At 34.0% G+C, this 66,137-nt stretch overlaps 4 protein-coding genes across 9 annotated transcripts; 1 reads left to right on the top strand and 3 right to left on the bottom strand.

The window, feature by feature from the left end:
• Positions 1-7,447: 7,447 nt before the first annotated feature.
• On the bottom strand, positions 7,448-12,896 carry LOC110110056 (piriformospora indica-insensitive protein 2). Its single transcript, XM_020841349.2, has 2 exons — positions 11,795-12,896; positions 7,448-8,693 (listed from the first exon to the last, which is right to left on the bottom strand). Exons 1-2 carry the CDS (start codon positions 11,999-12,001, stop codon positions 7,467-7,469), a joined length of 1,434 nt encoding a protein of 477 aa, XP_020697008.1. The 5' UTR covers positions 12,002-12,896; the 3' UTR covers positions 7,448-7,466.
• Positions 12,897-22,134: 9,238 nt separating this feature from the next.
• On the bottom strand, positions 22,135-30,372 carry LOC110110050 (single-stranded DNA-binding protein, mitochondrial). Its single transcript, XM_020841342.2, has 4 exons — positions 30,040-30,372; positions 29,730-29,956; positions 23,293-23,393; positions 22,135-22,555 (listed from the first exon to the last, which is right to left on the bottom strand). The coding sequence occupies exons 1-4, from the start codon at positions 30,271-30,273 to the stop codon at positions 22,476-22,478; spliced, it is 642 nt and encodes a 213-aa protein (XP_020697001.1). The 5' UTR covers positions 30,274-30,372; the 3' UTR covers positions 22,135-22,475.
• On the top strand, positions 30,272-39,078 carry LOC110110047 (probable transmembrane ascorbate ferrireductase 4). The gene is made up of 5 exons (XM_020841338.1): positions 30,272-30,309; positions 34,945-35,128; positions 35,243-35,294; positions 36,486-36,685; positions 38,690-39,078. Exons 1-5 carry the CDS (start codon positions 30,272-30,274, stop codon positions 39,014-39,016), a joined length of 801 nt encoding a protein of 266 aa, XP_020696997.1. The 3' UTR covers positions 39,017-39,078.
• Positions 39,079-40,051: 973 nt separating this feature from the next.
• LOC110110058 (mitogen-activated protein kinase 9-like) lies at positions 40,052-62,506 on the bottom strand. Of its 6 annotated transcripts, none has more exons than XM_028699186.1 (13): positions 62,052-62,506; positions 60,783-61,191; positions 60,531-60,658; positions 60,303-60,362; positions 50,914-51,063; positions 47,290-47,445; positions 47,044-47,181; positions 46,577-46,650; positions 46,242-46,343; positions 45,901-46,150; positions 42,110-42,174; positions 41,124-41,233; positions 40,052-40,346 (listed from the first exon to the last, which is right to left on the bottom strand). In XM_028699186.1, exons 1-11 carry the CDS (start codon positions 62,289-62,291, stop codon positions 42,118-42,120), a joined length of 1,764 nt encoding a protein of 587 aa, XP_028555019.1. In that variant the 5' UTR covers positions 62,292-62,506; the 3' UTR covers positions 40,052-40,346; positions 41,124-41,233; positions 42,110-42,117. The 6 variants fall into 6 exon arrangements, with proteins under 6 accessions (XP_028555019.1, XP_020697016.1, XP_020697015.1 ...); XM_020841357.2 differs by having other exon boundaries at positions 40,052-40,338; XM_020841356.2 differs by having other exon boundaries at positions 42,110-42,184; positions 62,052-62,505.
• Between the last annotated feature and the right edge of the window lie 3,631 nt (positions 62,507-66,137).

Genomic DNA, 66,137 nt, shown 5'->3' with positions numbered 1-66,137 from the left:
ACATAACTGTCAACAGTTTGGTTGATGAAGGATTTGTTTATCTGTGACATAAAAGATTGAGTCATATATCTAAAGAAAGAATAAAAGATTAATGAAAAACAACATACATTATTCCTGATTTAAATTTCGCATTGATCTTGATATATGTGTGAATTATATCAAAGAATAATTTATAAAGCGCACAATTAAGAAAACAACCACAAAAAGCACACAACTATTAGAGATTATACACAATGATATGTGGGTCTTTTGATACTTCATCTTTTGGTGGGAAAAAAATATATTTCATTACCTTTATCGATGACTTTTCACATGATAGCTATGTCTATTTGTTGAATGAAAAATCTCAATCAATAAATACTCTAGAGGTATTTATTAATAAGGTTGAGAGACAATTATATAAAAAAAGGTAAAAATTATTAGATATGATAGAGGTTATGAATATTATGAGATCTTCACTACAAAAAATAATGGCTATTAGGGCACCTTAAAGTATCATAATATGTATATATTAGGGCACATGATATATTAAGGCATCAAACAATTGTGTCACTTAGGTGGCCGTTGGCATACGGTTAAGGGCATCTTTTTGTGCCCTAAAAACTAAACTTTTATGACATATAATTCTGATGGCATAGTCTTCTCAACGACACATATAAGGTGTCCTAATATACTAGCTTTTCCAACATGTTTATATGATGGAATTTATTAATAAATATGACAAATATTATGTGTCATAATAGGTTAACTTTCCTAACACATTTATTTGATGAAATATATTTAATAATAAGACACATTTAAGTTGCCCTAAGATATATGATTTCTCAACACTTGAATTTAATAAAATAATTTTAATAAAATGACATTATTTTATACCTAAATATATGTTGTATCTAATATAAATTATATTCATTTATCAATTAATTATGCTGACTCATAATATTTCATTTGCAAATAATTAATCTTCAATCAAATTTCTAAAGAATTTTACCTGATGCGGCCGTCCCGATTGGAGGAGACGAACAAGAAGAAGCGATCAAGAAGAAGATAACAAGAAGAACCCTAGAAAAAGAGAAAGAGACGAACAACGAACAACAAGAAGCGGGCACCGTAAGTGTAACTTATCTCACGATTTCATCCTCATGCCAAACCTCGCCCCAAATCGCTGTTAATTAACGCGAAATAAAATATGCCTCAATAAATATTTGTTAAGGCACTTAAATAAAAGTGTCAAAATATATATGCCTTTAAAAATAATTTTTTGTTGTAGTGTACAAGACAATGAATATGAATAATGTCCTGATTCATTTGTTAAATTCTTAGAAAAACATGATATATATGCTCAAATACAATGTCAGGCACCCCACAATAAAATGGTATTGAAGAAAGACATTAATGTTAGACCATTATGAGTTCCTCTCATTATAGATTATTTTTAAGTATAAAATAAATATTGTGATACATGGAAGGAAATATGTTGATTTAATAATGTATAACTGTCATGATCCTTATTAGCTTTTACTTAATAATGAATTACAATTTGACCAAATTAAAAAAGTTTGATATATAATGCGCATTATGTTTATAATTATAAATGTCTAAATTAAATAATATCAAGTGAACCAAGTGGGAGAATGTAGGGATTAATTAAGTAATTAATTACCAAAATGTAAGAATTAATTACGCAATGTTGCTTATATTAATTTTTTATTTAATAATTAATTAGATGCTTAATTCCTATTGGTGAAGAGAGTATTTGATCAATTGTTTATGAAACTTTTGTCACTCCATATAGATAATTAATATAAAAGAAAGAAAGTGAGGTGAAGGAAGAAAAACCCTAGTTTCTCAATTTGAAAAAATCCATGGAGGAATCTGCGCAATATCGAAGTATGTTATTATATTACAAATTTGTAAAAATCATATTGTTCAAGTTCTTGGGATTAAAGTGCTCATACGATTATAACGTTTAAATGAGAGTGAATATTTTCTTTAATAAGTTTTAATGACGAATCTAATATTTTCTTTCATCGTAAAAATTTTCTTACATGTATACCCCTCATTTATTTATTGCTAGCAAAAATACAAATGCATAAGATACACTTCATCAATATTTTATTTAAAAATAAAAGTTATTTTAATTTAAATACTACATTAGATTGTGTCCTTACTACTCATTAAAATTTAATTTAATTAAGAGTTATATTTGAACCATTTGGAAAAAAAAGAAAAAGAAAAAAGAATTAGATCATGAGGATAAATGATTGAGATTTCTAGATATTTATTCAATGGTTGAATCATTTTAATGAATTTTGATTGTAATATTCTCCCATAATTTTTCTGAACCAATATCATGTTCTATAATCTATATACAAGATGGAAATTCCACTCTTTGGAATTCAACATTCTCTCTTGTTGTTGTCATTGTGGCTTTGTTCGGGCAAATTATTGCATCCGGTGTCCGGATTTGTCTGGACACCAATCCGGTGTTGCCACGTTACCAAAATACACCGAGACCCAGTGTATTTGGGTGACATGGCATCACCGGATTGGATGTCCGGACATCAGTGACCAGACGAATAATTCGCCCTTTGTCTAAGACTCCTTCATTCAAGAGGGATCACACCATGGGATTGGAAATTTTTTTTTTTTTTCATTCATCAACAACTGCAACATACCCAATTTCTACTTTTTTGAACATTTTCACTATGTATCATTGAGGGAACTTTCAAATGCATTTAGAGTTTATTCCATTTAGAGGGAACTTTCGAATACATTTACCCATAAAAATAAATATTGGTATATTTCTTTAATTTTTGCTATTATGGGATATTTAAAGTCAAATTTTTCGACAAAATTTGTCGTAAAATAATTGGAAAATAAAATAAGAAAATTTTATACAAATTTGTAGAAATAAAATGACTAAAAATGCAAGCAAAAAAAGTATTTTAAAAGTTTTTATGCTCAAATAGCTTGTGTTATCTCTCAAAAATCTTGATTGTGTACTAAATGAGATCGCACAATGTTTTTATAACACAAAATAATAGCCTCACAAACAAAAATCTTTTTCACCACCTTCCATCTCTCCTCTTAGGCGTGCATTTCTTGTCATCTCCTTTGCCTTTATAAAGTATACCTAACGGCCCTCCCTAATTAGTTGTTATCCCATTGCGCGATGGGTTTAGGGTCAACTATCCATTATATAGTGTCACAATCCGACCCGATATGACTACTGACATAATGGATCATACCATGTTAGATGGTGATGGGAGAAAATTCCAAGATTTAATTTGGAAAGAATTTCAAAACTTTCAAATAATTTATTGACCGCAAAACCACTAAAACTTCAATTAAAACAAAGAAATACTTATCATTAAAAGCTCTTTTGTTCATCTCAGAAATATTTAAAATTAAAATAATTACACACAGGTTGCACAGATATTCGAAAATTTTAGACCACAGATATTCGAAAAATTTAGGCCATTATAATTCCCACCATATAACAAATCAAAACTTCCTCTAACTATAATAATTCATTCATATTCACATATTTTAGAATATAAACACATAAACACATGCATTTTTAAATATAATACACAATGTTAGAGCAAGCATGGAGTGTCTCACTAATAGTCAAGAAATGGAAAATTCGAGGGAAAGCACGTGTAAACATTTAACATTGTTCATATATTCACTTGATTACCGAACATTGTTCATAATTATGTTTCATAATTTTTATTGTACTACATCACTATTTATAGATTTCAGATATTTTTCTTAAATAGATAAAATGATGTTTTTTTAAAAATTTCCTAATAAAAACTCATAAATAAAATATCATAACATAAAGAATATTAACAACAAAGATATACCAAAAGTTAAGCGGTAAAATTATTTCCCAATGAATAGATAGCCTCATTTTTGCGTCAAAATTTCAATTATGGGGTTGTGTGTCATTGGCATTTTGTTTAAACCTATATCTATTGATTATAGTTGTTTTTTTAACCCATCAAATTGAATCCAAAACATGATTTGACGTCTAATGGCACTAAGAGGAAATCTCTACAAAATTCGTCTCAATTTATCTTCAATTGATTCTTATTTTTGACAATAATACTCCATCCTTCTAAATAAATAGTGTGATCAAATATCGACTTTGTTCTCCTTCTAGCTCTTTAGTTCATGATAGCAACTAAGTTCAATAAATGCACAAATCTAGCTCTTAAGTATGATTCTCCAATTAGTATAATTCAATTTATAAATGATACAAGAGAAAAAATATACAATTTAAAATTAAACTTCATATGTCATAAAAAATAGTATATACCAGGAATGAATCTTGACAAGTATTTGAATTTGAAACATGAAAAATTAAATTTACAACATCCTATCTTTGATTTCGGCAAGCTTATAATAAGATTGAATGTCTCGATGAGACAAACCCAATGACCACAAGTGGCCCAATTGAGTCTATATTAAGCACGCAAATAATATTTGGAAACTTTAGAACCCTAACTAGATGATCTCTGAGGGCTTACCTGAAACATAATTTAACGGAATGAGTTTATAAGATAAACTCAGTGGGTAACTGTTAAAAATAATTGACATAAAATAATATATACAATACATATAACCTTTAATATACATATGATATGTTTCCCTTCCTTATGTTTATTTCATTCGATTCAGTTATTTATGCATATCATATCACATTTTTTTTATAACATTTATAAAGTTTTGATATTTATTCCTTCTCCTATTTCATTTGTACATGAGCATCATCTAAATATACCGAAGTTACAACCATGTTTATTTTATTTTTCCTTTTCCATAGCCTTTTCCTTTTTACGTGCATGGGTACATTGTGTCCCCAGCCAGTACCATACGAGGGTGAACTCCTGTAAGTTTGCATGCATATCATTTTTCCTTTTTCATTTATTTTGAATTTAATTCATATAACATTCATTCATATGTATACTTTTTAAATACATATGAGTATCATGTATATGCATAACTACTTTCTATTTTTTCCCCATTTCTTTTACCTTCTTTCAAATATTCATGCCATCTCTACATACTTTGTAAGGATAATCTAATACATATGAAGTTTACATAACTTTATTCTTAATAGCCTCAGAACAAGCAAAGCAATTATATAAATCTTTCTTTCAATATGAAAAATGGAATGAAATAATGAAAATTCAAATAATTGTAATTACTCGCTTAATTTTCCTCTTCCAATATTCGTCCAGTTTTAAAAACTTTTAACTGTTCACAAGAATATAATAATTTAATTAATATTAAATATCAATTAAATATATTAATAGGCATTTGATTGCTTCTACAAAACTTACTTCTACAACTTGATTTCTCCCTTTCTAAAATCCCTAAATTCATACAGTATAACTTTCATGAAAATGTGATTAAATAACAAAATTTAAATAAAGTTGTACAATAGAGAATTCACTTACAATGAGAATATTCTCAAAATCCTTAAATCCTTCTTTCTCTCCCAATATCCTTTCTCTTTGCTTTCAATCCATTCCTTTTCCCTTTATCAAAATATCATTTGCTTTAAATGAGGAAAACAATGAAATTATAAGAAAAATTTTAAAAAATTTCAACAAACCTTCTTCCCTCTTTCCCTCAGTCGTTCCTCTCGTTCCACCTAATCTTCACTTTTGTGGCGATAGGAATGAGGAGTTAATGATTCTTATCTCCAAACACGATGGAGTGCTAAAAATGGTGAAATAAGTTCTCCAAAAACTTCCATAAGTGAGTTCAGTTGTTCCTGTCATGTTCCGCCCTTTCTGTCGCTCGCTCCTGTTCGCGGTTAATAAAAATGGTGGCCGACCGGTTCAATTGAATGTGCAGGATGAATTGGTGTATACACTTATATTCAAATTGAGCATCTCGATGGGACAAATCTAATGAGCCTAATATCACTTAATTCTGATAACATTACGACACTTATATGTTGAATGAATATTTTATGATCAAGAGAATCAATATAAGTAGTCCAGATAGAGTGTTTCAGATTTTCTCCATATTTATATAGCATGTGACTCTTAAAATTTTATAAATAAACCCCACTTTCGACATGAAGGGTGATCAAGAGCTAAAGCTTTGACTTGAGCATGAGATTCAAGATAGCTTAGAAGTTCTAAGTATCTCAAATCTCCACTCAAATGACACTACTAAGCCATGGTTCGACCATCACCATTGGACCCCCTCCTAAACACCATTGTTGGTACATCGCTTGATCAATGCTTTCAAAACATTGCCAAAAAACCACCATTGAAGCAATGATCAACTACTATCATCACTCTAACGTCTTCTGACTACAATCCTCATACCACCATCATTATCTGACCCCGTCGTCAGACTACGATCTTCTAATCACAATCACCCTACTATGGTCCTCTGACCTATATCATCCGACTACAAAACTTCAACCTTCGTCGCCTAGACTACGATCTTTGGACCACCATTATCCAATTAAGATCCTCACACCATCATCAGTGGACTACGGCCATTAAACCGTCATTGCCCAACTATGATCCTCCAACCACCATCGTCTGATTGGTTTTCTGACCACTGTCACCTGATTATAGTCCTCTGACCATAGTGCCCTGAATATTGACCTTTTAGCCCACTGTGGACCTCTATCCACAATCACCTAACTTAGGTATGAGGATATTGCTTGTATGTTGAGAATATTCTGATAAGAAAGGACATCATTTGTATTTAATGAAAAATACTAGTTGAATCATTTTTAACTATACTAGATCCCTTGGTTTTTTTCTTTCCTAGGTTTACCACATAAAACTCATCGTGTCTCTTATAATGCTTGTATTTTTCTCTTATACATGTATGTGTCAGATCTTCATACAAATACTATGACAACAAACTCTTCATCTCTCTAATGTTGCAAATGTTCTAATACACAACAAAACTTACAATGCCTAATGTGTTAAAGAAGTAAAAAATTAAGAATGAAATGATGCATCAAAGAATGTATATTGCTTTGATAAACACTATATGTTTTTCTTGAATTACCCACAGTGAAAATTCTCAAATTTCTGTCTCCAATAGATTTTCGCTTAGCAATATATGAAACATCTACAGCCACAAAATCTCTTAATTTATCTGTTAGATTATATTAAAAATAACAAACATCAAAAGCTATCACTAGAACTGGTTCCTAATGGCTAGCACAAAACACAAAAGGAAACTCTAACTAGCCATTTCAAAAGCAAGTTTAGAAGTAAATAACTAAAATTTCGAAATACTACACTGATTTGAGAACTTTCATTGTGTAGAAAGATAGATGAGTTAATAAGATACTATAAAAGCAAGGTTCAGAAAAACCTGTTCGAATATGTAGCTAAACAAGAAAAAAAAGACTTCAAATTTTACAAGTAAATCCCCTACCCCTATGATATAAAAGGCTCTGTTTTTCTTAATTACATTAAAGAAAGGAGAAAATGGATCACCACAACCTCCAAGAAAGTTGGCCATGGAAATCTAGTGATGGAATAAGCTGAGAACCCAAAGGAGCCTATGGATTCTGATCCCTGAGTTGTTCCTTCGCTGCCCAGATTGTTCTCTAAATCTACACCATATACAGCTCCCTCTCCTTCACTGACACACCTATCCACACCAGCTGGACCTTTCCCTGTTGTGTTTCCAGCTCCAATTTTGTAACACAGATTAGGATTTCTCCAAGAGGCAAATCTCCTCCCCATTCTCCTATAGAATTCCTCAGGGAATCCAAGCTCTCCTGTAAAATTATTTCCATTGAGATAAAGAGCTGTAAGGGAAGGCATGGCTGCAAGCTTCGTGGTGACAAATCCAGTGAGCTGATTGTTGTCCAATGCAAGGAATCTAAGTTTCTTCAACTCTGTGATAGAATCTGGAATTTCACCAACAAGACCCATATTGGAGAGATCCAAATGAGTAAGATTTTTTAAACTTCTCCAACCAATTTCTTTGATGCTTCCACCCAATGGATTCTTTGAGAGAACCAGATCTTCGAGAGAAACCATTCCTGCGAGAGATGGATCCAGACCTCCGGTAAGATTATTTTTTCTAAGGTCTAAAAGTGTGAGATTCTTTAATTTGCAAAGCTCTGGTGGCAGATTTCCACTTAAGAGATTGTTGCTCAAATCAAGTTTCAGCAGCGAAGTGAGACCACCAAGAGATGAGTGCAGAGGACCACATAGAGAATTGCTGCTGATGTCCATGATCAAGAGCTCAGCCAACTTGGCTCCAATGGAAGACGGCACCTGCCCCGAGAGCTGATTTGCAGAAAGCGTTAATCTTTTTAAACTTACCAGATTGCCAAGCTCCCAAGGAAGCTCTCCACGCAAAGAATTTTCAACAAGTACTAGTGATTTAAGATTCACTAGCTGGCCGAGTGCTGGAGGAATCTCCCCAGTGAGCCCTTTGTTGGACCGAAACTCCATGGTTTGTAAGGTTGAAGAAAGCTTGTTCCAGTTATGAAATGGAATGGTTACTGGTTGTGAAGAGAAGCAATCGATGATTGAGAGACTTCGTAAGTTCCTGAGTTCGAAGAGGTAGGGGCTGAACTCGGCTTGCTTAGAGCATTTGAGGGAGTTGTCGAAGATTGGGCCAATGATTATAGTTGTTACATACCACATGCCATTGTCAAAGAGATCACAGGATACTCCCTGCACTCAAAATTTTCAAACGATGAGAGCATCAAAATATAGTGTTTCAACAAGTCGGAGATGGAGTGATTTAGGCTTAATTTGAGGTAATAATGTTTTCTAAAACAGTTTTTTATTACAAAATTTTTGAAAAAAGTAAAAAAAAAAAAATTGTGACAAATAACAGCCATCAGATCATAACAAATCTAATATATCCTGACCTTACATGTGTAAAGCTAAACCAACCTTTTACCTATATATGTAATAGTTTCCAAACAGTATTGCATATACCAGTTTACTTTACTCTAAGTCTAAGTCAGCTCCTACATCCCCTGGTACTACCATAGAGCAGAGAACAAATCTTCTTCATTGTATCAGAGTTCTAGTCGAACCTGAACTCAACCATCATCAATGGCTAACTCTTCAACTTCTTAAATCGGTGAAGTGGCCACTGAAACACTCTTAGAGACCTCATGCATTCTTTCATCTCTGAAGTTTGTCATCTCCAATATCAAATCGATAGTACCGACACAACTATCAAATGACAACTATCCTATGTGGAGATCTCAAATCCACAAACTATTACGGGCCAATAATTTCGCCGCCATGTTCCTAGATCACACCACAGAAACTCCATCGCATCTCACCACTCCAACAAACGACGCCACTCTACCGAATCCCAACTACAACCAGTGGCTTCTAATCGATCAAAACCTGGCAGCCAAAATATGTTCCACCCTCACTCCTGCTATTCTTCCCTCAAATGGCACTACCTTTTGGGTCATCCAAATCGTCAAGTTATTGCAACCATCTCTATACAAAATAGAGATTTTTTAACTCATGCTTCTTCTTTATTTTGCTCTACGTGTACCGCCTCTAAAGGCCATCAACTACCATTTGTTAAATTTACAAAATGCAAACTTCATCCACTTAAACTAATACGCTATGATGTATGGTGTTCTTTCCCTTTTACCTCCACTCAAGGGTACAAATATTATACAATATTTCTATAAGTTTACATCATTTAAAAATGTGATTGAAAACCAACTCTTATATAAAATTAGAAGTATTCGCACCGACGGTGGCACATAATTTCTAAATCACACATTTCAAAAAAATCATGGCATTTATCATCAACTTAGTCATCCTTACACATCCGAACAAAACGGCATCGCTGAATGCAAACACCGTAACCTACTTAAAACAACTTGCACACTCTTGCATACGTCTCACCTCCCATATACTCTATGGATTGATATGTTTCTTATTGTCGCCTATCTTATTAATCATCTTTCATCTCATAACACCAAAAACAAATCACTCTTCCACCTTCTACACAAACAAAAACCCCAATACTCACATCTTCGATCCTTCGGATGGGCCGAAGGATGGGCATGCTTTCCTTAACTACCACCTAACATGAGACAAAAACTTGCTCTCCATTCAAACTCAAGTGTCTTTATTGGCTACTCAAATTCCTACAAAGATTACAAATACCTCAACCCAACTATAGGTCGCATCTGCATTTCCAGACATGTTATATTTGATGAGTCCACGTTTCCATTCAAAGCCCAGCCACCAACAACATCTCTACCTATACCTCTTGCCAATCCCCTCCTAATCATTCCTACCTCCACTCAACGACATACATTTACCTCCACATATCAACAAATCATCCCTCCTACTACCTTCCCTTCCCCCAACATCCAAAACCTATCAAACAGCCTCAATACATGCCCCCCCTCCCCCCACAAATTCCCACACTAACCCATCCCATCCAATGATAACCGGATCCAAAATCGATTCCCTCAAACCAAAACCTATCTTCTCTCTACTTAATCACACTAAACCCACATCTACTTCCATACCCAATGGCCCATCCAGCTTCTCTGAAGCAAATAAACGACATCATTGGAGACAAGTCATGGCAGCAGAATTCCTTGCCCTTCAACAAGAAGGAAGTTGGGCACTTGTCCCTCCTCCACCCAACACCTCTATTTTATGTTTTTGATAGTAAGCCTTGAGCTAGAGGTGGGCTTTGTAGCGAGCAATGGATCCATTGGAGTGGTATTTTACCTATATATGTAATAGTTTCTAAGAGACATCCACTTACCTTACGGCTATTAGAACATAAAAAACCTAATAAATCTTGACCTTACATGAGTAGAGCTAAACTAGGCTTTTACCTATATATGTAATAGTTTCCAAACAGTATTGCATATACCAGTTTACTCCGTTCTGCATAAGTCATCTTCTACATCCTCTGTTACTACCTTAGAGCAGAGAAAAAAACTTCTTCACATATATCATTCATCAAGTAGATTTTTATGAATTAAATTTTCCTTGGAAGAGTGTATCAATTAAAATTTGAATTACTATAGAGTGACTCGAGTTTCAAGGATAAATTATTAGTACTAATTGGGGGTGTAAATAAGTCAAGCCGAGCTCGAGTCTCTACTTGTTTAAGCTTGAGCTTGATTATTTAATCGAGTTCGAGCTCAAGCTCGAACTTAATTTTATGAGTTAGAGATGACTCAATTATAACGAAAGAGAGAAAAATGATTATGATTCAAATCATTATTACAATAAAATAATAAAAATAATCAGAATTTATAAAATTAATAATAAAGAATTACTTGATAAAAGAAAAAAATGATAATTTTTAAATATTTGTAATAGCTTTACAGCTTTTGAATTCTAATATATTTTAAGCGTATTTTATATTAATACTTTTTAAACTAGCCAGCTCGTGAGTGAACAAATCGAGTCAAGCCTAGTTCAAATTTGACTAGTAGCACATCTAGCTCGACTCACAAGCCTTTATCGAGCCAACTCATGAGTCTGCTTGACTCACTTACACCCTGAATCGTCCTAACTAGTAATCAGATTGTCACTTTTGATGTAGAAACTACATATTAGAATAGTAGATTCTCCAATCAGTTCAGCTTACTGTTTCATTCAGTTAGAAAAGATTATAATGTAACAAATTTGGAGAAACTTGATATTAAGAAGTTTCAATTTGATGATACTGCTCATTTCAATTTCTAGGCTTTTGAATAAGGAAGAAAAATTAAAACCATTATTTGTATATTTGAGTGTCATAGAATAGAAATTGTACAAACCTGAATCGGCGTCCAGCCACAAGGATCCGGATAAAGCCCAGAGACATTCCACCATTTTCCGACAAAGCCTTGAATAGTTGAGTAAAGAGCTTCCTTCTCCTTCTCCTCCATTGGTGCAGTTGAGCCATCTGATTGGGATTGGACTTCAAAGCAAATAAGTTGCAGGAGAAGGATAATTGCTCGAAGTGCAATAGCTCTTTTCATCATATTTCTTTGCCAAGATGCGCTTGAGAGTTTAAGGACGAGAATTTGTCTTACAGAATAAAACTTAGGAGAAAAGAAACACCATTAAAATTTATCTATGAAGCTGCACAGTGAAGACAAAAGAAAGCCATGGAGGAAGAAGATGACCTATAGGATTGCAGCTATGCATCTCAAGCATTCTACAACTTACATGGTGACTAGCTACCTTCTGGCCTCCATAAGTAGAAGGGATCACAAATGGGTAAGTAATAGCTTATAGATTCAAGAGTAGGATTCAGGTTAGCTTTCAGAAATCCTAGCCTAGAAAGAAGAGATCCTCAAAAGTTATAGAACGGTAAAAAGAAAAGGAATCCAAAGATGGTTTTTTTTTTTCTCAGTCATGTATCAGAAGCAAAAAAAAGAAGAGAATTTAATGTTTTGGGGACGGAAGGAGAGAACTTTCCAGTGATCAGATGTTGGAGAAAGAGAACAAAGAATAAAAGAGTAGAAGAGTTCAGGAATTGAAAGTGGAAGGATTCAAAAGATACAAGAAGATAGTTGCAGTGATGGCAGCTACAGCAAGAAAGAAAGCTACGGGAGATCGACTGTGAATTGCACTTTATATGGTTAAATTTGCTCACCTATATCGTGCCTAGCTATTCTAGAGAAATTATTTGATTTGTGGAACATGTGGGTAGGGATGTAAGGAGCTGAGGGGAGGATTTATGTCTTGCTCTGAGGGGACCATTGCTGTGCATTTGTCTCCAGGCTGAGGGATTAAGAGCGCGGTATGATTTTCCAGTTTTCGATAGCCTTGTCAGCCAACGCGCAGAGGCAGAAGATTGATCACTTCGCTGGAACCCTACAAAACACTTATATCCCTTCAATGCTTACATGTCAAGGCAAGCACTTTCTTCACCCCAGAGATATTTCAAGCACTTTCCCACTTTGAAGCACTATTTTTTTTAATGGATTTTCTACGCTAATGGATAGAAATATTTAAGAATGAGATCATCTTGAATAAGATTTAAGACACATATCATAGGGTAAAGGACGCCGAATGTCATCCAGAGACCAACCAGATGGCGACACGTCACCCCCCCGCTTCGTACCGCGCCTCAGTACCGCTCGGTACTGCTGACGTGTCGCATTCTGATTGGTCTTCGGACTGTGAACCGCGTTCAGCATCCGCTCCGAATAATTTCTCCATATCATAGAGACAATTTTCTTAATGTTTTCTACAACAACTTTTTAGCTCATTTTTTTTTTAAATCTAAAAAAAGCAAAGGCAAAAAGCTGTCCCAAACAAAATCTGAATTTAAAATCAATAAAAAATTGTTGACAGAAGTTTTATTTCTTAAAAAAATTTAACATCATAAACAACTCATGATTTCTTTATGAGGAGAGCTAGCAAGAGTTTCAAAAAGATTGGATATTCAAATTTCTCCAAGCAAAATGTGTGCAATTGGAGTTATTTTAACATGGCCCCATGTATTTGCTCATAGGGAGGACTTTCTGAAAATGGTATCGGCCAGTTGATCATCTTTTTTTTTTTTTGGGGGGGGGGGGTCTTTGTTGTCCTTTTTGTTTCTGGGGGGTGGGGGGGGGGGGGGGGGAATTTGGGCAAAGCCCTTCTATTAATCAAAAAAAACTTACAAGTAAAAGAAATTGCTAAAGCCATTAAAGCTGGCTTAAAGAAGCCCAAAAATAAAGAGAAAAAACATGTAAATGGCTGACCAAAAAGCCATCAGAAGGGGAATCAGATAACCAGTAATGAAAATACTGGGAGAGAAAAACCCAGAGATCACCCCACCAAAACAGCATGAAAGGCCCCCCAGCAATCACCTGCAAAAAACAAAGATGGCTAGTGAAGAACCCGTGCAGCAAAAAAATCAGATCAAAGCAGCAGCCAACCAAGAGGAGATCAGAAAACAAGCTCCTAAGCCCTGAAAGTCTGGACTCAGAGAATAGTTTATAATTCGAGAAGGTTTGCATTCCCTGGTTGCCCACAGGCCGTCCAAGGGAGCAATCAGAGTAGCAGCTAGGAGCTTCATCATTGTCCAGACTAGCCAACAGAAACTGCAATTTATAACCTTTCCAGCAAGCCAAAAGAGTTCTTCCATTTAAGCACCTTCTCAAACACCACTTTTTTAATCGACAGAGATAGGGAAGCAGAGCTAAGGAAAATCCCACCAAACCTCCTAGAATTCCTCTCCTTCCATATGAAGTAAATAGTACAACAAACCAAGAATTTGTGAAAATTTTTCAAAGCAGTGTTACCCTTGTATTTCGTATTCACCCAGACAAATAGGTGCAAAAGAGTTGGTCTAAGGAGGAATTCTTTAGTGTCCGACAAAACATCATTTAGCATCTTAAAGCAATATGAGCATTCAAAAAATAGGTGAGTGGCAGTTTCATCATAAGTATGACAAAGCGAACATATACTAGGAACATAAATTTGTCTAATACGTAAAGCATCCGCAGTTTTAAGGCCCCCAACCAGAGCCAACCAAACAAAAACATTATGCTTTAAACAGCTCCCTTTATGCCACAAAAATTTGTTCCAGTTGCAATCAGAAAAGCTACTATATAACTCATCAATGTAATCTTTAAACTTAATGACAGTTTTATTTTTCCACCGTAAACAAGGGTCAGCAGTATCAGGCGAATAAACAAATAACCTCCTCAGTTGCATAGGCAAGAAGTCCGGTATATTCCAGCAGGAGTTATAGAAAAAAGAGCTCAGTTTTCTATCAGGAACATAAATTTCAACCCCCAAGTAGTCCTTTAACATCATATTATAGCACCAGTGATTCCAGAGAAGAGAAATGGGGGCATTAGCAGTGATATCAAAATGAAAACAAGCCTTTGCATCACTAGCAGTTCTACACACTGATTTCCAAAATTTAGAAGCAGTAGAAGGAGGTGGCCGCCAAGGGGAAGTATATTTGCTAGTCAACCAAATGGATAGGGGAGAAGAACTATTATACATCATCATAATAACAGAACAATTATAAGCATATTGGATTGCATTAACAGAGTAAACCCCCAGCCCACCCTTGTGCTTAGGGCGACAAATAGTGTCCCAAGAGACTATATGCAATTTCTTGGATTGAGAAGAGTCCCAAAAAAAAAAAAAAAATCTGGAGCTGACCTTTTTAAAATACTTACACACCGTTTTAAGCAAAATCGAACCACGAATCCAGTAGCCTATGGTATTTTGTATGGTGAACTTTAAATACTGAAGTCTTCCCGCAAAAGACAGCAAGTTTGCTTTCCAACCATTTAACTTATTGTTAATGCAATCCATAAAAGATAGAAAATCTTTTACCTTAAGTCTGTTGAACGACAAAGGTATCCCAAGGTAAATGATTTTTGAGGTTATGTTTTGAATGGAAAGAACATGGCTAATGTTTTGTTGATTTGATTGGTGCTTAGGAAACATAATGGCACTTTTATCAAAATTGATTTGAAGCCCAGTGGAATTCCCAAAATCCCTAAGAATGGTAGCCAGATTTTGACAATTGTGTAAAGAAGCCTCACCAAACACAAGCACATCATCAGCATAGAGAAGATGGGTGAGGTTGAAATTATCAGCACTGATACCAATAAAACCTCTGTCTTTCAATAGATTAGAGAATGCATCCATAACAAGACTGAAAAGATAAGGACTGAGAGGACAGCCCTGCCTAAGCCCAGCAGTAGATGGAAAATAACCTTCCAAAGCACCATTAAGGACAATAGAAAAATGAACGTCAGAGATACACATTTTAATCCAGTTAACAAACAACGGGGAGAAGCCTTTTTGAGCTAATCTAGCTAAGACAAACTCCCTAGAGACTGAGTCAAAAGCCTTTTTGATATCTAACTTTGCACAGAACACAGTTGATCATCTCGTTGGAGTGGCAACACCGGCTACTGTCGTGACAGCGTTAAAGTTATTTTACAGTTTATGGAGTAAGTACGTTAAGTATGTGAAGGTGTAGACCCAATTTTGCAATTCTTTTTAAAAAAGTTTTAGCAGTAGTTTTGTGGGCACAAATTTGCATTAACATGATTTTAGAGACTTCTACTTGTCTCAGTGAAGCCCTCATTTAGACTATTGGTTTGTACATAAGAAAAAAAAAATCATTGGACGGTGAAATATTTTTTATGGGCTTTTAGTTGTCCTTTTAAGTTAATTTTTTGACATTGTGTTAACTAAGGTTCTATTTGGGATTAGCCATTTTTTTAGATTGTAATCCAAGTTTCATTGGATATTGCTTTAGCTCAATTGTCTAAAAATTTAAGTACCACAAATCTACTTTATTCGATCTCTCAATTGAACCTAATGCCCTAGCTGCCTGCCCTTCCCTCTCATAGTGCCCTACTTTTCCTTTTCCCCTCCTCCTCTGGCGCTATCAGGGGACTCTCGCCCCTCATCCTATGGACCATTCCTTCCCTAGCTCTGATTTTCCTATCCTCACCAATTCGGCCCCGAGTTCCTCTTGCACTAACGCTTCCTCCTTTAACTAGAAGTATATCCTTTCCACTCAAACTTCTTCTGTAAATTATCTTTTTTTTTTTAATTCCGTAAATGACCTTCCTCTCTCCCTCATTCCTTCTCAAGAGGAGATTATCGTCTTCTCTAGGAATATGTTGTTGCTAGTTCAGAAGAATGGAACCTACCATTGGTCGGTTATTCGATCTGGTGCAGGGCTTATTATGAGGCCTTGCTCGATGCTATCCGCAAAACATGATAATTGAACATACGGTGTAACTCTTTTTGTTGAGAGGTGGTTTTTCTTGTTGAAGTTTTCCATGTTGGAAGATTTTGATATGGAGTGGTCTAGTGGTAGCCCTTCATCCTCCAGAAGTGGAAGCCTCACTTTCATCCTAAATGTGATGATTTTAACTTTGTTCTCTTTTGGTTGAAAATCCACAATCTTCTCCTTTGTTGTGAGGGTTCTGATGGAATTTCTAAGGTTGCAAGTAAAATTGGAAACCTCCTCACCATTGATGCCCTTACAACAAACAAAACCCGTTTCACATACACCTGTGTTTGTATCCGGGTCTTAAACAAAGCCACCTATCTAGATGACACTTTAATCTCTGTAGCAGGAAAACTTGTAAAGTTTGAAATTCAATATGAGTGGAAACCTTCTTTGTGTGAATATTGCCAACCTTTTGACCATATGGTTGCCCAGTGCCCATCTACATCATCCGCCACACCTCCAACCATTCATCCTCCAGGAGGTCGTAGCATGAGCCATAAACATATAGTTCTCATCCAACGCCTTAATACTATTGCCATTACCTAGTCCTCTAGTATCACTTCTACCTTCTCTGAAATCCCTACCATAAGTATTCCCTCGCACCATCCACCTCCCTCTATCCTTGAAACTCAATTACATACATATATCCCTAACCTGAACACCCCTACTGAGGAAACCCTCACCAATGGAACTACCTAGGTTGTCTCCAATCTAGTATTTGCTCAGGTTTTGTCTCCGAATATATTTGATGTGTTTCAAAACCAAAGTGATTGTTTATTTCTTACTGCAAACTCAGGGCCCATTAGTAATATGGGGAATCATGTTTTATCACCAAGGCTTTTGACCTTATTACTAACTCACTATCTATAGATATTATCGCTTTTTGTAGTGTCTCAACCTGCTACTACAAATACTCAAAACTTAAAAAAACACAAGAGAGATCTCAAAAAGCCCCAAAACCCTTTTTCAAAATCCTAATGATATTTTCCCCAAGATTGCCCCCCCCCCCAGTCCGCATTTAATTCCCAGGAAATTGATGCATCAATGGCTAATGTCAAGTCATAACATAAACCACATTTTGAGGTTGGAGCGAAAATTGCCCCTTAGTCAGGAATCACATTCCCACAAACAACACCAAATTGTGTATTCTAGAATATTTGTGGCCGTAGAGAAATATAAAGTTTAATGCCTTATCTTTGTACGAAAATCTATCACACAATCATATAAAAAGAGAGAGTGAGCATTCATAAGAGACACTAGAATTTTTACATTCAAACCCTTAAAAAGGGGAAAAAATGGGGTCTGGGCCAGTTTGAATGAATTTACTAGTGTTTGCATTCAATTACAAATGATATCCTTCCTCGGGGGGAAAGCCTTGACTTAATGTAACAAATATGTATCATATAGAATTCATTACATTGTGGGATTTAGAATAATTAGTATTTACATGTTCATTTAGTCAGCATGATCATAGTCGGCGGGTGACGGAGGTCGGAAAGATTGTTGTTTGGCGACGAAGGTTGGAAGGAACATAATCGGTGGGTGACTAAGGTCAGAAACATCGTAGTCTAGCAACGAAGGTCGGAAGGACCATAGTTTGACGACATAGGTCAGAAGGATCGTAGTCGTCATTGGACGAAGGTCAGAAATACCGCATCAGGTGAAAAAGGTTGGATGGATCATAATCGGCGGGCTATAATGGTCAGAAAGACTATTATCTGGTAATGGGGGTTCGAAGAATCCTAGTCAGCAGGCGACTGTGGTCAGAAAGACTGTTGTATGGAGACGGAGGGAAGACCGACAATAATCGGTGGCCATAAGTAATGTAATAATCCGTATTTTGAATTTGCCAATTTTTTTCTAAAGTCAAATAACTTCAAATCACAAATTGTCTTCGCCATAGTATTTTGATCGTAATATTTTACTTACAAACTTTTTTTTTATAATTTTTGGGCAACGGTGAAAATCCTTAAGGAATTTGTACATGTCGGTACAAGTGAGAATTTGGGGACCATAATGTGTCCATTTTGCAAATCGATTTCATCGATATTTTTTAAATAACATGTTTTATATTATGAGAAATTTTATGTAATTTTTTTAATCCTAAAATGATTTATTTGAATTTTCAATTAAAAGAGTTAATTAAATTAAATATTATATATTATTTTATTACAAAATATCTTATGTCACTTTTAGAGAGAGAATTAAGAGGAGAGAGAAAATTAAAGCTAAAATTTTGAGGCCGTGGTACGATTTTCGTCCGTCTGGCCAGTTGGGAAAACTGCTCGTCTCGCCATAAAAAACCTTTACCCTATTTCTGATTTTGAAGATTTTATATTTTTTTTGTATTTTTCTAATCAAATTTTTGTTTCTATTATCGAAAAACGTGAATAATTTTGTATTGACAAAACTTTCATTACGTAACTTTTTGTATGGTTTAGAGATCATGATTATAAACATTTTGATTATTTATTTGAGATTTTTCATCTGATGATTTTGAAAATACAACGATTTTTTTCTTAACCAAAATTTATTTTGATATTTAAAAATAGTGATGTAGTGTAATAAAAGTCTTAAACTTTATTTTACAAATTCCTTGATAATTTGATAATTTTCTGAAAATGTATATTTTTACCTATTTGGATTCATTGTTGTCTACCATTATGACATTTTGAGATCTTCTTAATTAAGCTCAATTATACATTATTTGTTGCAATGCATTAAAAATATATGTTGATATGAGCTTAAGTAATAGTTGATCGCTATTACTATTATAATATATTGATAATAATATATGTGTGTGAAACAAACAAGTAAAGACTAGTTGATCTGTTGGTTGGAGACTGACTGATATGTACATGATGGTGGGCTGATGATGTTTCCTTTAAATAATGTGGTTTGATGTCATCTTCTACTAATTCATGTTATACACTAATTGAGAGTTATAAAGAAATCATTATTGTGTCATGGGCAAAGAGTGACAACTCTATTTATTGAGCTAATAATTTACTAACACTAATATTAACACTAAAAACACCATGATAGCCAAGACTTCTTATTTGTTTAGTGTGATTATTAAAATGTATGTTTTGAAGCAACTTATTATTGTACGGATTTATTGTTATTACACGAATTTACTATTATTGTATTATTCTACTGCTCATGTCACTAGATTGTTACTGATATAGATACCGATACTATTTGATACTACTGATTCATTATATTGATATTAAGTATGTGATATAATGAGCATGTAATATAGAATGATTGGATAGCATGTGTACACTTCTATATGAATTTACTACATTGATTTGATTTCAACAATGTTTATTGATATTTTGATTCGATGCTTTATCTGATTTCTTTATTGATTGGTATTGCGGATATGATGATTGTTTTATAGATTTGACACTCATAATGATTTATTACTTTATTGGCTTTCATAGTTGTAGTGTTTTATTATTTATCAATTGTAGATTTTGATGACCTGCTAGGCTTTTTAAGCTCATTATATGTGGTTAAATTATTTCAGGTAAGGGCAAGGAAGCAAGAGTGTGAGGCTGGTCAGGATTCTCTAGGTTTTGTTTATTTTTTTTTAAATGATTTTTTGGGAATGAATACTGATGCGTACATTGATTTGTTTACAGTCCGGTGACAATCGGCGATCGAGTGGAAGTCCGTCGTTAGTTGGTGGCCAGGCATAAATCTAGAGTTAGTCAGTGGCAGGATAGAAGTTCGACGTTAGTCGATGGCCGAGCCGAAGCCCGATGTCTGTCGGTGGCTGGGCTGAAGTACAATGATAGTCTAGCGATGGACGATGATCGAGAAGGAGTTTGGTGGTAAGAGAACTCTCTCTCTCTCTCTCTCTCTCTCTCTCTCTCTCTCTCTCTCTCTCTCACGCTCTCTCTATTCCTTTTCTTCTTTGCTTCCCTTGCTTCCTTTTCCTTTCCATGCAGAATGAGGGGTCTATTTATAGTTTTTTGTGAGTAGCATGACCAACAAATAACTGGGAGATTAAGGGCATGTTTGGAGTGTTTTGAATGGATGGCCAATATTGACTTCTTTGATCATGAACCGCTTATCGAGTATTTGAGTGGCTTAATGATTTTAGAATTCAACAATCTTGGGCTCGATGGATTTGTCTGGTCGAGCCACTCAATTCTACTATAAGTATGTAACATTTGGAAACAGTTTGGTCATCCAATTTATAGTTTGAACCTTCTAAATGAGCTTCAGGTCTTCGATTTGATCCCATTTGGACTCAGATTGAGTCTAATTTGGTGTCATTTGGTTCGTCTTTTTCAAGACGTTCAGTTCCAGTATAAGTTTGCTGAAATCGGAGTTCAAATGGTCTCAGATTTAATTTCGGAAATTTCTAACTTGATTTTGTCTCTAGATTCGATCTTAATTAAGATAAAATTTTGATGATATATCAAAATATTTGTTACTCTTCTATGTACTATCAACGCTCCGATCTCTTTCCCTGCTCCGAGCGTTATTAGCAAGAGTCAGCGTCTGCAGAGCTCCGTGGCATGTCATTTTCTTTCGTATCGCCTACTCATTTATTCTATGGAGATTAGCCAGTTCTCTTTGCTCGCATAGTTTACCACTTATTACCAGCTTCTAGCTTAGAGTGGGATTAGCTGCATAGTTTACCACTCTTTATCGAATTATCTATGAAGGAAAAAAAAGCAAGATACAATGTTTGAAGCTTTCTTAGAATGTGGAAAATCAATAGAAAGAATGCATTTTCCCCATTCAGGTGTTCCATTTTTTTTTCTTTGAGTTTATTTATAAACCGCTATATCGCTATTTTTGTGCTATCCCGTATTTATAATAAAAATTTTAAAATTAAAGTTATGATTATTTTATTTATGTAAATTATCATTAAGGATGTGTATATTTTTATTTATTTTTAAGAAATTATTAAAATATATATTAAATAATTTATTATGCAGTTAATAATGCATTATAAGATATTAGTTGACTAAATTAATTATTTATGTTATTTTGTACATGTAAATTGATACTAAAATATTTAAAAACTGTTGATAAAATAATATCATATGAATTTGGAGATCCGTTTGTATCAAATCAGCCTTCCGCGGCAAATTATTACATCCGGTCACCTGACAGAGAGATACATTCAGATTTCTCTATGTAAAAAAAAAAGCACAGTTACTGTAGCAGCAGCGCTTTGACTGCGCTTTTATTGTAAACAAAGAGAAATCCGAATGTATCTCTCTGTTAGGTGACCGGACCTAATAATTTGCCCCGCCTGAGGCCCTCTCCCTCCAAGCTTTTTTTATATATATTTAAATATCTTTACCAGCTTCTTGAAATCATATGAAATTGGAAATCCGTTTGGTATGAAAAAAGACAATTATGATAGAAAAAGTACTCTTAATAATCAAAATATCAAATAAAATAAAGTAAAAGCATTCTTCATCACAACAAATAACTGTCGATAAAATAAAATCAACAACGATTATGAAAATTTAGAACGAACATTGCCATTCTAAACGCATACATATAATCATAATTAACCTTACACCAACAACAATTAGCACCAGCATGAAAACAATAATGCTGCTTCTTCAGTCCCATTCCCAGCCTAAGGGTGAGCACCAACCGGTCACTCTTGAGTGATTTCAGCCAAGCGAAAACAGCAGTGGATGCTTGTCTTTGCTGCAAAGCTGCCAGATTTCAGCTTTGGCCAAGCTCTAGTAATGGCTAGAAGTTGCTCAATAATAACCGGCTCTTCTCAAATCTGCAGACTCGGGCTGCCCAGACTCGCCATTGTTACCAAGGAATACAAGGCGGCCTGTTGAGAGAAACACAATCAATAAGCGAATTGTCAAGCAAGTTTCATCAAGTGCAATAGTGTAGCTATCTTTCCCTAGAGATGTGAATACAACAAGGAAATACTGCAGTGCTGCTTGATTGGAAGTGAAGTACAAGTACAGTTCAAACTTTTCTTCAATCTAATTAGGCTCAAACGGGTTTCAAGACAGTTTTATCACAGAAAATATCAGACACCAAACAATCTCTATATAATCTTTCATAGTGGCTATGCAACATCACAGTTTCAATTTCAGAAATGGTAGAAGTGAGGGCATCTCCAACCGAACGCTAAATATGGGCATGGCATCGTTCGGTCGCCTCAGCCGAACGTCAAATCTTTCGTTATTTGTTTGAGGGTGAACAGTGCGACGCCAATAGTGATTGGTGTGGCACTGCTCACCCACGCGATTTTTTTGTCTCAACCGGATTTGCAGAAGAAACGCGCAAAAGAGAAGAAAGACGGTTTTTCGCAGAAGCCCGTAAAATAGAGTTCGATTGGAAATTAATCACGGCATTTTTGAATTTCACTGCATTTTGGAGTGAAAATGGGATTTTCGCTTGGAGATGCTCTGACCCCATAACGGAGGTAGGTACAAATAAAGGAACAGGAAAAAAATTTCATATAATATTACACGCTGCTGAAAGAATAATGCATTCCAGGGTCATAGTTGGAATAAACTGTTGACATTGTTTGGAAGCGGAATGCAAAAAACATACCACCGTGTCTTATAGCAACTTCTCTTATGCGTCTAACAAGACCAGTAATCGGATCGCTAAAAACCTTCGTCTCCAGATTTCCCTCCAAGTACAGGAGTGATCTATAACATAAAGGTTAAGGAGTAGGCTATTAGATCATCAAAAAAAGAAAATTTTAAGAATGTAAAAAAAATAACTAGATGTCTACACATAATACCAAACATTATATCAAACACATACAATTGTTATAAAAAAAACAGATGAATTGGCTAGCCATGTTTAAAACTATCTACTCAAAATCATTCTAAAGTTTTCTCGAAATGCTATCTTACCCGTCAAAGAAACTCTGCAAACTGGATTTTTTAAAGGAAAAATCCCAACAGAAATGATTACTTAAGACCTGGATGTATTCGCAAATATAAACAATGCGGGAAATAGTAAAGGTTCAGAGTTTTCTAGAGAACCAAAAAAAAAAAAGATCAAAATTCGTGAATGGAATTGTAAGCTCCCTTTGGCGACAATGCATTCATATTTGTCAATTATCGATGGTTAGATAAAGCTTTATGATTAAAAAGAAAGAATACATCTCGCAAATATAAACAATGCGGGAAATAGTAAAGGTTCAAAGTTTTCTAGAGAACAAAAAAAAAAAAAGATTAAAATTCGTGAATGGAATTGTAAGCTCCCTTTGGCGACAATGCATTCATATTTGTCAATTATCGATGGTTAGATAAAGCTTTATGATTAAAAAGAAAGAATACAATGATGTGAGATCATGAAAATTGACTTAAAAAATATAATTTTGTTATCAAAGATGTAAAAGAGACGAGTTCCAAACTTAAGTTCAGATCTAATTAGCTGAAAAAATAGACTTATGGCGCCATCATCCAATGGCAATTGATAGATAAGGGGTAAGAAAATACGTGCTTGCATCAATAGGAATTTTGAGATCTTATTAAGCTGCAAGGATTTGCTCAAGATAATTACATAATCGATCGCCTTGTGAACCGGGTAGGATTATAAATTAAGAAACACAGAGAATAAAAGGAGCATCAATGATAGTTGGCTCGATCTACAAAGGAGTAACTAAATTTGTCCAACGCTCCAAATATAATAAATGCAAAACATAACAAGTGCAAATTTTTTATAACGGCATAAATCAATTTAAAGTAAGTAATTTACAATCACTTTCCTTAACATCAAATTACCAGTTCTGACTAAAAACAAGTTTTGCCTCAAGTCTTCAAGCTTCTGTGGTAGGCATGACAGAATATCCAACCGCATAGCGTTTAAAAAAGTACTTGCAAAAATTAAGGCAAACTTGGTTTTCGATCATTTTAGGAAAAATATAGCATTTATAAGGTCTAGCTCAAATTCCCGGCAAACAGAACAAATAGACAACAAATCATACTTGTTATGCTAAGTAGAACCTTCTAAAACATCATCCGTTTATCTAGAATACCTGGTAATAAGATGCTCCTCAAAATATTAGAAAAAAAAAAAAAAAAACAGCCTCCTCATTCAGAAATCAGAAGCACCTATCAAAAACTAGTACAATGAAGGCATAAAATTATAACAAAGAGACTAAACTGCAAGATTTAACCGGTTGAGTCGAAATAATTGCCTAAGTTAATGGGATAAGAGAGAAATACATACGATATTAGTTTTATTATGCTTGAAGAGCAATTGAATAACAAACATAGAGAAATACAATATGCATGAATAAGAAGGATAAGCAAATTATTAATAAGATAGGATTAATTGATCAAGTTTTATTTAATGGCATATAACCTTCCTTTCTTAATCCTTTCAACAATTGAGGCCTTCATGTGTTTGTCCTTTAACATCACACCAAAAGAGCTGAATATGCATTCATAATTGTCATTGTTAGTTACTTAAAGATATTTATATAAAGGGGCATTTGGAATTAGGAGCGAGATAGCTGAGCTTTAATCTTAAACTTCTTTTGAGAATGTAAAATAAATTCTCTGATATGAGTAACGTGATGTGTGATTCCATCTACGATTTTTGTAACATTTTTCATCTAATAGCATAAATTGAAAATCTGCTTGGATCATTGACCAGGTGATTACCAAGGTCAATTTTAAGGACCAAATGAAGTCTTGATTAGGAGTGAATGTCATTTCATGCATCCTAATGGTAAATGCATTTACTTTATCTCTTTTGTTTCTTTAGGCTTCATTCTCATAAGTCCATCTTCTCATATGCTAGCATTCTTTTATCAAATATAAACATATTTACCACTAAATTGGCTTATTCGTGTTTCTTGGTTTTCATATATATAGACAATAAAATTTCATTTTCATCCTTGGAGAATTTGATTACTACTACTTCATGTAAGGTGGTACCTAAAATAACTTGTGAAGGGTTTTATTAGAATAAAGCTTTCATGTTACATTAGGTACTAATTAACCTCTTCAAAGTTTGGAAAAAAAACATTAAGAGATCTACTAGTAACATAAAAAAAACAACAACAACATCAAGCATTTGTCCCACTATGTGGGATCGGCTACATGAATCCTTTTTCTCCATTGTTCTGTTAAAAGTCAAATTCTTGTTTAAATCTAATAAAAAAATATCATTTCTAATATTTTCTAACCAAGTCTTTTTATGTCTACCTCTACCTTTTCTTAACATAAGTCAAATCTAATACCTCTACTTTCCTAACCATGTCATCGGAAGGTCGCCATTTTATGTGACCAAACCATCTAAGGCGACTCTCTCTAATCTTATCTTCCACTGGAGCTACTCCAAACTTTTCACGTATACGCTCACTTCGTATCATATCTCTAAAGGTAAAGCCACTCATCCACCTGAGCATCCTCATCTCTACAACACTTAGTATTATGCTTCTCTTTTAATGGCCAACATTCGGCACCATAAAGCATTGTAGGTCTCACCACCATCTTATAGAATTTTCCCTTACGTTTGATGGGGTATTTTTCTATCACACAACAAGCCTGATACATTCCTCCGCTTCAACCATCCAACTTGAATTCTAACAGAAAAAAAAAAATCTTATAAGCCATTAAGAGAACGCATCAACTTGTCATTGTCATAAAAAAGATCACCAATAAGTCTCACTCATAGCATAAAGTATTGATATCGTTGCAATATTCTATCACATGCTTTTGTCCTTGATCAAGTCGCCAAGTTCACCTGGTAATTGCATGCCATTGGTATTACATAATCTTGAATAAATCTCATTCAAACTCGCATATGACTCTTTGGAAAACTTGACTTTAATCGAATGAGTCACAACTTCTCCGGAGGGAGTAGACTTGATATATCCCAGGATCTTTTGTTAAGCAATAAAAGGTTTTTGAAACTAGCCCATAGAGTATATTTGTCGTTGATCAACTTGAATGAGAAGACTTCACTCAATATAAATGCATTTGAGAAAAACTGTTGTGTTAGGTGATCTTATTGTTTCAGAAAACCAGAGAAAGCATAAAGCACAATAATACATGGCTTGGATTTTCAAAAAAAATTATCATTGACTACACTTAAATACCATGAAAACAATTGGATTACAAACAAAAGGAAATGGGAGTCTGCAAGAGGAGAATTTTGTTGCAACTGACTTACTGAAAACAGAGAAAAACATGGACGAATTAATTCTTCCATTCCTTGACTTGAATCAACAATGGTATAAACATTTCATAACCTTGCTACCTTTTACGCTCAAGTAAGGATCTATACATACATAAAAATCAATGTAATCAAAGCAATGACTATACATCAGAGTATGTGCAATGAAATTTGATATTAATGTGAATTATTCATGATTTTATTCATAATGAATCGGAAAATAGCTGCAATCTCTAGAATCTTGCATTTCCAACCCATCAATTCACTTTCCTTCGTTAAGTTGTGTAGCTGATTTTACACTCTTTGTCTAGCATTATTTTGCTTTCACAGCATCAAAATAATTCATGATAGTCACCAGAACGATAACACAATCATATTTTTCTTCAGCTTCTCTCTCTCTCTCTCTCTTCTAAATTCCTCTATTCCTCACCTTACATCTCTTCTTATCTTTCTCACAATCTAATTAAATCTTCAATAACACTTACCCCGTGACTTTTCAAATTAGAGAAGGAATTTGCATAAGAAATAGCTCAACTCCTATATTCAATATTCAACCTATAAGAGTTAAACGGGGTGCATATTCAAATTAAAAAAAAAATGAAACAATTTTTGAATTGTAGTTAATCCAAAATAACAAATTTTGTAATAAAAACTTTGAATCTATTTTTTTACCCAAGAACAAAGATTAATTTTCATTTACCCCAGCATCATTCATTATAATTTCTCAAAAACATTATTGAAGCAATATCCAAAAAAATTAACCCATTTGGCTCAATATTGTGGCAATATATTTTGATCTCATCTACTTTCCAAGCTCTTGAAGCCCCAAAGGGTTGAGCACAATGCAACCACAAAAAGCCCAAATGATGCCTAAACTTAACACCTACAAGATTCCTCTGACGCACATTCAACAAAATGAATCAACTAATACTGAAATTGCACCTCCCACTAAATCTTCATACACTTCGACTAATAGTCTAGTTACTTTGAATAGGACAATGATATGATTTTGAACTAGTACTAACTGTCAATATGATATTGATTCAACCTATAAACTCCAATGGTCTTCCCCTCAAGATGTGACCTACTTTGTTGTGGAACTTGAATTGTAGCTATGAACTAACCTTTTTCTACTTATAAAACTCACAGTACTCCAACACACGTGATGATGAAACTCCAGCACCTCCATTCAAAGTTGCACCGAGCAATAAATAAAGTTCCCTAACTCTCTTTGTTTTCATGACAACCAAAGCACCCTTAGAGACTTTAAAAACTTCAATATCTCCTAAGAATGTAAATATTGGTTCACTAAGACCACACAAAGATACAAGATTCTTCGAACTTTAGTCAATATCTTAATCACATCATCATGCATCTTCAACTTCATAATGTTAAGATCAACTATCTTGCTAACAAATTGCTTTACATATCAGCATAACCAAATCGAAAAATAAATCCTTATAATGACATATATGATTTGAACTTTTAGATTATAAACTCCATTAATATCTACATCTTACTCATGTTGTCACAAAAAGAATACCTCTTAATCTATTCCTAACCAATCTACAAATGTACAGAAAATGTATTTGTCCTCCCTATTATTGTCATTCGCATGTTGTTCCTTTTGCAAAGCTTGACACTCTTTCTTGATGTACCTTTTTCTTTGTGCAATAAAACTATAAAAGCAAAACACATAGTAAATTGGTTATATCTGCAATGAGAATGATTCAAGTTATAAAGAGAAAAACTCCTCAAAAAGACTCCACAAACAAAAATCCCTTAACATGCTTTTTAACCCTTATAGGATTGAGCCTCAACATAACTTTAAAAATAAGTTAATTCTTAACATCCTCGAATAATTATAACTATTTCATGCAATATTGTGCCATCACAATACTTATAAGATAGAATTAAAAATGACAAATGAAAAAAAAAAAAAAAAGCTTCATATGCATTACTAACCATCACATTTATATTCCTCAAATTATTAATAATGAATTTGAAATTTTTATTATGTCATTTAAAGGAAATACCTTCTTGCATGCATAGCAAGCATGATCTTTGCTATTAATAAAGTTTGTCAGAAATGTTTCTAATGATGAACAAAGAATCCAACTTGGATTGCAACCCCTATGTAGTTGTTTCCTCCAATACCTCTACCAAGAACTCATCCGCTAAACATTATTGAATTTCCATGAGAGTTTTCATCCATCTTCTCCTCTAATTCATTCACAATCTTAATCATATTTGAATGTATCATGAGTTCTTTCATAAGAACCTATTAGATTAGCATATCTTGAATCTTACTGCTCTAGATCTTAGAATTTTTCAAGTCATCAAACTTCTAGACCTCATTTTTCATCACAACATTGTATTCCTTATTAATTAGTCATATCAATTATCATAAAAATTACTGTTTATACAACAGTGCATACTGGAAATGAATATGATCAATAAACAAAGTAATAATAAGCACCATAAGAAGACATCTGTGTATTTGATGGGAAAAAAAATCTAATTAAGATCAGAACTGAATAGACAAAAGATTGAAGATCTAAGTCACTGATACGCCTACATAAATCTATGGTAATTTCCAGGAAAAATTTAAGATATGGGAATTGAAACCACGGATGCCTTTTTCAGTGAAAAATATTGCAAAACTCCTCTCAGCATAAAATTTTTTGCTCAGACTGAAAAAACAGTTGTGCATGATGCATTGCTTTATCAAGTTTATACTTGTATTCGTGTTCATTTGATGCACACAACTCTGCACCCAAAATCTCTTCGATGTAAGAAAAAGCAATTAAACCAAATAAAGGAATAGCTCTTAAGACTTGGCTCACCCTGGCTTTACATGGTTGAGCGCTATTCTTCCAAGCCGCTCCGGGTATATGCATACACGGTGCCATTGAACAGCACAACGCTCAGCATATTGCCTCGGCTCCTCGTCCTCAAGCGGCCGTCGGTTGTTCCTGATCCCGCCCGTAGCCACTGAAAACAAAACCACCACTCTGCTGCTCTTCAGCTGCTTTTCTACCGGCTTCTGGCCCACTTTTCCAACCAATATCGCCTATCAATCGCGTCACAACAGCCCCCAATGAGAACGAACGGGAAAAGATAAACCATAGCTTTTCTTTTTTCTTATTAATTTACCTTGTAAACGCCGGGATCGAGACCGTTTTCAAGAGGGCGAAATAGAGGGGCTCTCCGCTCCTCGGTGGTCGGCCCGCCGGAGGATGCCGCGGTGGAGGTGTCGAAGGGCTCATCTCCTTCGTGATCGGATTCACTGCCGGCGAGAGGGGTGTTGAAAAATCTGGAAGAGGGGAATAGAGGGCGTGGAATGATAGACCTGCGAAGTAGATTACGATAGATGGAGGTAAAGGCCATGCTCCGAGATTCCCAAGTTCGTTCCAGGGCTCTGAGGTAAAGCCCTACCTAAAACCCTAGCAGCGAAGGGCGGAAATCAAAGAAAATAGTCAGGCGGGGTGAGGGCGATAACAAATATATTCAATTTCAAGGAGAATTAGGATAAAATTCATGGTTATTAAATTTGTTTTGGTATTAAATTAATTAAAAAATTGTATTACATTATTTTAATAAGAAATTTAATATTATACAAATTATTAACATCAAATTTAAATAATAAGCCTTTTTTTAGGTCTCAAGTGAATTATTCAATTGGTAATCAAAATAATATTTTAAAGAATTTAATCAGGAAGATTGAAGCAGCTTTGGACTTAAAATAATATTGCTAAGTTCAAATCCTATCTTATATCATTTTAAGTAGAATAATGATGCACCATTAAATATTGATAGAACATAAATTTTAAGCTATTTTAAGTTTAATATTTTATTTCCAATAATACTATATTGAATATTGCAAGAAAAATAAGAGAATGCGGAGGAAATTATATCATCTCTCACATCATTTTTTTTTTTCATATTAAATTATACAACCATTGAAATTGAATAAGGATATGTTGTTGAGTAATAAATGATTGTTATTATTATTATAGTAATATGCTAATAATATTTATGTGAGAAAAATAAGTAAAGACTGATTATTCACTATTGTTGGCTAGAGATTGACTAGCTTGTACAAGATGATGGGCCGACGGACTTTCCTTTAAATATTGTGGTTTGATGTTATTTTCTACTAATTCATGTGATTTACTGATTATATGTTATAAGGAGATGATTATTATATTGACGAGAAAAGAGTGATGACTTTATTTACTGAGCCAACGATTTATTGATACTTATACAATATTAGAAAAACACCAATTAAGTAAGGATTTTTTATTTGTTTAGTGTGACCACTAAAATTCATGTTATTGAGGCATCGTTCTTATTCTTGTTCAGATTTATTATTACTGTATTATTTTACTGCTCATACCACTAATTTTACTATTACTGATACGGACATCGATATTGTTTGATACTAGTACTGATTTTATGTACTGATACTGATCATATGACTTATTGAGCACATGATATATTGAGTATGTATAATTAAGATATTGAAATTGAATAACTTGATAATATGTGTACATAGTTATACGATTTTACTACATTGATCTGAGTTTGGTAGTTATTAATGATGCTTTGGTTTTATTGCTTTATTGATTAATAATATTGATACAATGACAATTTTATCGATTTGACACCTATGTTGGTTTGCGGTTATTGTACTATTTTATTTACTTCCGTACTATACATTTTTACTAGCTACAGACTTTACTAGCTACTGCATATGCATTTTATTATTTATACATTATGATCATATAATTGATACTTCTATGAATTGACTAATGCAATCATATTGCTTTTTTATCATGTTTTGATTCAGTTGTAGGATTAGATGACTTGTTGGACTTCTTAGCTCATTATATATGATTTAAATGATTTTAAATTAAGAAAGATGTTTGAAAGTGTGAGGCCGATCAAGATTCCTTAAGCTCTGTTCTTTTTTGTTTTACTCATTATTTTGTACTCATGAATGAAAAATATGTTGTGATTATAAGATTCATGAATGTTGTATATGATTTATTTTTGGATCAATGAATATAGATATGTACTAATATTTTGAATTATAAAATTTATTTCTATTGTTTATTACTAATAGATGAAATTAGATGACTCTAAATTACAAAATATATTCAGCATAACATAGATATTATTGTTCTTTTTATTTCACAAATATTTTTTTTTTCTATTTTTTAAGCTTTGGAGCAATTTCTTAAGAAAATTGCATTTGTTAGTATAAAGTAGGGTTTTTAGGAGAATTAGATGTCCATTTTGAAAACCAATTTTACTAGAGTTTTTTTAACATACTTAGCAAATTTATAAATATTTTTATATAATTTTTAGATTTCTGGATTTAAAGATATAAATAGATTTATATAAATTTATGCTAAAAATTAAATAATTAAAATAATTACCTAATATTTTATTATAAAAATCTTAACTCTTAAGTCACGTAACAAATTTTTAAATGATATGTGATATTTAGTTAAAAGAGAAACGGGGAAGAAAAAAGAAAAAATGAGAGAAAAGGATAGGGAAAAAGAGAGAGAGAGAGAGAGAGAGAGAGAAAAGGAGAGGGGAGAGAAAAGTAAAGCTTAGTTTTGGAGGTCGGAGAGCCATTTTAATCAGTTCGCCCAGTTGAGAAATTTGTTCGTCTTAAGATAAATTATACTGTGCATATCTCAGTTTTCAAAAATACAAAGCTTTTATCGAATTTTTTGTTTAAATTTATTGAGAAGTTACACCAACAGGACAAAGTCGTGAGGCTCTTAAGTCAAAACGGACAATATCTTGATAATTAAGAGCTTGAGTTGTTATAGAATGGTATCAAAATAATGCAACATTCAGAAGATGGGAACTAAGTGCCATATACAAGATAAGGTGTTATGTCATGGGAGCAACCTAAATCCTGCATAGGACAAAGTGCTACATAATGGGAGCCATCAACTAAATATATAGGGGCGACCTCTAGAATCCTATTTGCTGGTGGATGATTATGAGATAAAGACGATGATGAAGACGTTATCTACTTGAGTGAGGGAGATTGTGAAACCCTTAAGTAAAAGAAGCTAAACTCTTAAACATCAATGCACCTTTTGATATAATGGTTGTAATTTCATTAACAATTTTCATAGTTAAGTATGCTCATCTTAGAGCAATTCTAGGATGGATGACCTACTGGGAAGTTATTTCAACATAATAAAATAGTGAGGCTCTTAGGCCAAATAAGACAAAATCTCGATAGTTAAGAGTTTTGAATGTTACAAGTGGTATCAGAGCCATCCTGTTTTGTATTTAATATTCCTTGGTTCCTTAAGATGGGATAGTGGGTTATAATATCTTAAGTTATAGTTGATGTTAAATCATATGTTTGGTATAATAGTTATTTTGATATGTTTAATAATTCAGAATGACACCAAGAAAAAAAAATGTTTTCTGAGCTTGTGGGATTGATACTATGAGAACTGTTGAGGAAGCCCTACCTATTCCTAGAGGACCTCGCTCTCAAGGTCGTTGATGTGTTGTTGCTCCAAAGTTAGATACCACTGTTTTAATCATGATGATGATAGAGGTGTTTACTCAAGTAGTGCAAAGAATTAATCATGACACCCACCAAGTACCACAACCAACTCAACTAGCACCCTCACAACTAGCTGCCACCCACCAAGTACCACAACCAACTCAACTGGCACCCTCATTAGTGCCCAAGAAGCCATATCAGTATCTCACTTATCAATTAATATGCCATCTAGAGCATCTATGATAGACACTCAACGTATTCATGATTGTGACATTATAATAAACAATATGCATATGCTTGCAACATTATTATTTTTCCTCTAGATGAATTTGATACAATATTGAAAATGGAATTGGCAATCTAGTATCATGCTATAAATGGTTTTTATAAGAGAAAATTAACAAATCGCTCTGCTCACTGTCATTCAACACTGGGGCGCTCGGATACACAGAACCAAGATAATGTAAGAAAAAAAATTTCAGGTGCAAAGCCCCCGAACCCAAACAACGGCTAAAACTCACACACTCTCTAGCGAGCACAAGAAACTTGAGGTTCCAAGCAACATAACAACCCGATTGATTAACACAATCAATTTCCACAAATAATATATATCAGCACATGAATGGCACATCCAACAAAGAGCTAAGTAAAAGCTTATTCATATTTGTTATATTCATCATTAGCTAATATGAGCCGAGAATATGAATATACATAGTCAATAGCTATCAAATGAATCAATATTTTTTAATAATCGATGGTTTTCATTATATTGAGTATCATAGAATATCAACTATGTGTTGTCTTATTCTTTTATTATTTATTTTATGATTTTTACTGATGGCATGCAACACTAAAAAAGAATTATATAAAAATATATAAGTATATTTGTATTTATGATGAGATTATAAAAATATCATCTATCAAGTATACTTTTTTTATCAAATTTTTGAATCTCAAATTGCTCAAAATAAGAATAGAGTGCGTGAAATGAATTCATTTTAAAACTTATATGTAAAACAATCATTTTTTGAATGATTTTAACAATGTCAAGTGAATCCATGAACATATGGATTATGAGCAAGATAAATGAAGTCATCAAATCAAATGAAGATGCGATTCAATATATTATTTTGGAATCGGTTTATTTGATTTTGATAAAAAGGATGAATTTTTATTTTTATTTTCAAATTTCATCATATATTACGCTTTTATACATTAGGTTTAAATTTATTATAGATAAAAGTCTTATATCATGAATAATTTGATAGTTTCAACAAGAGCATGATACACATCTCATCTTGGTCTGTTGTTTGGGAGCTTTTACTATCAAGTAAGAGATATTGGGTTCGAATCTTACATATGAGATGTGCATGTGAGTTTGCCTTAACTGGAGCATGGAGCATTAGGTACTTTTCTTTAGCCTATCTCTCACAAAATTTCTTCAATGCTTTTCGGGTTGCCCAACTTACTCTCATTCATTTGGCTTGATGTCAACAAGTACCCTATACTAGGGGTGCAAACGAGTCGAGTCGAGCTCGAGTCAACGGTTGTTCGAGCCGAGCTCGTCTGAGAAATGCCGAGCTCGAGCTCGAACTAGAGTCGAGCTCAAAAGTCGACCTACCGCACTCCGCCTCCTTGGGCGGCGACGGCGAAGGTGACGGAGACGCCATTTCCCAGCTCGACCACATATATTCAGTAAATATCTCTATTCTCTATCTTCCCTGCCCAGATTTCACTTCATCTCTTATCGGAATGCCACGATCTTCTTTGCATTATTTGTTCTTATTCTAAATTTATTTTCCACCGCAGGCGCTTCATCCGCTTCTAATGGTCATCGGCTTCATCCTCCTTAACGGGGAAGGTAACCTATCCAGCATTTAGCCGATCCGATTTCATTTCTTCTGTGAATTTTACATCTATTAACCTATTCTGCCAAAATTTAATTCGGCATTTGTCAGATAAACTCCATTTTCCAATTATGGTAAAATATTTTCTTTTTAGGCTGTTGTTTGAGTTCCAATTCTTATTAAGGCAGGATAGTCGGCAAGCATTCATTTATTTGTTTTTTTTTTCTTGAAAAAAAAAATATTTAACGGTGCAAATCTGCAATGATCCATTTTTTTTCTTACTTATTTCTGCAATTAGGATTTTAATAGCTTTCATTAATTATAATATGTAATGTGGTTGCTTTGATTAGGAGTGTAAGCGTGTCGAGCCGGGCTCGAGAATTGGCTTGATTTCAACTCATGAGCTATTTATCGAGTCGAGTTAGAGCAGACTCACTAGTTAGCTTGACTCACTTATACCTCTCTGCCTTTAACTAAATTAATTAGATTTTTGAAATAATTTTCTTAAATTTATTTTATGTCCCTATCATATGTGCTTAAATTTATTTATTTATTTATTTTTAGTTACAAAAAAAAAGCCGGTTCGCTCTGGGAGTGGAAAAATAATTACGTGTGGTGTTCGGACACATTCGAAGGCCAATCGGGATGTGCCACATCACCTAATTCACAGTGTATTAGATGACGTGATTAGCCTCCAGACGCATTCAGATACCGCTCAAAATAATCTCTCATGGGATCAGGGTCCCACATTTTTTTTTTTAATTTGTGAAGCTTTTAAAAATTGTTACTGAAAAGTTTAAAGTTCTTTATTATCAAATTTATCTCGTTATTTATTATCATAAAGAAATTTATGAATATTATTATTTGTTAAAATTACTTTATTTATGGGGTGGCTCAGTGTTTGGGCAAATTATTGCGTCCGGTGTCTGGATTCGTCCGGACACCAATCCGGTGTCGCCACGTCACTAAAATGCATCGGGATCCAATGTATTTGAGTGATGTGGCGTCGCCGGATTGAATATCCGGACATCTGGTGACCGGACGCAATAATAAGCCCAGTGATTTTGAGCTCTCGTTGGCCTTTCCAAAATTACTTTGTTTGGAAACGACAGTGCTTCCCAAGGGTATATTTATAATTTTCTTAAATTTGCTAATAGTGACGCGGTCATCTTGCTAAAGCTCACTGGGTGGTGATTGTCTGGCAGCGATCCTGGTGCACCGGAGGCTTGCGGGGTGGTCTCGGGAGACTCGGAAGGCGGTGCACCTCTCGCTCCAAGCGGCCGCGCTGGGCTTCGGGCTCTTCGGTATTTGGGCGAAGTTCAGGGGTAACGAAGGAATTTCCGCCAACTTCTATAGCCTCCACTCCTGGATTGGCCTCGCCTGCGTCGCCCTTTTCGCCTTCCAGGTCCGATCTCGCCCTCTCCTTCCTTTCACTTCATCACACAGATTTATTCTCTCACTAGATCACCGCCGTTGATCATCTATTTGATTGTTGCATGTCGATTAAAACTTGATATATGAAAATCACGTTAAATATTCCGCTGCAGCAAAATTAATAATAAAAAAGGAAATGGAAGCTCAGCAGTTCGATAATGGCTGCGGGCGGCTGTAGTTATTTGTAAAAATAAATCTGAAGTTTTTTTGAGAAAGATCTTTTCTTTTTTAGTAGACCGTTGATTATCTGGCAAAACTTTAAACTTTAGATTAGTATCATGAGGCTACTGTTTCCAAGAGAAAATAAAAAGAGTTTTATCCCAGTGAACTGGTTTATGTCTCTTATTATAATGGAGCTTCGATTTGTTTTTTACTTTTGCGTGACGACAATACAAGTTCGGACATCATTGTCACGACTATTAATTTAATTGATTGATCAAGGATAAGATACAGTAAGGCAATGCTTCTTTTCTGGGCCCTTTAGTTAATTATTTAATGTATTATTAAATTATAAACCATAGATCGATTTTCAGGATGTTCATTAAAAAAAGTAAGCATGGAGCTATCATGAAACAATAGTTCCGTTAGAAAAAATTTTTTGCGACTTTTGAGCAAACTAAGCTTGGAATCTAAGTTCTCTTAGTTGATAGTCAAAATTCTCAATCAAACTTTGCTTCTTTCATTAAAAAATATAATTCAGGAAGTGGGTTTTGAACTGAGCTCAGGTTTCTTTTGTGTCATCTTTCTTAGTGCTTCTTAAAACAACTTTTTACTTTTTAGTACTAAAATTTTTATACTAAAAATCTTCTTTAAGAAGCAATAAAAAAGTCGTCCCAAATAAAACCTTAGTAGCTGGTTAAGTCACCTCATTTACAGAACAAACTTACAGAAGTATTCATTAGTTCATCCTTGGAATGTGACTGCTGGTTCCTTTATATTAATCTTTTAAATATTTTTCCTCTCTTCGGAGTACAGTGGTGTTTGGAAAATAGGTGTGTGAGCAGAAGTGAGGACCAAAAGAACTACAGAAAATCTAAATAGTAGATTCCAAAACAATATAGAAGAGTTCATTAATTTTTCTTATACAGTTCCTTAGAGTATGATGGAATAATAAATGACCAAACATCCGATTAAGAGACTTGAAGATCTCGAGTTGTATTTCCCATTCACATTAAACGGCGACACAGTTCACCAAATCCGAAAACAAGAGGGCCATGTGATTTTCCTCTCTTTCCTTTTCTCTCACCCTTTCTCCTCTGTTTTTAATTTTTTTTTTTATTTCTGTCCCAATTTCCTCTATCTTATTCTCTCCCATTCTTTCTGCTTTTTTTGTTTTTGTTTTTGTTTTTTTGTTTTCAATAAAAACCGAAACAGCCCAAACTCATTCCTCATCACCGTACCTCATAATTTCTTAGGGCATCTCCAACCAAAAAACTCATTTTTCACTTCAAAATGCAGCAAAATTTTAAAATGCAGTAATTCACTAATTAATCTCCAATCAAAAGGCATTTTTTCTTTTCTTTTGCATGCTTCTAACGAAGGTGACCATTTTCTCCTCTTTCGTGCGCTTCTTCGGCAAATTCCGTAGCCTAATTTTTTGTCGTAGATGAACAGTCTGACACCACACTGCTTACCTGTCGAATTTTGACGTGAGATTTAGAATTCGAATGGACCGAACGACCGACTGAATACGATGATATTTCTGTTTTTTTTTTTTTGTTGCCCAGTTTATGCATCAAAGCAACTCACGCCCTCTCTCTTTCCAGTAGTAATAATACCAAGGAATAAAATATACTAACAGTAAATGATCACCTACCCATTCAGATAGACTATTAATTTATTCGAAGTGATACAAATGACGAGTATACAACAATGGATGATACTTTCCTCCATCTTTTTTAGTTATTACAAATTTCAATCACTACTAAAAATCAAAATTCCTGTACTAATTCTATGCAATCTACTCAAATTGCAGTGGGTGGTAGGGCTCATCAGCATGTGGCACAAGCCCGAGGGCCGGTGGACTCGGTCGGCGGCACTTCCATGGCATCTCTTTGTGGGTCTCTATACCTTCGGGCTGGCGGTGGCGGCCGCCGAGACCGGCCTTCAGGAGAAGCTAACCTTTTTGCTCGGCCGCCGAGGCCTCTCCCATAATTCTCCAGAGTCTGCACTAATCAATTGCCTTGGCATTGCCCTTGCCCTTCTTGCTGCAGTTATAATCCTTGCAGCCATCTCTCCAAGACACCATGTAACTAAATTTGTTAACGTTAAAGATGATACGAATGGAAAATTCCACGTATGATTTATTCTATTATATTCCATTATATATTGAACGGTGTAGTTGTGAGGCTGCCAAAATAAAAAAATTGGGGTGGTTATTGAAAATTTCGTGAGGATTTAATTTCAATATGTATTTGTTGGATCAAGCTCCTATAAATAGTATGATTTACTAAGTTGTTCTACCAAATTTTTGCTAGTAGATAGAAGAGATTTTTCTCATGTTTTAGAGCAATGCCTTAGGAGTGCATGATCATTCTTTTTTAGGGTGGGCAAAATCAAATTGTAGAATGTATATTTTTTTTAGGTACCTATCAAACACGAAAAATATTAGTTTAAAAAGATAAAATAAAGATTGTTTAAAGAGAGAGAATTTAGGAGATGAAATAAGTAAATGTCTTCATGACATATTATTTACATTTTATGTCTCTTTAATTGTATTTAAAGATGTCATTAGTGAGTTGCAATGAATATTCTTACGAAGAATATCTCTTTTTAGCCTCCACCATTTGCCTCTTGATGAAAAAAAAAAATTATTCCGTACAGAATCCGAACGGGAAGAATTGTCCGAATATATGAGTGCACACATTGTATATAAATTTATACTGTGTATCAACTTTTTACACACTATTTAGCCTCCACCATTTAGCTTTTCTCTTTCAAAAATAAAGAATAAAATGTACAACCGTTACGATGATTTAGTCATTTATGATGATTGTTTTATTTCTTTTACCTGCTATGCCATTTTATAAAATTTTACTTAATGCTTGATATAAAAGAGAATTTATACTAATTTTTTAAAATAGATAAAGCATGCAAGAAAAACCATCAGAATTTTATATCACACTCATTTTAAAATAAATCCAACTTTAAATTCATTTCGATTAACAATTTGATTATAATATTTTGAACCACTAGATAGGCTTTATTTGTGACAGCTTTCTTAAAATAAAATTTTAATACAAAAATTTATAACTTAAAAAAAATTATAAAAAAAAATTATTAAAAAAAATATTAAGAAAATTATATCATAACATAACAAAATCAGCAAATATTGTAATTAGAAATAAAAGTTAATGCCATTTAGATTAGGACAGATCTATGAAAGAAATCGCTTTCTGCAAAATAATTGCAGATATTGGTGCTCCCAAAATCAAATTATACACTACTTGAAAATGATTAGTAAAAACAAAAAATGATCCGTCAGTTCTGTATGATCATAACGAGTACTGTTAAGTGTTAGAATTTCAGAAACTTCAGTCTTCAGAACAGAATACGAGAAATCTCGGCAAGAATGCCCAATTGCGAGTCCATTCAGATAGTTTGAAACAGTTGGTTCCTGCAAATCTGTAACGCTAACTAAAGGATCAGTGTTCAGGACAGTAATTTCTGAAAAATCAAAGAGTTTAAAGTTGTGTTTGGAACAAATTTCTAACAAAATTTATTTTAAGAAGCAGTAAAAAAATCATTCCAAACGAAAGAAAGTTATTTTAAACAATAATTTTGGGGCTCAGCAGTTTCTAACAAAATTCAACAATATAAAGGGCTTGTGAACTAAAAATTATATAAATTTAGAACTGCAATCAATCAAATGATAGAATCTAAATAATTAATCATTTTTAGAAAAATTCAAGCAATTAAATGGGCCCTTAGAATATAAGTGAGGATTTTTACTGGCTGCAATGACACCAATCTTTTTATAATTGCTGATATACCACACTACACATCCAACTCTTTCTAATTAACTGTTAAAATAATTTCAAATAAATATGAGTTAGAAGTGGCGTCAGAATTAATCATAAGAAAATATTTATGCATGCTAAGGCTTGCTCTTTTTATTAACATTACATCTATTATTAATTTACTAATGTTTTACAAGATTAGCTTTGCATAATTAATTTTTAATATTTCAATTTTGTGATTAGTTTTGAGTATGCTTCCAGTAAAAATAACTCTAATTTTATCCATTAAGACTGATTTATCTTTTGATCAAAAGTGGGAGGAAAAGACGTTATAATTTTCACATAAAAATTATTATTTCTAAAAGCAGTCTATGGAAAATAATCTGTAAGGCTTACATCAACAAAGTAGGGTGGCACATTTGTAAGAATAAAAAGGAGAGAGCAACATACCAGTAGTAAGAAATTGGATGATATGCTAGCAAATATGAAAGTTTGTAGTGGTGTATATCAGTAAAATCCCCATAAAAATGATGGTGCAATCCAAAACTTCTACTGAATCACTGCAGAAATGAAACCAGATTAAATGATTGATAATCTCTAGTGAATAAGGCAAAAGTACAATAGCAAGTTCTTAATGATGCATAATCGCAATGTTTATAATCGAAAACTCCATACAATCAGCATAATAAATTAGGGGTGTCAAAAAATGTCTCAACTCGCCAATCCGACATGAAAAATCCGGATTGGGTTTGACCCATTTAATAATGGGTTGGATTCAGGTCATGCATTTCAACTCATTGGACCTGTCCACACGGGACTCATCCGCGGAAACAGAGGCGGAAGTTTTTCTACCTCTATGTGCTGCCGACAGAACCGCGGGATGCCATAGAGCAGATTAGGAAGGATTTTTCAGGGATTTGGGAGGGAAATTTGAATGTAGGGACTGTTTAGGGATTTCCTTTTGATTTGTATGAATTAAATACTTTGTTTTCCTAGGGTTAGGACATCTTGAATTTGGCTGAAATTTGAGATTTCTTATATTTAGGTTTTCTTTTGGGCTCTACGACGTCTAGAGATTTGGGAGAGATCGATCCTCCTCTCGAACAGATGATCAATTGTATCTTGCTATTTTCCGTTTCCCTTTCATCAAATAATACAAATTATCTACTGTTTTCATGTTTTTTTGAGGATTTTTGTGTAGAAGCTCGTTGTTTTCCGAAGATTGATAGGAAATACTTGAGATCTACAAGTACTTGCTATCACTCAGCTATTCGGTTAGCTGCTCCATTACTTTTGCAATATTTCTGTAACTGTTTTCTTTTACACCGTTTGATATCTGTTGTATACATCAGCATCGTTAGTTCTTAACTAATTTCTCTATATACATTCGCCTTGTTAGTCTTCGGTGGTAATGAAGATGAACAGTAACAGCTTACCTCTCCTTTCAAGCTTTATCAATTCTCTGTTTTCCTTTGTTTGAGTTCTTCACAGGTTGCTGCTGCTGCAAATAGCTTCAACAAATTCTAGATAGGTCAATTTTCGTATAAGAAAATTTTTGGGAAGCAAATCAGTCAACTTCTGAAAAATTCAGTCCATGTTGCTCAACATTCAGTCCCTAGATTTGAATGAAGGGATCAAACCTCAAGCTCATGAGCACTTTTAAATCCATAGTCAAACTACAGTATGAAGATATTACACATTTGACATGTCATATGTTTTATGCATTACATAACAACTTTAGAAATCTTTTTCGATGGGTCATTCCTAAAACTTTTGATGACACAAAGGAGTTTTTAGCAAGTGTGATGACTTGTTGGTGACCCCTTCTCAGGACTATAGATCGGGTCAACTAGCCCAAGGTTTAAAATTGCGTAACTAAGCCTCGAGGCGGTTTTTGTCCGTGAGGCGAGGCGTAAGCCTCGAGGCGTAAGCCTCACGAACACAGAATTGCGTAAATAAAAAATTAAGGTTTTTAGCAGGAAAATAATAGCAATATTGTACCTTACAATAAAAACATCTAAATGATATATGAAAATAGTGGAAAATAAGAAAGTAGATGCAATAAAATCATGTCCCAAAGTTTATGGGGACATCAGATCATCATGGAGAGTTTATCAGAGACGCGGCCGTCGATCTACGGCCACGATCGAGTCTTTATATTTTTGAGTCGTTGATGTATTTTATTTTCATGTAGCTTGTTATTTGCTTATGTGGCATTTATGAGTCGTTGTATTTTTATTTTATTTTATTTAGTTGCTTATGTGTTTTCTTTCCCGTTGTACCCCTCTTATGGGAGTTATCGTATGTGAGCCCAAAGGGCGTTTGTGTCTTTTGTTTCGAGACATGTTGTAGGAGGCTATTTAAAGCCCCATTTTATTCTATTATGGCTAATGAATGAACGAATGAATGATTTTTGAGAATTTTGTTTTCTTGCTTGCTTGGAGCATTGTGAGAACTTGTGTGTTCTAGTGGAGAGAGCTTCCTTGGAGAGGAAGGAGATGGCGCAATACCCACCAACTTAGATAGAGGCGTACGCCTCACCAGGAATTGCGCAATTGCGCCTCTGAGGCGCGCCTCAGTTCCAGTGAGGCGTACGCCTCTTAAAGACTTGGAATTGCGTAGGTTATGAGGCGTTTTTTAGAGGAATTGCGCAAAGGCGCGCCTCTAATTGCGCAATTTTAAACAGAGAACTAGCCCAAGGCTATGCTCTCTCCGGTGTTGTAACATGGAAATGAAGGGTTGTGACACTAAATAAGAGTCAGAACTCATATGAATAATCTGATAATATGAAGCCTAATATAATTCCTATGCCAATTAACCAAAACTAATATAGATTTACTTTTAAATTTTTTGTTTGTTGATCTATAAATTCATAAGAATAATATTATTAAGCATAAAAACTACAACAAAATATTCATAGACTTATTCATGGAAACAGTTGAACTTTAAAATTTATTTATCTAGTTGAATGCAAAGATAGATAATCATATTTAAACAATTAAGATTTTTTTTTTCACAATGAGCTTTCCATCCATATAATATACATCTATTATTTGAATCTAATTTATCTTTATGAATTTCCAATTAGAAAAGAAAATTTGCTGAAACTTACAATATTCATTTGAATTTTTCTAAATTCTCCCTCTAGCAAAATTATCAAAAATCTACCAACTAGAAATGATGCGGACATCGGTACGAAGATTTGGCGCATCTATCACAGGAGGTGTCGTAAATCAACAGCTATTATTTAAATTTTCATTTATGAATTATTTACTGAATTTTAGCTCTTGTTTTATATATTTTATGTTTTACCCCTAGGTTAGTTTATGTGAGCGTTGTGGCCCAAGGGACATTTTTTGTAATTTTGGATTTTCTCATGTTGTGGCCTATATATAGGACCTTAAGCTATTATAATAGGGGATGAAGATTTGATATTAAAAATTTTGTGTCCACACTTGTGTTCTTTTTGAGAGAGGACGAGAGTGAGACTCCTATGGGAAGGAATCGGAGTTGTCACCAGCCGCAGGATGGGTCCGGACTCGTGATTTGAAGTCCCTTGGAGAAGAGCAAAGCATCACCCGTTAGTTTTCGGAAGAGTCCGAGACTCGGGGTTTCTATTTTATCATGTATCTTTCATTTTTATCTTCTATCGTTTGTTTCGATCTTTGTTTTCGTTTTATCTCTTCTTTAATTATTTTTTCCATCCTCTTCCTCCTCCCCATCTTCGTTTGGCCACCAGATTCACCTCCACCCGAAATCCCCCCCATACCTGAACCCATGCCGCCGGCTCCACCCCATTAGCCGCCGGCCGAACCTTCCTCTCCACCCCCTTTTGGATTTCCTAATTTTGGTTGGGTTAACTTAGGGATTAATTTGAATTTGAAAATATTCAAATTCAAATTTCAAATTCATTCCTAATTTGGTTCATCTATTTTAGGAAAGTACTTAATTTAAATCAATTTATTTGAATTTTAAATTCAAATTGGATTTATTTCATTACTTTCCTAACTCATTAAACCAAATTATGAAGCCTTGAATACTCATATTAAATCCCTTTCCCTCACCATGCCGCCGGCCCCTTGGTGGTCCCCTCTCCTTTAATGTTTCATTAAGGGATTTGATTGCATGCTATTTGAATTTCAAATTCAAAGTTCAAATTTGCATTATGAATTAAATGTCATGAATTCCTTCTTAATTTGAATCCATTACTGAATTCTAAATTCAATTGAATTTTAAATTCAAAATCTGAGAACATTAAATCACCTCATTAACTCCTCTTGTTTGGCCGAATTTTCCTCAAGGCATCTAGGGAAAGATTTGAAACTCCTCCTGCTGAGGGAAAGGAAATTAATTTCCTCCTTCCTACCAGCCGTGATATTCAAAGCCCAAGCCATTAATTGTTTCCCTGGGCTGAGAGTGAATAGGAAATAAATTCTCTAAGTCATTAATTTCCTATTCTATTTCCCTAATTCTCTCCCCATCCCGTCAACCTCCTTACAGGTTTTCTTAATTGGAGTTTAGGAAATAATCAAATTCCCCACTTGCTTCACAATCCCGCCAGCCCCCTCTCTCTCCCACCCGTCTCCCTCCTCTTTCCCTAAAAGCTCCTCTCTCTCACGGCAGAGCCTTGCTGGACTAAAGGCTAAAATTCCTCCCATAATTCTTTCTTCCCAGCACCTGAAGTTGGAATGCTTTTCTGAATCCTGAGAACAAATCTGAAAATTTCAGATTTCCTGAACGAAATTTCTTTCAGATTTTTGGGATGATTTGCTCTTCAAGACCATTACGACTCAATCCTCCTAACCGCTCTACATCAAGAAAGTTCATAAAAATTGTAATTTCCACAACAAGCATCATATCTCAAGACACTACCATTCTTTATATGCATGATTTACATAAACTCATTGAAATCGGAACTTCACTCGAAATTCATCCAATTCCGAGTTGATTTCAAGCCTATGAGGGTTTGCTCCAATCTCCGAATAAACTCATACGATGCAATACTATGCATAATAATTATATACATATCATAATAAAAATAAATCTATAAACCCTAAATTTAGACATACAATTCTATGTTACTTATTAGAGGATTTTTTATATTTATTTTCTATTAAAAAACAAATATTAAGCAAATGTTAAAACATGTTCTAGCATTTCACCAAAATGGATGAATTTCCTATAAATGTGTCAAAACTAAATAAGAAGGTAATATCTACAAACTTACTTTAGCATCCGTTCGTCCTTCCACTTTTACACATTGGGAAGCACTGATGCTAGCACTCTTCAGCAAGCTACGCGCACTATAATTCGATCTGTTTTGCACGTTTTCTTCAACCACAAAATCCTCGGAGGCATTACCCTGCAGAGATTTGGAAGGGCTATCATTTTTTGAATTAACAGCCCCAGCAACACTTAGCCTTTCAGGATCATTCTCTGTATCAGCCTTTTCTTCTTTAGTCGGTAAAACCCTTTCCCTGAAAAAAAAATGCAGATCAATACGTTATTAAGTGCTAAGTTGATGAACAATGTGACACTACTCTTCGATTGGAACTCTTGATTTTTTACCTGGGCAAAGAAGTATTCTGCCGCAAAACTGGAGTAGCTCTTTCTCCCTTCCCAGGATGCTCTTCAAAATGAGCAAATTGTCTCTTAAAGCGATCCACTCCACTGTAAAACTAGATATGATGAGCATATCAACATTTCCTTGTAAAACAACTATGAAGTTTTTCTGGTTCAAAATTACTAAGAACACTGCAAAATATAATATTTATGAGCAATAAAAGACTAGCTGGTTGAGTAATTTTACTAGAAGAAAAGGTCTGCGTTAAATTACATATCCAAAACTAACTAAAAAGCCCTTGTCATCTTAAATAACGATACAGACAGATAAATGATGTTACCTTGGATACATAAAGCTGGTCTGCTCTCCTCCACGAATATATTCTTTAAGCATTTGAGGATGATACTCTAAAATCTGTTAGCATTAATCGAAATTCATCAATAAGAAATGTACAGTGATTAAGAGCAGGGGCGGAACCAGCTTCAATTTTGAGGGGGGGCAAGTACAATACATAAGTTATTTAAAAAAATTAAGCAAGAAAAATAAAGAAAAAAAGTGTAATTAAATTGTCATGAAAAACACGAAATAAAATATTAGAACTAAATTTGAAGAAATATATAGACATTTTATGACAAGTTAGGACAAAAGAGTTTTTTAGGGGGGGCAAAAATCATTTTTTAGGAGGGGGCTATAAATTTTTTTTTTTTGAGGGGGGCCAATTGCCCCCCCCTAAGCCTTAAGTGGTTCCGCCACTGATTAAGAGTATAGTTGTTATAATAAAGCATAACCACTCTCCTAGACATTTACCTCTCGATAGATTAATTCTCGAACATCTTCTTTTGTAAGTTTCCTCCTTTCAAATTCAAATTCAAGTTTTGAAATTGGTTGGGTTGAAGGTTCCCGGTCTACATTTGCCAGTCCATAGAAGTATGGATCTAATAGAGCCTGCATGAAAGAATATCAAGTATCACATTATACCAACTACAACCATATATTTGCTTAATAAAGGACTTGATTTCACATTTGAACCATTTTAAATTTGAAGTTCATCACCTCTTCAGCAGTAGGACGATCTTTAGGATCAAAAGCAAGTAAACGTTTAAGTAAACAAAGCGCCAAAGGATTTGCATCGCGAAACTTCTGTGAGAAGGGAACTGGGAATTTTTTGCGCATGCTACTAAGATATCTTTTAGCCTTTTCATTTCGAATCTGCATATATCACAAAAGAAAAAGATATAATAAAATCAGAGTTAATAACAAGCCTAAGAGAGCATGCAGTTAACTTGCAACTTTGGTCCCTTCACACTTGCCCCGCGTAAATTGAGGTATTTATATCTAATCCTTCCTAAATTGAGGTATTTATAAAACACAATGTTACCTCAATTTAATTAACTCCTACCAATTAATTTACTTTTAACTACTAATTAAATGCAATCTTCTATTATGGATTCACTAACGCACTCCCAACTAGCTATTAATACAAAGCAAGGCAACAAAAGAGAAGAAAAAGGAAAAAGGGACTAAAAGAGGAACCTAAGACCTAAGAGTAGAGGGAGAGAAAGGAGAATTCAAATTTAAACCTAAAATTATTCAAAAAGAGATAATTTATCCAAAATCATAATTATATGAGAACAAATCGTAAAATATCCAAAATATATATAAACCTAATTAACCATGCTTTATCAATTTCCTTGGATTTCAAAGAAATATACTATAGAGGGTTAAAATATTGCTTGAGGAATAACTGAAGATCGTCAATTGTACTACAGAGTTGGCAACATCCATCCTAAAGAAAAATAGATGAATGTGAAGTCCATCTCAGAGAAGAGATGACAAAGGGAAATTCTATCCCAATGAGAAAGAGATGAAAGGAAAGAACATTACTAAATCAACAATATTAGTATACTGCTCTTTCATAAATCTTCGAGAACAAAATCAAAATTTTGAAATGATATCTCCAAAAGTTTTGAATTCTTCCTATAAAATGCTGGACTGATCCATTCTAAATAAAATACTAACTAATTGAACATCCTTTTTTTTACCATGGGGTTTGGAGCTAGATTGGGCTAAATTGGGTTGTGCACTGGGTTAAGGTAATGCAGTTAGCGAATTTGATTGCAACAAACTCAAAAATAGATAGTAGAATGTTCGAGTTAAGCAAAAATTGAGACTGGCAATGTAGAGTGTGCAAGAGAGGCCATTGAGCAATCGTGAATGTGTGGGCAAGGACACAAGCATAATTGAGTGCGATGAGATTGCTTAATAGGAGGTAGTTCTAGCATCAAGTGCATGGGAGAGCAAAACAATGAGGTCAGTGCAAAAGTTGACGGCAATGAAGATGGGGATGCAAAATAATTCATCGGTGGTGGAATCAACTTTGACAATGAGGTGATCTAGTCAACAAGCCTAGTGTTGCTGTAAAGTAGGGGAAGTAGACGATGTTTGTAAGTTAAAGAGAGCTAAGATTTATGGCCAACAGATTCATTAAAATCACATTTGCCATTTCCCCCTAACTGCAATCGTATGTTTGGCATGCAATGGAGATCTCAAGTGAAGAGTTGCATATATAGATTTATGAGAGATAAGTAGATGGAAGAAAGGATGAAGAGGAGGGCTCCCGGTACTAAGTCGTAAATGAACTGAAACGTTTCCGATCTACATGAGTGACAGCAATTTAGAGTTAAATTTTGTCGCATAAGAAATGCAATTAATGAGAAAGTTGAGCGCAATAGTTAACCAGAGTTCTTTCTAGATGAATCTTGTTGGATTGTTTGTATGACAATGCAACGAGAAGGTGGAGTTGGTGAGTGATGTTGTGGTCGGCACAGAATGCAGAGAAGTTGGGGTAAAGGGCGTCAATGTGTCCAACTGGTGGCTGGATGCAATGGATGCAAGTAGTTCAGGAATGTGTCAGGGGCAAGCACAATTGCAATTGTGATTTTGTGGATGAGATGCAATTGCTACTATTGTAGAAGTAAGAACAATAACTCAATAGAAGTTTTAGTTATGATACTAGTTCATCCAAAACAACGTTATAAGAGGAAGGAGAAAAAGGAAAAAAAGTATTCCTGAGAAGAGAAAGAAAGGAAAGAGAGAGAGAGAAAGATCAAAGAGGTAGAAAAAGCAAAAAGAAAGGGGATAAGTCAGTTGAGTAAAATCTATTTCTAAAGAGAGAAGGCAGTTGAGTAAAACTCAAATATCTTTACCCAATTCATTGATTCTAAAATCCATGACTAGACTTCTTTATTTATAGAAATAGATTTACAAGATAAGTCAATTATAAAATCAAAATAAACCTTATGCAAACTAATTCAAATTTAAACTTGAAATCCAAAATGGATAATTCATCCAAGATCCTAAATAAAACTAACATAAATACTTAAATACCAAAAAAGTTAAGCCTAGTTTATTAAACTGCATAAAATACGATATCAACTATCAACTTCTATCTTTATTAAATAAATTGATTTAATAATGTGTTTTTGAGCTACAATGATGCAAATGTCAAAGTTTATAATCATCGAATAATACATAACATATACCATATTCTTTTGTCAAATTCTTTTTTTTTTTTAATAAAGGAATATATTGATGTTGTAACATGTATACCTTTTGTTCAAAATAGACCTACTAGAGTATTATTATGTTAGGTAAAAGAATTAAAAAAATGCCTAACTTTCGCCAGGCCCACATGTTAAATCACCAAACTATTATTAAACAAGGAATAATTTGATAAACTAAAAATGTAAACATAATAAGAAACCTAACAAAGCTCATTTTCTATACAAGCATGAGATTCTCTTCTTCTTCATGGTGCTCTAGGAAGCTTAATCCATTCTTTTTGTGCTTCTACTTATAGGATGGAAACACCTTATTTATAAAATCTATGAATATGACTGGGCCCTTCGAAATCAAAATGATATTGCGAGGAACTTACAGTGACTATCTCATGCCATGAAAATTTTCTTTTACATTTCTTGCTCCTTGACTGTTTATGGTAATTTGATATTAGGTCAACGATTCATTAAAATATATGATCGCAAGACTGCCGTTCAGCTCAAGAAAAATCAAGATATGGTGCATGAGTTGGTGTATGAAAGAATTATGAGCATTAAAAGGATTCTCACTGGTTCTTACAAATCAGGAGAGAATGCTTCAAAAGGTGGAATGACATAGTGACTAAGCATCATCTAGAGATTTCACCATCATTTAACAACTTCATATTACTGGTTTGAATGTTATCAGCATTTTAGGTCAGATATGTACCTTGGTCTACTTAGTGAGAAAGTCATATTAACATGATCGAAGGATCTTTGTGGATAGTTTGTAGGTTGTTTCATCCAAAAGACCACATTGGCCTAGCGTCGAAGCTTGCCAATAGAGCTAATTTCAAGTTGAAGAGGGCTTGATCGATTAAAAAAATTTTCTTTTAAATCGTGCAGCTTTAATTTACTGTGATCCACAATAACTTGAAGGCCTCTGTGAACCATCATTAATGTCCTTAGAATGAAAATTAAAGGAACATAATATAGGTTATAACATATATGCAAGGTGTAATGTAATTCAAAGGAACTTAATAGATGCAAATTTTTTGGAACAGCTTCATCAAAGTTATATAAGAGAAAAATATAATCATACACAAAATAACAAAAACTATCTTTTTGGATATGAGGTAACCTTCGCCAAGGATTCAGGAGCGGGAGTGCCAAGTAAATCAGTCATGAGGTCTAATTGATGAACCACATTCTTTCCAGGAAATAGCGGTTTTCCTGATAGCATTTCCGCAAATATGCATCCTATACTCCAAATATCAATAGCTGGGGTATACTGTAACATGCAAATGTAACAAATTAGCCTGGATTTTACTTGTAGGAAATCAACCTTGTCTGACATAAGTATAAGACTTACGTTAGGTTATGAGTAGTAAACTTATCAAGAAAATATAATTAAGCATTGAAAATGATATTAAAGCATGGGAACATTATGGTCTTACTGATGTTTAATTATTGCATGAATGACTACTTACCTTCAAACCAACAGTAAGATATTTTGATTATAAATATATAAAAAATTCATCAGCATAGCATGGAGTAAATTTTAAGAATCCTCGTCCTTCATTAATCTTATTGTGTATTGAATGAGCTATCAAATCTATCTACATGATCATCTTGTGCAATTTCTATCCATACTATTTTTTGTCTACTTTTGTATTTATAATCATTCAGCGTTAATTTCCAAGAATAGAATCACAAAAAAAACCTAAAAAAGCTCATGCAACATCCTCACTTAATTATGTATACCAATAAAAAATCCTACACAAACAAAAGTGCATGACACTCCCCATTTTCATTGCAAAGCACAAAAAAGTGGGCCACAAAATGCTTTTTTGTGTAGATTGGTTTGGGGTGTGTTGCACTACTCTTAATTTAATCTAAAACCCTTATGTGTGCACTTTCTACCCTATATTGTACATGTCTAGACTATTTAAGTCTATTTTTCACTATTTTGCATTAAGCTAATAATATTCCAACCATCCCTTTAACATAAGCACTTCTCAAGCTCGACTTTATAATTTTTCATATATTCATCTTAACATCTTTTTATCATGTTTTACATCACTAAAAGTAACATTTTTATATTCTAATACTATTATTCATAAAACATAGCCAATCTAATAGTACTTTTAAAAAATAAATTATATTCCCATGATATCTTATGATATTATAATAATCATAAGACACTTTATTTTAACCATCCAACTTGAATACTAAAAGTTATATCCTCATCTATATATCACTCTTCTGTGTAAGACCAAAAAAACTTAAACCAATAACATATAGGTATCATTTAATCTTCTAGTAATATAGATTAATAGTTGTTGATATCACCCACCAAATTTGCCGAATATCTTTAAAACCTTTGAGTCACTTTTTTCCTTAAAGCACACCAAATTAACTCCTTGGTTTTCGATTATAATTCGTCTCAAGATTTATAAAAGCCATAGGAGAGTCAATTTTTGCTATATATTTTCTTTAATAGTCATAACAAAGCAAAAGCTTCAATTAAGATTCTTCTTGGCACAAAACCAAATTGACTATTCGTTGTTAACAAAAATTTTTAAGAATATTTTTCCATCACTTCGTCCCATAATGCTATAGAATATTCTCCTCAAGATCAATAAAGTCATAAGGGGATTATTTTTTATTATATATTTGTCCTTTAATTATCATAATAAAACAAATATTTCAACCAAGATTCTTCTTGGAACAAAAACAAATTGATTCTTCATTGTGACATAATTTTTTTAGTTTAATCCCTCAATAATTACCACAATTATAATGTCCCTAAATCTGAAATATTGCTATCAAGATGCTTCCTCTCCAATCATTAATCTTCCTCTTAGCTTAAAAAAAATCATTTGATTTTTTAACCAACAACAACAACATCAAGCATTTGTCCCACTAAGTGGGGTCAGCTACATGAATCCTTTTTGTCCATTGTGTCTTATTAAAAGTCAAATTCTCATTTAAATCTAATAAAGAAAGATCCTGTCTAATATTTTCTAACCAAGTCTTCTTAGGTCTACCACTAGCTTTTTTAACATAAGTCAAATCTAATACCTCTAATCTCCTAACCAGGTCATCGGAAGGTCACCGTTTTACGTGACCAAACCATCTAAGGCGACTGTCTCTAATCTTATCTTCCACTGGAGCTACTCTAACATTTTCACATATATGCTCATTTTGTATCCTATCTCTAAGGGTAAAGTCACTCATTCACCTGAGCATCCTCATCTCTGCAACACTTAATTTAGTATAATGCTTCTCTTTAAAATGTCCAACATTTGGCACCATAAAGCATTGCAGGTCTCATCACCATCTTATAGAATTTCCCCTTAAGTTTAAGGGGGACTTTTCTATCACATAATAAGCCCGATGCATTCATACACTTCAACCATCCAACTTGAATTTTGCTGATAATATCCCCATCTATTTCACCATCACTCTGAACAATAGATTCAATATATCTAAAATGTGTACTCTTATTAATGACTTGATCGCCCAAAGTCACAATCCCCTCACTAAGTCTATTACTACTAAAATTACACTCCATATATTCCGTTTTAGATCTACTTAAACAAAAAACTTTAGACTCTAAGGTTGACCTCCATACTTTTTAACCAAGCAACTACAATATCACCCATAATTATTTAGACCTCATTGCACTTTTCATCTAGACCTAAATTTATCTCATATAGACCTAGAGCTTTACTTTGATGCATCTCCTTTGAAGCTAACTTCCCATTTCTTGATCATTTTATAATTATCTTATTGTATTATTCATCATGCTCTTTCAAAATAATTTCTTGCTAAAATTTGTCATTTAATAAATTCTCTAAATAGTATTTCCATTTCCAAGATTTCTTAACCATTGAGAACTTATTGTATTTACTTCTAGCGCATCTAACATAAACAAAATATCTAGGGCTCTTACCTCTTGCCTTAATTATTTTATACTTTCATTTTATCTTTCCATAGTACTTAGCCTAGCATATAAATAATAAAAAAATTAATAAATTATAGCTTTCATATTACTTACTACCTCATTATCAGACTTCTAACTTATAATCCTCATTGTCAGACTTCAACTTATAATCATAATAAATCTCACTAGAATTTATTTTTTTATCAATTTTTAAAAGCATGTTTCTTTTTTTTTTTTGTTATAAACTTAAAGAGAAACATGCTTATGAATTGTGAAAAAATATATGTAGAGAAATTATGCTGGAAAAACAACATGTCACTAATTTCACATAAAATGAGACTAGTATCCGTCAATTTTTTGAAGTCCCAAGTAGCCCTCCGATATTTTAGTAGATCAGAAAACAGCGTCATATAAATGCTCTTGGCTGCTTTTATCAAAACTGCGCCTACCACAATATTAGATTGTCTCCTCAAACACAGCAATGCATCGCAGTTGGGACACCTAATTGCACAAATAAGCTGCTAGACCTGCAAGGGTGAAATCCTAAGTCCCAACTCTGATGGCACCCGCACACCCATAAACAAAGGGCATTTCATCTATTTTAAACTGCAGCTGACAATAAAATAGTAGATCTGCAATTAAAAAGGACTTAGTTTCAAGTCGTGTAATTTTTCTTATATGCTACTAATTAACCAATATAAATCCTAGAAAACATGAACATTGTCATGAAAACTATTTGTTAGACCGGTCCAGCCGGTCCACGCGGGATCGGCCCAGGCAGAACCGAGGCGGAGACATCCGCCTCTTTCAGTAGCCGACCGCACCGCAAGCGACAACCAACTGATTTAGGAAGGATTTTTAAGAAAGTTTAGGAGGGAATTTGAATGTAGGGACTGTTTAAGGATTTCCTTTTGATTTGTATGCATTAAATACTTTGTTTTCCTAGGGTTAGGGCATCTTGAATTTGCCTGAAATTTGAGATCTCTTAGATTTAGGTTATCTTTTGGGCTCTAGCGGCGTCTAGAGATTTGGGAGAGATCGATCCTCTCGAATAGAGGATCAATTATATCTTGCTATTTTCTGTTTCCCTTTCATCAAATAATCCAAATTATCTACTATTTTTGTGATTTTGTGTGGATTTTGGTGGAGGATTCTCGCTGTTTTCCGAAGATTGATAGGAAATACTTGAGATCTAAAAAGGTCTCCTATCACTATTGAGGCTAAAAACTACTAAACTAGCCGTGATCAATTGACAAGTTGGTGGACTAATTCGGGCATATTTCAGAATATGATCAGTCCATGCCAAATCATCAGCTGAGCCTAGAATGCCTTAAGTATGACAGCCTTAGTGCAATCAATATGGTATTATGCAAACAACCTAACCATCGAATCTTGCATCGGTCCAAGTGATGAACTTAAATGACAAGCCAAATGGGCCACTCAAAACACAATAAATGGGTAATGCTTCACTTGGTGTACCAAAATTTCTAGCAATATGAACAAATAATAAGCCACCAAAATTATAATTAATCACAAAAGCATTTGTATGACAGTATCTATGATGATAAATGCAATAACTTCAATGTCCATCTGCGTATCCAAAGCATGTTGTATCAGACCAAACATTTTTGTAATAGATAAGCCCAGCTAGACACATTCAGGCTTCAAATATTGAATCTGGACATGACTTTTCGGCAAGATAAGCTTGCCTAGATCCAGGGCCGGATGCCGGTCAGGCCAAGTGGATATGTTGGCCTATGATTATGTTCTATAGGATCAATAAACATGCAGAAAAATGAAAAATAAGAACACAAAGTAGATGAGAAGGGGGTGGAATTTTACACACACGTTAGAAGCAAGGAAATTGTTGGAAGAAGGGAAGCTTCACTGCAGTAAGTACTAAATCGTAATTTGCAAATAGGAAAAGGGTGCGTAGAATCCAAAGACATTTAAAAGCAGGTTGAATAATATGAGCACAAATGCACAATCGACATTATTCTTTGACAAACAACAGAGAAAATCTTTCAAAACTATTCATAACAAGCCATATATGGGTAGTATGCTGGAAGATAATGATTAATGCACAATCATTTTTAAAGTTGCTTAACATCTACTTCCAGTAATTCATGGATATTCACTAAAGAAATTTAACCAAGTCTACTGCTCCAAACCCAATGAAAAATTTAACATTATTTAAATTTAGTTATCAATGAACATCATTTATAATTTCAGAACAATGAAAATCTTGAAAAAAAATCATCAGCTACATTTCAATGAGGCCTCAAACTTGAAACAAAAACAATTTGAGAAATAAGAAATCATTTAAATAAACTTTTTATCAACTTATAAACCTACAATAGTTTAAATTGCTGGTTAATTCATAAGCTAGAGCATAACCTTTTTTATAGAAACCATGCGATATCCCTCCTATCATCGCCACAATACTTTAATAGGACTTCTCAACCCGCAAAAAAATTACCGACGTGCTTGCTTTTAAGCTAAGCAAAGCACAAGAAAGCACACTATTCTCTTCACCAGATGTGACAATGAAACTTCGTGCAAAATGATGTATGCAGAATTACCGTACATGTGAAGTATGCCTATGCAAAAGTCAGAATCTGTAGAGAAAATGATGTATTTAGAATCACCCTACATGTGCAGAGAGTGTGTTCTTCTAAATCAATACCCGTGGTGTTCACATCACAATACGCCAACTTCAACGCTGCTAAAGAACCACTCCACCCTCACATGAAAGAGAGCCTCAAGGCTGTCAAAATGGTATAGCCCATAATCCTGACAGTTAGGACAGATACCTCATGAACTTTGTAAAATCATTATACCATACAAAAGTTTATCTTGTCTGGATAACAAAAGCAAACTCAGCGTGGAGAAATAACTAACCATTATTTACTATTGTACTTATAAAAGCATGTTGAATCAAGTAAACCAATCAGACCTCAGTTAATATTCAAGAACTTAGTACTGTGCCTATATAAGTATTTCAAATCAACCTCATTTTATTGGGAACTAAATCATCCTCCTTTTTAGGTCTCAAAATTACACACTTTAAATCTTGATCATTCAAGGTTATGGATGAATGCTACTGGATAAATACATATTAAATCTTAAGCATTCAAGGTCATGTATGAATGGTACTGAATATATACAGACTAAATCTATATCATTCAAGGTTATAGACCATCATACACTTATGTAAGACATTTGTATTGGAAAATATATGAAACCTATGTAGTAAAAAAAAGAGGAAACAAAATAGAAGATCATCGCCCAATAACATACAAGAACCAATTGATGGCTACATCCTATAATCAATGCTATAGATTCACTTAGCCTTATTGTGAAGAATAAAGAAATATAACCCGAATTTCGCTTGCATAATAAAAGATGCTGCTCTCTCCTTTTATAAGGAAAAAACATAAGGCAGCAAAAAAATTAAATAAATTTCAAAAATAACCTTAATGAAATAATCACAAATATTGGATAGCACTCCCCCTTTCTCCCACGACTAAGTTTGTATAATGTGTTTCCTTCAGAGGACAATAATAAGATTCCATAACAATTTAGACCTCTCTCCTATGCACTCCCCTCCCTCTAGTCGAGGGGGCCAAATGAGGATTGAGCTTAGCACAAATCATTAGTAAATGAATATTTATTAATCTAAAATCCTAAGCTAACGTGCAAGGGCTGCCGCTAATATATTAGAACTATTGTTCATTGTTTCATTTCTGATGTAGGATAATTCAACGCACTCCTAGTTGTATCCTATACCCCTTATATGATCGTCTGCATATGAATGGCCAAGTGCTTGTGTAAGACCATGATACCTTTCTCCTATGCACTCCCTCCCTCTAGTTAGTGCCGAAGCAAAAGGGTATTGAGTTGATCCCAAGTCATTAGTGAATGAATATCTATTAAATTAAAAGAGTAAAATAATACGCAAGGGCCAGTACTACTATTTTAGGATTGTGGTTCTTTATTTCACTCCTATGTGTATCTAAAAATCTGCCCCACACATAATAATCTTATAAGGAATAGAATAAGGAGCTCAAGTTAAGCTTCATACACTAGTAGATGGTTAACTATCAATAAAAGGCCCAAGTGAATTGCAAAATGCCACCATTAGTACATAAATACTCAAATTCATTGTTTCACGTCTACTTTAGGACAATTTAAACAACTCTCATGTACATCACCACAACCTTCCCCTCAAGTGAGTCTTAACTACATCAATCTCCAAGCACAATCAAATGTCCATACACTAAAAGCCTATCCATCCACAAGGAGCCAACAAGAGAGGCATCCTTTCTTAAACTTCAATCATGATAGAAATAGCCAAGAAGGATGGGAGCAATAAATTATAAGAACTATTTGACCATGCATAAATCATTAACTATATGCTATAGCTAGTTATAATGCAATAGTGGATGAAAATCTACTAACCCAAAAGTTTAAATCAATGTGTAATGAGCATCATTAGTATAATATGAATATTCATTCATTTACTTCGGATGAGAGACTTATCAATATAATTAAGCATCTCTCTCTCTCTCTCTCTCTCTCTCTCTCTCTCTCTCTCTCTCTCTCCTCCCCCCTCTCTCTCTCCCCCCAACACATACACAAATACCTTCCTTCCTTATCTCTTTCTCCCACTCTCCACCTTTCCCATTATCTTTCACATTTGATGTCACAACTTGATGCATTGTAGCATTGGCTTATTACTATATCTATGGAAAACAAATAATTATCATGGTTCTTTCTTTTAATTCTTGTAAATGATTGTGTGTATGTGATGTAAAAAGACAAGATGATGGACAATATGTTGTGTGCTTATATTGCACAAGGATTTAGGATTTAATATATCATACATCAAGTGGTCACAACCATATTACACCAAACAAAGAAGTTAAGTTGGGAAGAAGATAAAATATGAAAGCAAGCTAGATGGATGTGACTGCCCATGCCATTGGAGTTTGACTTGCAAGGAAGGATGCTTCAAAGCTTATTTTAATTGGTTCAAGGATGTCCAGGTGCAGACAAAGAGGAGTAAACAAGTCAAAATTCTGCCAAAGCAGCCACTTCACACCAAACTCCTTGAAGGGGCCAGCCCCCTCTTTCCAAAAAAACCAACCCAACCAGCCCTAGAAACAAGGAAAAACTTCCCTCCTTATTTGGAATTCAAAATTTAAATATCAAATCCAGGAAAATTGTGTATAATTATGTTGAAATTTCTATGGAAAATAATAAAAGTATGTTTGAATGAAATTTGGAAGTATTTAGTTTGGTGGCTGAGAGACTCCCTTTGGTGAGGGATTTGAATTTTGCAATTTTACCCTATGAGTTGTCATTAAACTCATTCCCATGTGTCTCCTACATCCTCCTAACTATCAATGGACAAACCCTATATTCTCCTTTAAAACAAAATGGAAAAAAATACCATTTACATGCAATTGGGCCAAACTAGGTCAACATGACCTAGTTTGAATTTTGCCCCAATTTGCCCAACCTAAAATACTTGGAAAATTACAGCAAGTACCAGATCTCATCAATAGGCATCCCTAAAAAATATTCAAGTGATTTCAAGTCCATGGGCCCTCCACCTGCAAACCCTAGTTTCCCAAAGTAGTTCAACATGCACTCAGCCGAGGTGGGGATTTCTTGGCTTGGCCAATCCAACCTCTCCTATACCTATCCACATCTCTCCAAATTTAATCCTAAGGTTCCTAAAGGATACTAAATCACTCTAACTGCAACTACAACCTTTGGAAAAAATTAATTCCTCACAACTAATGTTTTAATCAATTTCAAGGATAAGAAGTTGTTACCCTATTTTTTTTCTCTCTTTGCTCCTAGATCTTCAAGAAAAAGCAAGATAATGTGCATGCAATTGAATATCAAGTTTCTATGCAGCTAGTCATTCGAGGCAAAGATGGATATCTACAATCTTCATTGCCACACTAGTATATCAATCGCTCCAGAGCTAGTGGAAAGATGCTTTGTTTCATCACTTGAGTTCACCAAACAACCATATTCATAAGGATTATGATCAATACTTTTTATCAGTTCATAATTATCATAATTCTTTCACATCTTTCTCTCCCACAAAATCAATAGGAATCAATACATGAATGAACTGAACGAAGCTTGTTCAATTAACTGCTAGCTGAACTAAAAAAAGGCTATCCCAACCAATACTAAACTTAAGCCGAGCAAGATTAACAATTTTATGCCTTCGAACCGAGTTCCACAGATCTCTTGGTGGTTAAGTATCATTCATGTATCCAAATCTCTAGTCTATACTATTTCAACTGACAACTATTATAAATAATCATGGGAAACTCATAAAAATGTAATAAAACATTTGATCAAAATACTCATTTTCAAACATGCAGCATAATAGTACATTGATAGATCCACATAACTTAGAACACACTAAGGAGCACATAATTTTAGAAGAAATTATTTCATGGCAAGAAGGAAGATATACTTACAGGGTTGCACTTTTGAAGCAGTTAAAGATTAATATATATATGGCAAATAAACAAAATTACAAACCAACTTACTTTAGAGAAAAAGGAACCACATAGTTCAGGAGCTCGATACCATCTTGTTGCCACATAGTCCTACATTTCAGGCAAGGGAACAACGCAATTAACAATGTAAGAATGCAAAAGAAGCCTCATACTTTTACTCTCTATTTTATGAGACAGGGAAGAAAAAATTTTATGCAGGCAAACAAATTAACATATGTTTATTAAAGGAAGGGTTTTCATAAAAGAACAGTAACGTACGGTCCAAAATATAGCTGATGGAGCATCAGTGAAAGACGCCCGAGCAAGGCCAAAGTCGCAAATTTTTAACTTGCAGTCCGCATTTGCAAGGATATTTTTAGGCTTCAAATCTCGATGAAATACATTTGCTGGAAAATCAACAATAGGTGGACATGCATATGTCATATTAATGTAACAAAGCAGAATTCTGCATAAACCAACTTGAATGTAAACATGATAAATCAAGTGAATCAATAAACAAAAGGTATTAACCTGAATGAATATACTTAAGGGCACGAAGAAGTTGATATAGGAAAAATTGATGATGTTCCGGAGTAAGATCATCATTCACCTTTAAAACTTGATGGAGATCTGATTCCATTAGCTCAAAAACAACATATATATCTCTAAACTCCCGTCTGGATGGAGGCAGCATGATGTGCTTAATTTCTACAATATCAGGATGCCTAAGCAGTCTCAGAAGCTTGATTTCTCTAAGAATTCGAGTTGCATCAGAAACATGCTCAAATACATCATTGATCTTCTTGATTGCAACCTTCTCTCCAGTGTGGCTGTCCACTGCAGCGCCAACTACACCATAGCTACCCTTCCCAACAACCTCTATAATCTCATATTGGCTTGCTTCACCATACTCGGTAAAGAACTCAGTACCATGCAAATTCTAAAAGTTTTTAAATTTAAAGATTAGACACTGCAAAAGACAAAAGAAAAAGGCCAAATAATTTCCATAAACAATTAAAATAAGCTTTATTCTCTAAATTTTACCACCGCATTCAACCTGAGCCTTACTTCATTACCATAAAAGATCAGTAATTCAGCACATAGCATATCTGCTAAAAAATTCCCTTTCCTAACATAATAAAACAATATCAAATCAACATAACATGGGCATCAATTTACCGAAGTAGTCCGGGAAATAGGAAGGCACTTGAGTGAAAAAAAAAACGATATGATGTAGTTAAGAATAGAATAAGAAAGCAAGTGCCGGTCGGACTCTGTCTTCTTAAGTATAATGGAGTGTTGAAAAGTCTAAGCTCAGTGATTGAATTTACTACGAAACAAGAAAATGCGTTAATTAGGAACTAACAAGCATTTGCGGCAAAAAAATGATCACGATGTCGTACGCAAGAGGGGCAAGAAATTAAAAGCTTAAAAACCATCGTCCGACAACATCAGAGAGAGCCGGCCTACAAAGTCAAAAAACGAATGCTAAATCAACAGCACGGGTGAGGTACTGCGTCTCCGGCTGAGAGCTCTGCCATCCTGAATGCCTGAGCATTCTAAATCCACAAAAAGCAACAAAAAAAAAACAAAGTCCAGAATTCTTCTAAAATCACGGTCGATATGGCGAAATACGGACGCAATATCCCGTTTTGGCTATTCCTACTTGAATAACAGCGAGCGTAAAAAAATTGAACCAAGTACTCCCATGGAAAATAGGAAATAGCACAAAAAATTGATCATTAATCAAAACATAATTGATCATCTAGAAGAAAAAGGAGCACGAATAAGACGGCACACCTTCTTCTGGGGTTCTCCAGCCATTATGGCCGGCCTGGGCAAACGGATGTTCGCAAGAACGGTTAGATCGAAATCCACCACAGCTCCCAGTTGTTCCTCCCTTTTTCCCTCTTCCTCTTCGTATTCGTCTACTTCTTCGACCTCTTCTTCCAGCCCTCGCTCTTGTCTTCGCTCTGCGCTTACGCGGCTACGGGAGAACAACCGGCGAAAGACGTTGAGAAGCTGACTATTCCCCCTCATATACAGAAGGCGTAAGCAACAGAAAGGGGTATCCGATGTCGGATGCGTTGCCTGCCCTCGGCTGCCCGGCCTTCGCGCTTCTCCCGCCACTTCGGTCCCGATATCTCCCGATATCTCCGGCAAGCGACGAATGGACCACTTGCTGTAGCGCAGGCACGTCCTCGACGCATTGGCTCCCACCCTAACACCTATTGACCATACCGCCACCAATACGTAAGGCGGGATGGAGGTAATTACTTTTTAAGTGCTTTGTTTGCTTACCCATATTTTGCTGATCATAAATTATGTGTGTAAATTGCTATCGATGTATGCGGTTTGGCTTCAAATTAAAATATAAAAAAAGAGAATCTTTTTTTTTAATTTTATATGCCGAATTATTTTATTTATATTGGAAACTTGTTTATTTTAAAAAAAAGGTGATTCAATGTTGTGAATTTTGAAACTAATTTGAACTAAAATAGAACCTAGACCAACAACTCACTAGAGCATGCATCCCATGATCGAATTTAATAACCAAATCTATCTAAGGCTTACAAATGAGATCGACGGCATATGGAGATGGGGATTCACAAACTAGAATGACATTGTGAGAGAAGGAAAATAGTTTTGCTTGTTGGAGAAGACAATAATAGAACCAACAACATACAACAAACTCTTGCGAAAGTCATCATAGGTATGATGCGTGTGAAAGAAGATTTGAACCTAATTTGAATCCTATTCAAACAAATGTTTGAATTCAAATCAAATATGTTATCGCCGAACTTGCATAAGTGTTTCATATAAACAAAAGAGAATAATGTGGTTTGAAAAGAATTTTTCAAGTGTTATGTCCTGGAAAATTCGCATTGGAAGAGAGATACAGAGTTTAACGTCATAGGTTTGTGCGAAGATACATCACACAAACAGGTAAAGCGAATGGGTGCAAGAGTCATAAGCGACACCAAAAATTTTACACGGGGGCTAGCTCAGTTAAAATGAATTCACTGGTGTTTGTAGTCGGTTACAAATGGTGCCCTTTTAGGAGGGAAGGCATTGGCTCAATGTATCATATAAAGCATATTGCATAGTGGGGTTGGAAGAATCCAATGATAAGGAATCCATTCACAATTGAACGTTGACTTGTTTATTTGGTTGGTTGGGTTGTATTTGGACAACAATGATCAATGGTGCCACACTCCATGATCTATTTTGGAAAAATTGCATATGTCTGTCATTTAAACTATTTAATTAGAGCTCACAAATGAATAGTGGTAAGAAACATGATTACATCTTTGTCTTATCTAGAGCCTCATAACATGAGATCCTTATCTTTTCCAGAAAATATATAAAACTATGTAATGAGCACATAACCCAACAAGTAACAAAAATCTTATAAATGAAATCAAAGCACGATAAAAAAGAATAATATATTGTAAATCATATAAATAAATATGTGCATCAATGTATATATTGATTATTTATATCAATTTATCTTTCTATAGTTCATCACATCTCAATACATTACATCATCGATTATAGTATCAGTAATAGTCAATAGTATTAATATTAGTATCATGATCAATAATATTAAATAGAGTTAATGACAATAAAAAGTATTAGTGTCAGTTACAATGTCAGTATAATGTTCATATTAGTGTCGGTATCAGTATTCAGATATTTAATAAGTATATTTTATGAATATCTTGCTCTCACACTTATAACTCTCAATTAATCGCTCCTTATTACTCACAATTAATATACTCTTTATAACTCCCCTTTAATCACATGAATCAATCGCCCAAACTTCTTATAACTCTCTTCTCCAGCTCTATATAACTCTCAATAAATAAATCACATGAATCAGTAGGGTGTCACGTGAAGTTATCATATCATGAATTTGATATCATTCGATACTTCATTTAAAATGTAATAAAATTATATCAAATTGTTAAGAATGATCAAATCTATAACATATCTAAACTTGCATGGTAAAATCTTATAAAATTAGAAGATAATATATTTTTGATAGATTTATGAGAGATAAAATCCGTAGAAATCAAAATCATTAAAAAAGGAAGTAAGAAATTTGTCACTTATAATGAATATAACCAAATTGTAACAAGAATGTCTTACAAATATGATCTAAAGTTCTTTCGCTCTCCTCTCTCTCCTTCCTCTCTTTTAATTTCTTCTATGATATCATTCTTCCACGCTAGTTGGTGTGGTGAGGCATAAATAAATGTTGCAACCCGGGTTTTCGAGTTTATAATTTTGATGATAACAAATATTATTGATTACCTCTTTATTTCTCATATTATTTGTAAATCATATTTATTTGTGTGTTGACTAACATTTCATATACACCATGCACTATTCTTTGAAGAGTAAAGGTTCAAAATTGGGTAGAATAGGTTATGTTAAATGAGTCTATAATTTTTATTTATTTATTTTTAATTTCTTGAGTCAAGTCCCATTAGGGTGTAGTATATTAGCATGGTGATTGTGTACACACACAAGAGGAGCAAAAATGATTTAAAATATTTTAATTTTTTGTACATCGTATTATATAGTATGAATCATATTGTATGATCTGAATCTATAAAAATTAATTAAAATATTTTTTTATGAGAAAATATTTTAAATGTAACTAATCGTACAGTAGAAACAACATATTATACTGGACGATCTATTATTATTAGAAAGACCATCATCCATTAAATTAGACAAAATTTTAAATTTAAAACGTTATTCTAATCATACTAAATGAACATAATCGTATTGTACGATATTTAAAATATTGTCTAATTTAATCTTGTGATTAATGCTTATTATTGATATTTTGATCGTACTGTACGAACTGGATTGTACCGTACGATCAATAGAGACGAATTTGGCCATCTCATGATTCGTCTGGGAAGAGCTACATTTTGGTTTAACTAATCATATTGTAAGATTGATCATTCGTATTGATAATCATACAGTACTAAAAAGTAAATTAAATTGTTCGTACTTATGATCGTACTGTATGAATATGCATATTGAACTATTCATACTATATTAAATGGTGATCATACAGTACTAACAGGTCAATTTCTGCACATCGCACTAGACGATCCTGCAATCGGGCTATACAATCTTTAATGGTTGAAATATTTTTTTAGGATTTTTTTAAGCCCTATATTTAAGTTTTCTCCAAAGACATTGTAAGTATCTTTGGCAAGCATTGAGTCTTTGTTCTTCTGGATAAAACTTGAAGATAGAGCCTTGAAAAGGAGAGAGGAAAGAGTGGAGTTTGAGAGGGAGAAGATCCTTGTGGGGTTCAAGGGGGTGGGGAGGGGGTTTCACATGGTTGCTCTGTCAAGCTTGTATCTTAGTATCATTAGATTTAAGGTTTGTCTTGAGGAAAGTTTTGGGAAGAAAAATATATCTTTGATGTCAAAAGACTCGGCTACTCCGCCGCACTAGGGAAAATAAAAGTGATTTAAGGTTTTATGCTTCATCAGGAGAGTGAAAAGTAGTCCATGTTCTCTGCTTCAACAGGAGGGTGAAAATGAGTCAATGTTCTCTGCATGTGAAAGGAGTTCGGTCATCTGCTGCACAGCCCGCACTAGGTTAGTGGAAGAGAGTTTATAAGGGCTTCTCTGCCTAATTATGGGGGCTAAATGCTATAGGGATAGTGCAATACCCGGAGTGGGTGACTACGGGGAGTGGACGTAGGTCATGATTGGACCGAACCACTATAAAATAAGGCATGTTCTTTCTGATTTTATTTTTTGTAGTTTATTTTTCCACATTTTATTCTCTATTATAATTGTTTGATTGAAAATTTGTGATTGATATTATGTTGTATTGATTAGATTATCATCA

This window comes from Dendrobium catenatum, unplaced genomic scaffold (assembly GCF_001605985.2).
Source record: "Dendrobium catenatum unplaced genomic scaffold, ASM160598v2 fragScaff_scaffold_1220, whole genome shotgun sequence".
Lineage (NCBI taxonomy): Eukaryota > Viridiplantae > Streptophyta > Magnoliopsida > Asparagales > Orchidaceae > Dendrobium > Dendrobium catenatum.
The sequence above is the reverse complement of the archived record's forward strand: the minus strand, read 5'-3'. Positions and strand labels throughout refer to the sequence as shown.

Excerpts from the sequence above, each read along its gene's own strand:
- LOC110110058 (XM_028699186.1), bottom strand. The coding sequence starts at position 62,291 with ATGAGGGGGAATAGTCAGCTTCTCAACGTCTTTCGCCGGTTGTTCTCC. Across the intron at positions 51,064-60,302 it reads GTGGTTCCTTTTTCTCTAAA|TATACCCCAGCTATTGATAT; the intron begins GTAAGTTGGTTT and ends TGCATGTTACAG. Across the intron at positions 47,182-47,289 it reads ATCGTCCTACTGCTGAAGAG|GCTCTATTAGATCCATACTT; the intron begins GTGATGAACTTC and ends TCTTTCATGCAG.
- LOC110110050 (XM_020841342.2), bottom strand. The coding sequence starts at position 30,273 with ATGGCCTTTACCTCCATCTATCGTAATCTACTTCGCAGGTCTATCATT. Across the intron at positions 23,394-29,729 it reads CTCAACCATGTAAAGCCAGG|ATCACTCCTGTACTTGGAGG; the intron begins GTGAGCCAAGTC and ends TTTATGTTATAG. Across the intron at positions 22,556-23,292 it reads AGTTGCTATAAGACACGGTG|GCCGCCTTGTATTCCTTGGT; the intron begins GTATGTTTTTTG and ends TTCTCTCAACAG.
- LOC110110047 (XM_020841338.1), top strand. The coding sequence starts at position 30,272 with ATGCTCCGAGATTCCCAAGTTCGTTCCAGGGCTCTGAG. Across the intron at positions 35,129-35,242 it reads AGCTCGACCACATATATTCA|GCGCTTCATCCGCTTCTAAT; the intron begins GTAAATATCTCT and ends TTTCCACCGCAG. Across the intron at positions 35,295-36,485 it reads CATCCTCCTTAACGGGGAAG|CGATCCTGGTGCACCGGAGG; the intron begins GTAACCTATCCA and ends ATTGTCTGGCAG.
- LOC110110056 (XM_020841349.2), bottom strand. The coding sequence starts at position 12,001 with ATGATGAAAAGAGCTATTGCACTTCGAGCAATTATCCTTCTCCTGCAA. Across the intron at positions 8,694-11,794 it reads GTGGCTGGACGCCGATTCAG|GGAGTATCCTGTGATCTCTT; the intron begins GTTTGTACAATT and ends TTTTGAGTGCAG.